At 42.0% G+C, this 62,416-nt stretch overlaps 3 protein-coding genes and 1 long non-coding RNA gene across 5 annotated transcripts; 3 read left to right on the top strand and 1 right to left on the bottom strand.

The window, feature by feature from the left end:
- Nucleotides 1-16,025: 16,025 nt before the first annotated feature.
- Nucleotides 16,026-45,866, top strand: notch3 (notch receptor 3). The gene is given in 34 exon segments (XM_018705073.2): nucleotides 16,026-16,355; nucleotides 17,483-17,555; nucleotides 28,593-28,735; nucleotides 28,841-29,176; nucleotides 29,833-29,955; nucleotides 30,047-30,280; nucleotides 30,363-30,518; nucleotides 30,624-30,809; nucleotides 31,817-31,930; nucleotides 33,079-33,192; nucleotides 34,794-35,027; nucleotides 35,170-35,280; nucleotides 35,386-35,578; nucleotides 35,740-35,885; nucleotides 36,177-36,410; nucleotides 36,531-36,634; nucleotides 36,636-36,684; nucleotides 36,801-37,029; nucleotides 37,177-37,378; nucleotides 37,501-37,657; nucleotides 37,762-37,946; nucleotides 38,069-38,201; nucleotides 38,300-38,557; nucleotides 38,664-38,776; nucleotides 38,902-39,422; nucleotides 39,519-39,845; nucleotides 39,937-40,085; nucleotides 40,174-40,402; nucleotides 40,514-40,604; nucleotides 40,731-40,899; nucleotides 41,042-41,346; nucleotides 41,469-41,616; nucleotides 41,710-41,807; nucleotides 41,893-45,866. Coding segments are annotated over 34 exon segments (7,449 nt in total). The 5' UTR covers nucleotides 16,026-16,294; the 3' UTR covers nucleotides 43,417-45,866.
- A 467-nt stretch (nucleotides 45,867-46,333) lies between these two features.
- On the top strand, nucleotides 46,334-48,228 carry LOC108903005 (microfibril-associated glycoprotein 4). Its single transcript, XM_018705077.2, has 5 exons — nucleotides 46,334-46,557; nucleotides 46,661-46,858; nucleotides 47,323-47,419; nucleotides 47,531-47,698; nucleotides 47,823-48,228. Exons 1-5 carry the CDS (start codon nucleotides 46,555-46,557, stop codon nucleotides 48,083-48,085), a joined length of 729 nt encoding a protein of 242 aa, XP_018560593.1. The 5' UTR covers nucleotides 46,334-46,554; the 3' UTR covers nucleotides 48,086-48,228.
- Nucleotides 48,094-50,122, bottom strand: zmp:0000001048 (retinol dehydrogenase 8). The gene is made up of 6 exons (XM_018705075.2): nucleotides 49,988-50,122; nucleotides 49,728-49,889; nucleotides 49,435-49,614; nucleotides 49,247-49,340; nucleotides 48,902-49,085; nucleotides 48,094-48,795 (listed from the first exon to the last, which is right to left on the bottom strand). The coding sequence occupies exons 1-6, from the start codon at nucleotides 50,082-50,084 to the stop codon at nucleotides 48,586-48,588; spliced, it is 927 nt and encodes a 308-aa protein (XP_018560591.1). The 5' UTR covers nucleotides 50,085-50,122; the 3' UTR covers nucleotides 48,094-48,585.
- On the top strand, nucleotides 50,020-56,130 carry LOC127142987 (uncharacterized). 2 transcript variants are annotated; one of them, XR_007814150.1, is made up of 5 exons: nucleotides 50,020-50,159; nucleotides 53,149-53,219; nucleotides 53,816-53,915; nucleotides 54,803-54,864; nucleotides 55,740-56,130. It is a non-coding gene; the product is annotated as an uncharacterized LOC127142987 (long non-coding RNA). The 2 variants fall into 2 exon arrangements; XR_007814149.1 differs by lacking the exon at nucleotides 50,020-50,159 and adding an exon at nucleotides 51,968-52,166.
- The last annotated feature ends 6,286 nt before the right edge of the window (nucleotides 56,131-62,416 follow it).

Genomic DNA, 62,416 nt, shown 5'->3' on the forward strand with positions numbered 1-62,416 from the left:
GGAGATTCTACTGAGGGACAGAAGTGAAACTAAGGAATGAAACATTTAGAAGAAAACTGATACTAAAGTGAAGACACAGGGATGGGCTTTGATCTGAGGATCATTGCGACTCTCTTTTCCTGCCTTGACTTTTGGATGACTGGCAGTGCACTCTCTCTCTCTCAGTATGATTCATTTAAATCAGAAATCCTGTTGTCTCATAACCTCCTTTTCCCCTCTTCACTTGCTCACATCCTCATTAACTCAAACGTGAAACGTGAAACAACAAAGCAGCACTACAGCTTTGCAATGAGTAAAAGAACAAAGTACAATCCCCCAGTCTTCTCGAGAAGTTTTGTGTGTGTTCCTAGAATCTCTCACTTGGACATAGCAGCAGCAGCTGTCACTGTCGCTCTCTCTGTAGGCTGGGGCAGAGCAGCATTATACTTTTAATGGGTGATTAGTGTCAGATATCTGGCTGTTGCTACCCGGGCCTCAACTGTGGGAAATAGCTGTGCTGGTTGCACCTGATCCAGGGCTCAGTTTAGAGTTTCCTCCTGTCCAAAGAGGAACACAGGGATCTAGCACACACAAAACCCGACTTAGAAGATCGACTCTACAAAATGGTATTTCATTAAGATAAGCAGAGCTCTGCCACTCAGCTGGAGCCTCTCCAACCACCACTGGGCCAGGGGGCATGGAGCACAAGTTTACCCAAGCATTTTTCAGCCCAAAATCCCTATTTTCATTATACAATATGACAGTTTGGCTTGTATTCTCTGTGAAACTGAAGAGGCATGCTGACAGTTATTGTGTGCATGCATTAGGGTCAGGTAAGGTGAATTCTTTGGACGTGAGCATGGGGAATTCATAGCTGATGTTCCTGCCTGTACAAAAACTAAACTCCCCCCCAAAATTGAAATTAGACACTGATTTAACCCTGGTCTGTTACTAATGAGGAAAATAGAAAGAAGCAGTACTTTTTTTGCTTTTTTTTTTTTTACCCGCATTGTTAAAATATGTCTGTTTCCTTTATAACTTATATCCAACTGCAGATAATACAATGGGATCCATTTATTTCTTAAAAAGTTCAGCATTTAGGGGGGATCACGGTCTTAAAGAACAATGGCTCAAATATTCTGGTTCCACTTATCTACAATATCAAATTTACTGGATCTGGCTTTCTCCCTTTGTGCATTTCGCAAGGATTTGCAAACTCAGTCCCCCAGTGTTTCCCCGTCAGCAGTGGGCTGAATCAATCACAGCTCCGAAAAAGCTTTGCCACCTAATCACCTGCATGTTGCACAATAGCCTCTTGCAGCTGTTTAGAGAACACTGGGTGATGGAAACAAACCGAAACCCAGACACTCACATTCAGTTGTACAGTGAAGCAATGCATATGCAGATTGTTTTATGTGCTTCATTTCTCTCCATTTTCGAGCCACTTCTTTGTCTCTCTCTCTCTCTCTCTTACTGACTCTACTGGCACAGCAGCATGTGAATGATGCCCCTCACCACAGCTAAGAGCAGTGGGTAGACGGCAGTCTGTGAGACGGCTGTGGTGTCCTCTCTAAGACAAAGGGAACTTGGCAGGCTGTTGGGCTGCGGCTGGATCAAACAGGCCTTGTTTATTGGACCTCTCCCTCTTTGCTCTGCGCTCATCAGTGGCTGTGTGTGAGACTGCAGTTTGAAGTGTCTGAGAGATCTGCTCACTCCTCGAAGACGGGAACCACTCAGACCACACACAGGGTCGCTTCAACCACCACAAAGGAGGACCAGAACAGAGGCTGACACTCACTAGGCATATGCTCTCTTTATGACTTCTTCAAGTCACTCAGTTTGTATCTGTATTGTTTTAAAACAGCCTTAAGAAGGAATTTCTTTATCTCACTCTTGACCTTTTCTTTAGTTTGAGGTGTAGGTGCCCGAGGCGTTTTACAATCTTGTTTTTTTTTTTTCTCTCTCTCTCTCTCACTCAGCTCCCTTCACCAACCCCCTGCCTTTCTTTCATTCTGTCCTTATACTCACTCTGGAAACAATGTCCTGCTCCTAGTTTGTGTTTTCCCATGGTGCTAGCAGTGGAATGTGTGCCTGTTAAAGGTGATATATATTTGCTTTTGGGCAGAGAGAGAAGGCCTTCATTACCGCATGATACAGATAGAAGAGAAGAGTCGAGGTTGAACACCAGTTCCCAGAGACATTATTCAGCAAGCCTTCTCCCTGCATGCAGAGATGATATCTGAGATTCGTACAGTTAAGACTGCCGGTGGTAAATCTTATAACAACGTGACAGGCAGCAGGCAGAGGGTAGTGTGCAAGAAAGTGTGTCGGCGTTCTTAAGAGAGTGAATGTGATAAGTGAGAGATAAGGATCAGCTTGATAAGTTTGAGTCGAAGATGTGGAGGGAAAAACACGTGTGGACAGGTTGCTGTCTTATCTTTACATCTACCGTTGGGTTCCCAGAGACTCAATGGCACTCGGGGCTGACATCTACGAAAGATTTGTGATTAAAGTTGACTTCGAGGAAGCGGAAAACGAAGAGGTTAGGGCGCTTTCCCTGTCTGAACCCCTCTCCTCTAAATGTTTTGTGTTTGACAGACAGACAGTTCTTATTCTCCCACATCCTCCTATCTCTGCCCTTGATTCCCACACTCACTTCGCTGATGGGAAAGATCCAAAAACACAAGGACACCAAAAAAATTCCAGGATTCTTGCGGTCTGTACAAATCTGTCACACAATTTTAAAAATAGAGAGAAAGAATGAGAAAATGGCACACTGCAAAAAGAAATATCAATTTTCAGTGTTAAAATTTTATGTTAATTTCTCCGTGGACGGAATTCTGACATGGCACATTCACAGTTTCCCTTGTTTTGAAAAAGTAGTCTGAGGTTAATTTACATTCAGTACAATGAAATTGTAAATCAGCAAATGAGCCTTAAAGGACTGAATCTTGTGTCATTAATGCACAGTAGTACCTTTGTTTCGGTCTTCTCCATAAAACAATAGAGTTTAATGAATGTGTTTTTGGAATTTCAAAGCAGGGAAACGGAGTCTGCTGTTCTGAAGCCAAGTGACTGTATTTTGTGAGGTACCCAGTGTTTACTTTATCCCATATTTTCCTTACTTTTTTGATAATTATTCAATTCATTCTTACATTGTAGCACAAATACTTCTAAAGCACTTTCTAAAATACTCAGCAAAACATAGAACTAGCATCTGTCATTAAAGTGCATCCATTTTGTGTTTTTTTTCTGCAAAGAAATGTGTTGTAACACAACAAGAACCTTTTAAGAATGTGAACATCCAAATAGTGGATGTTGGACATGTATTGCACTTTTGGAACCAGAGCAGAATTGTTTGGTTTCACAAGACTCTGATTACACCACACGAGCTGTTTGTAGTAGTTTTATGGCATTTTTGGACCTCCGCTTGCCACATCTGTTGTTTTGGAGAAGGCTAAAATATAGCAGCTGCTAAATCACTGTATGTCGCATTGACACACAACTTCACCAGTGCTTTAACTGTTAGGAGGGTGTCTACATACTGAGAAAACTGCATTTTTTTAGCTGATCAGTTCATTCTATGCCCTTACATGCTGTTCTGTTTTACATAGCACAGGGAGCAGTTCTCGAGGTGATGTTGCTGCTGCTCATATCATGGAGAAATTACAAAACTGAGAAGTAGTTCTCACGCAAGAAAATGATTTTCATGCATGCTCAAGCAAGGCCACTGAGCACTCTTATCTATCCCACATCGATCCCAACCATGGAAAGCAGCTTTTCCCACAGAGTCCCCTCACCCAGCAGCATAAACAAATACACACAGCCTGCCATCTACATATGGACCAGCAGAGCTAAGATGAGACACACTGAGACCTCATTCACTGAAATGTCAGAGCTACTGAAACCTGCACATAGTGGCCTGGCTGTGATTTTCTGGTGAGGAAAACAGTATGTAAGAGTGAGAAAAAGAGAAAGTCTCATTAGGGTATGAAAGTCATAGTCAAGAAAGGATGTAGCAAGCTGGATGTGAGTGGTGGAAAACATTAGAATGCACACGGGTGCCAGGCTGAGTCATACTGGGCCATAAAGCCACACAGAGCATGTGTTTCTGTCATCAGGAGGATTGTATGCCCTGAATGCCTGCCACTTTAGGAGTTCTTGTTGCTTTGAACATGCCAGCATTCAGGCCACAGCCCCATCAGGACAAAAAGATGAAACACGTTTTAGCCTTGTTAAAGAAGTGGTGTAGATCATGTGTGAGCCACACATGTGTAGAGAAGACCAAACATCCAAGTAACTTTAAATCCTGAGTATGTAACAGTGAAACCTCCACCTGTTTAAAGGTTTCACTCAACTCAGTCAAGGTCAGACCTATTCCCTCCAAATATCACATCAGTTAAAATCTGAAAACTGCGCTTGGCTTTATTAAAACCAATTCAAATTTTGAGTCATACATTTCAATCCCATTTCCCCAAAGGAAAACATTATTTGCAATTAGCTGTACTTGTAGAATTCCAAACACCAGGCCTTTCTGCATGATTCTCTGTCACTCACTAAATTCAGCCATCTACTCAGCACTCCTTTGTCCAAGACATGACATGATGGAAAATGTATTTTGCAAGGGCTGTGCTGAAAAGGAAATCCAGGCATTAATTACTCAGGCCCCTTTAGTGTTGTGACAGGAGGGACTTTCTGACTTTAAGTAAACGAAAGGATTCCTAAGGACTTGCCACATTTTGCTCTCCTTTGATGTCTCCGTACTGCATGTCAGATGTGATCATTATTTTAACAGTGCCCCACATTCATTTATTTAGCCTTGATTTCAGCAACCGCAGGGGTGGTGGTGCCTAATTGCGGTGTGTGAAATGTGGTTTGTTTTGTAAGGGAACTGTAACAGATCCAGAAATTCAGTTCAGTGTCTATACAGTTTTCAGCATTATCTGCTGCATTTGAAAATTAGCTCTTTCTGCCTTATCCGGATCACTCATATACACTGTCACTGGGGCCAGTATTACACATGGAAGCATTAAAACTGAGGGAAGAACCAGCACGCTCTGAGGAAAGAGATCTTAACCAAGGACTTAGGTTTCAGAAGGACTTCAAACAGTCTGGCACTGAAGGCCCGTTTGCAGTAAAACCACAAAAAGAGCGGACCCCATGTGAAGGAGAGAAATTCCCCAGTATATTAGGGCGTGGGCTACCCATTTCCGTTGTTTGCGACCCCCTCACTCCTGTGCCTCAAGCCCCACTGTGATTGCATTGACCCTCTTCCTCCTTGTGCCCCTGAGGCTGCTCTTATTGTAGCGTTGTGGGGCTTCAGTGCTTCCTCCTCCCTGTTTGTCCTACAGGAGCTTGTAGAGACAGGGGAATTAGAACAAGCTGTCGAAACAGCACTTCCATGGGAGCGCAGGTCAAGGAGACCCCCAAGATGGCCTTTCTCATATATGTGGAATCCACCTCCAAAGCCCACTGCTAAGCAGGAAGACGTCTGTGTCCCACATTTTCACAAAGATATAAACAAAATATTTAAGTCACAACAAGCCACGCATGGACTGACGGACAGTTCAGTTTTAGAATAGCAAATGCAAAGTACATGTATGTGCAGTGTAGACAGAAGAAAGAAATAAATCAATTGGAATACACCATTTTGAATCACAGAACGATTCCTATAATTACATCCCGTAATGGAGCCAATAGTGTAATTAGGGGTTAGTACAGAGCAGAGTGTGGACCACATCTGGGATCCTCCAGGGACTTCGTGTCTCAACATGTTCACCAGAGTGTGAGAAACTCAGCCCATAAGCACACCTAAACACACAGGGCTTCTCCAAGTATAGCACTACATTACGGCCTTACATGACAAGTTTTATATCAAATGATAGAGTTTAATTTTAAACTGCTTAAATCTTTAATCAAACTTTATCACATTTAGAACATTTCATTAGCACCTCAGATACATGGCTGTTTATTTTTTGAAGTTAAGCCTGGCACCCTGTGTTGGGAGGAAGCCATGGCCACTGTGAGAAGCCTCCTAGACATGGGATCTCATGACATGTAGCGCCATTATCGTTCTTTGCTCTGACTAAAGGAAAATGAATGAATCAAGCAACAGGTGATTCCAGGCCTTTTTTCCTCCTCAAAGCTGCAGGTGCCTGCTTCAGCCCAAACAACCCAGCAGGAGCCTTTGCTTTCCAGTGTGAAAACCACAAAGAAGGTCTAACCTGTCACCACCACCTGATGTTTTCAACACTCTCTGAACCTGTTCTGATAAAGTTTCGACATGCCCGCAGTAATGATTGAATGTTAGATTTGGAAACACTGTTTTTATGTCCAAGGTTCCACATTTAAATGCCAACATAAACAAAAACTGGCTAGATCTTTATTCATATTATTTCCACCAGTTATTGTCACTGTTTCCATGATACTTTGTTATTTCCAGAGCAAGTGTATAAACTTGAGATATACTCTCAAATAATACACATTAGTGTGGACCAGGTCTTAGCTGATGGTGGACAAAGGTGCATTTCTTTTATAAGGACCATCAGTTAAATGACTTCTGTTTTTACTGCTGAGGCCGGCAGTGCCTATCCCCTATCCTGTAATCTAGCCTCCATCCTACCTGCAGGTGTTCTGCTGAGAGTTAGTGCCACAACCTTGGAAAGTGAGATAAGGGGCATCAGTACTCCTCACCCCCCCCCACCCACGTCCTTACCCAGCTTTGATGGTTGAGGGTTTGCAGGGCCTGACAGCTGCTCTTAAATTAGAGAGTAGGAGAGAACACAACAAGACCCAGGAATGTCTGGATTGTCCGGATTGCCTTTCTCTTCCGCAGAATCCTGGGAAGATGGCTGCAGCTAAGTCAAACTTTTGTCAGGATGCCGGATAATCCAGTATGTCGTATCTATGCTTAATGCATTCCTGACCCCATATTCTGAACATTCCTTTGGAATTGCCAGTTGGCTTAGAAGCATCAGGGGGGCACATATGCAGGCAGTGGATATTGGAAGATTAATATAACTGAACAGCAGGGACAGAGGAATTGAACATGTTAGTTATTTGTGACAGGCTGATGGTGTCTACCCTCGGCCCAATAGTTGCACCATCCTGAGGTGAAAACCTCCTCTCTCATGCATTATCACACTCCCTTCATTAGTTGCTGGGGAGACAGTGACCAGGTCACTGAGGTCAGTGCTGCCAGTGGCATGGTTGTAAAATTGCCTAGACAATAAAGTCAGCCTCAATAATGGTGTAGTGGCTATTCAGGAGAGATTAGCACTACGCAGCCAGGGATCCACCTAGGAACGCAACCTTTACCTAAAGCTATAGGACACCAGGCAAAACATAGGACAAGATAGGCAGTAAGGGAGGAGCATCACAGAATTTCCAAACAGCAAAATCTGTGAGCTGTGCTGTTGTGAGGGGCTCACACGAGGTGGATGAACATAGATAGTAAGGCATGAGAGAGGAAATAGAGGAACAAGAGACTGATGGAGTGGGGGGCGAGAGGATGGGCGGGATAGAACAGACAGAGAGATTAAAGGAGTGGGTTGAGTGGTGATGGCTGGACAGCTGTTTGAACAACAGTAGACAGAGGTCGAGGAGGACAACGACAGGAAAAGAAGAAAAATAGGAAGGAGAGCACTGAGAGGAAAAGATGAAACATTCATGGAAGCTTAGAGGCACAAGCTTTCAGATAGTGAGGGGGAGGTTAGATCCAGCCGTCATGCTGATTTTTTCCTCCTCCTGCCATAGACCAGCATGATGTTTTTCTTCAATATGTTTTAATAAAAGTGGAATTACTGCAAGCCCTCCTCTCTCCTCTGCCCCTGGGTGGTGTGGTGTGGAATGTCTGCTGCTTGTCAGCCACCCCTTCCACCCACTCTACACCACAATCAAGCATTTCTACTCGCTTCAAACACACAATTGACCCATGTGAGAAAAATAATAACAGTAACAGGATAACAGTCAGTTGGACTTAAAGGTGCTATGGCCCACGATTCCTTTTCAGTATATGAAAATAAAGCGATTAAATTAGGATTATCTGCATGCAAACAATAATTCAAAGATCTTTCTCAATGAGAGAAGCTAAGAAGACCCTGTCACATAAGAGAATCTGTAAGGATAGTTTCTGCTTGAGTGTGTGTGAATGGTATGTTTGGAATAAACTATGAACAGAGTGGTGAACCATCCTTTAAGAGTTTCCTTTTTAAAGCACGGTAGTCAGCCCTCAGGCGCAGAGCACTTAAGCCATATCGACCCCAAACACTTCACTCTAGACCCACCCTGTCTTATTCCATTACGGCCTTCCTTATCACTAAAGTGTGCCTCTAAGCCAGCCATTGCCCAAGGAAAGAATGTAGCATGAAGCTTTCAATCTGTGTCCAGTAAACCTGCTGTTTTCCAAATTCACCCCTTTTTCTTGAATTGATCCTTGCTTTCACTCCCTATGCTGACTGCAGAGCATCATCAGCTGCTTTTTAATGAGGTCCAACAGCTGCTGTGGCGTGTCTGTGTATGATAACATCTTCGACTAAATCTATTTCTGCTCTGCTCCTCCACAATCAGTCCAGTGTGATGAAGAGGAGAGTGGTGGGGGCAATAACCACACATGTAATCTCATACCGCTTCAGTGGGCTTGGACAAAAGGGCCAAGGGCTTCTATGACAGATTTTGCGATCAGAGACTGCTTGGCCGACAAAGCAAGCAGGCCTGTTGATTTTGGCAAGGAATCAGTCTTACACTGGACAGCGCTGGCAAGGTTCACACCAGACACTCACAAATAGCCGGTGTCCATCTAAAAAGCCAAAATATCACGGAAGACTCAAAAAACCAGACAGGTCAACTTTGCAAAAACACATCGGCAATAAATATATCCATTGCTTGGCTCCTTAAAGTAAGATTTAGGAAGAATTGAGAACTGCTGTCAATGTTATCTCTGAGGTAGATGGAGAGTTGTGTTATTGTGGGAAAAAGCAAAAGTATGTGCATGTGTATGTGTGGATGAAGCAGGAGGTGGGTTTGGGGGGTAGGCAGGTATAGGCTAATTATCCCATTCTTGGTTGCTTTAGCAGTAATTATACCTTAGAGATGCACAAGAATTGTTACTCACTGGCTGTTGTTTTGATTGCGCACTAGACAGGTTTAGTGTTTTCCCCCTGTTCTTTTTCTTAAGGAAGATCCTAGCTCAGGATGGCTCTGCTGGGACATGTAGAGGCACAGGTGGGGCCGTGGGTGCAGCCTCTCTCACCTCCGTGTGTAAGTGTGGGAACCGCTCAGCCGCCAGTAGTGCATGAGTAACAAGTGCCCTGAGGGAGTGTGGCGTAATCTCCTCTAACGCTCTAGTCTCTTCTCTTTCTTTCATTCAGTGGAACACACACACACATTCACTCAGAAGACTCACTTCACTCATGCATTTATCTCAATCAGAACGCATTTGCAAACAGCAATCTTCAAATCAAGGCTCAATTTGAAATCACACCGACACAGGCATATTTGTGTTGTAAATACAGTCACAGCCAGTTAAATAATACGTTGCGTTGATTCCATTGTTGGACCAAAATGACTGAACTTTGCTGAAGGAACTTGCATGACAAATCACACCATAAAAATGAACCATTTGGACAAGTACCTAAAGCTTGGCTTGATTTCCAGTGGGTTTTAGTAATATCACCACCTACAGTCTAATTTCAGCTAGGATAGGTTCCACTCCCTAGCAACCTGCATAGGATAAGCATGTAAAAATAATTTGTGGATGGATTAAAACACTTGATGATCCTTGTCATGATTCCTTCACCGTGTCCTTCTGGATTTTTTTATATTTCCTAAAGGGAGAAAGTATTGTACCATTGAAGAATATTGTAATTTGTACAAATCACCAGGTCATTAAGCCTTGTAAAGCCTCAGTAGACTATCATCTTCAGCTCTGGGAAGAATACTGAAATATGGCATCAAAACAACTCAGCCACCCACTGAGAAAAAAATTACATAATTGCTAGTCAAGTGCAGGCAAAAATGGATGACATTTCCCTAAATGAATAACATTTGCAAAACCACAAGCCACAGAAAAGTACATACATAAATTTTTAGAGAATCACCAGAGTATACTGTTCTCAAGTGAAAAGAATTGATTATGATGTATAATGTGTCCATCCTTGTGAAGGAATGTAAAGGAATGACAATAAATTGCTGTTCTAATACAGATTTTATAGAGCTGTGTTGGTGGGGCAGTTGGGGGCAGTGGGCTGGCAGCTGTTGCTGCTGTGCAGGGGCCCTCAGGTCTCGGCCTACTCCTAATGGCCAGACCAGCTGTCGGAGTTCTGTCTGTAGGGGCGCGGGGCTTCAGGAGGCGGGGAGGGCATGAGAACTTCCACCCCCCTGTCCTGGGGGGCGGGTCCCCGCCTTGTCTGCCCTCCTCTGAAAGGGGGTGATTGATGGCGCAGGGTTGACACCATGCTTCCCCAACAATTGACTCAGGAGGGACAGAGGATGAACAGAGAGCTCGGGACCCCTCCACGTCTTTCTCCTCTGGTTTTCAGAGGCAAATGTGGGATCAGTCGCAGTTATAATTCAGTCATTTTTCTCAATATGTCTTTTATTTGACATTTTTAGTGGAGCATATGCCGCTCGAAACACTTTTCAAGGCTGTCACTGCAATCATTTTGCAGACAACCACAAGTTATTCTCTGCTTTATTTGTCAGATTACATGGTTCTGAACATGTTTTTGTCAAATAGCTTAAATGACCCTCTGACTTTCCTTAAGATAAGCCCTCTTGTTGCAGCAGGCCTTCACTGCCCTCTTCCTTACGCCAGATCAATTAATCCTGGCAACAGAGTGCAGATCCATCGTGCCTCCAGGGCGGACAGTGCCGCGGCCTCGAGCGTGTGTGTCAGGTCATCAGCGGGTATCAGCCCAGAGTCTCGGCACCGGGGGCCTGCTAGCACAGACCTGACCTTTTGCACTTAAACCCCAGGATCTTCCCTGGATCCCTTTCAGCAAGTCGCCAGCACCTCCGTTCTCCTTCAAGATTTACAGCCCCATGGAGGCAGAGAGGAGATGGAAGGGGGTGGGCGGGTGGTTGGCGGTGGTGGTGGGGGGTGGCACTGTCCGGCAGCTGTTCATAGTGGTCTTAAGTAGCTATTTCACACGGAAACAGTGTCATAGCTTTCTGAATTCCTCCAGCTGGCCAGTCTCCAGCTCTGTCTGAAATACATTCCTGCACAGAGATGTCTGTTGCACCCTCTGCCCTCCATTCTCACTGCTCTGTGAATGCAAATGCCTCCAGACCTTCCACTGAGTCCCAGTCTACTGTCCACCCCTCTGCAGATTTATATCTCAAAGGGAACGGACAAAAATTCTCCCATTTTGACTAGTGACAGAGGATCCTGATCTTGGAGAGAAAGATATTATTCCTACAAATAACATAATTCTCTTCATCCCTATTTGGCAAGTAACCCAGGACAGTGAGAGGAGGTACAAAAAGAAAAAGATTCCCATAGGTAAAAACTCTATTTCCTTCCTTCTCTCTGTCCCTGTCATCGGCAGGAACAAGACGTGTGTACACATACAGGATTTAATAGCCGTTTAGAGAGCTTGTGTGAAAGTCAAACACTTTTTCCCACAATCCAAAGAAAGATCCATCATTCACATGTGTTTACTTAAGGCAAAAAGCTCCAGTCTCTAAGTCACTGTGTATGTGTGTGTGTGTGTGTGTGTGTCAGAGTGGGTGGAAGGAAGAAAGAAAAGAAGAAAGGAATCAGAATGAAAAAGGATACAGAATGTATGAATAGCTACACAAATCCAGCAGAAACCTCTTTTTCGTGTAAGTTATGACTAATTATTCCATTATATTAGGTGAGAGGTAAAGTGGTGTATTCAAAACTTTTTGACACAGTGACAAGACAAACAAAATGAATGTGATATCATGTGAATGTAATGACACAAATACATGCTTTTCTTGATAATATCACAAGGTTTAAATCCAAATATTTTCTTGTTACATTCAGTTAGTATCTAAAATGTAAAAACCTGTATTAGCACAGAACACACAGGAATATTTTTGCTGTTTCTTGGTGTGTTTTTTTAACTGATAGAAAGTCTGTGGATGGGGGCTGAACAAACAAAAGCACAGGATCCTGGGAAAAGCAGAGGTGTTCCCTTCCTAATTGGAGATTCCAACTTACCCAAGCGGAGAAAGGTGATAAGAGAAGTTATCTTATCACTCTGGGATGCAGTTGTGTATGGGTTGTGTGCATCGCGGCTGCTTGTGCTTTTGTGACACACAGAGACGGCATCAGGAGCATGCCTGCTAACTCTTCAAACCTCAGAAACCTGCTACACTTGAAGCCAAGGTGCTTACCCACGAACCCTGAATGATCGCACAATATACAAGAGATTGTACAATTTTGAAGCAGCGGGATCATCAACTTGAACGCTGTGCTGCAATTGGCCCCGATGTCTGTCTGTAGGGGGTCTCAGCTGCTGATTGGCCATGACCGGTTTTGTAGAGGGGCTTCTAATCCTCTCCACACTCTCTGTGGGTGCTCATAGGGCTTTTCCCACATAAATCAGTCTGGCCTGGGTGGTAAAGTCATCACGTCCACTGTGTCCACACACACTGCCTGTTAGCACCCCTATCACATGGAGCGTGCTAACTCTGAAAGACCACTGAGCATGAAAGGAGGGAGCTGGCTGACCACCCTATAGGCTCTTAATGGCAGCTCCACTCAACACTGTACTGTTATGACTAAGACAACACATTGTGCAAAATGTGACATTTTTATTTTTTATTTGCTCCTCCACAGCTACTATGAGCTTTATCTTTCATGAGTATGGTATGAAAACTCAACATACTAGAGAAATGTTATGTTATATTGGCCTAAGTGACCCCTGCAGTGTATGGACAGACTCCCCTGCTGTGTGAGTGCAAAGAAATCCTGGGTTATGAAGGATAAGGACTGCATGAGTATACCATTTTGCCTCTCACCCATGGGTGGTCTTCACTTAACAGGCTTTGGTTAGTTTTCACTCTTGATGCCGCAATCGTACAGTATCATTTGCATCTAGTTCTGAATAAAAGCCGCTCTGTAAGGAATGTGTGTCACAATAGTGCATGTTATCCCAAGGTATCAAATGCTCAATGGGAGGAATTACAGAGTACTTTGTTCAGCTGGGTATACAAAAGCAGAAAGGTGCTCCTAGAAAGGCTGACTCTACATTAAATGTGTACACTAAGATGTCCTGAAATGTAAATGTAGGCATGCTATTCCTTTATATTTACATCTATAAGCTGTGAGCAATGCTAACAACTGTTCAAAGGGGAGCAACGCTCTCTTTCCAACAGAGAGCAGAGTTATAAATCCTGACCTGTCACATCCTTGTTTGTGTGATTGGAGATTCCCCCTGAGTGCTGCGCGAGAATTTTGTCGCAAGGGCTTCTACTCTCACACTCTCTCTCTAATACAAACAAAACACTGACTTATTTGATCTGTTTGTGTGTGTGTAAAGAGAGACAGAGAGAGAGAGAGAGACAGAAGAGGTAACAACAACAAAGATGGAACATGTTTAAGAATTCATTAAAATCACACATTACAGATTAAAAGAAACCAGAGTCTGTCCTAATGCTGCTATTCACACAAGATTTACTTCACTGTTCTCTTTCATTTCTGAAACAATCAAGGAGAGGTCATATTTCCAGAGGGAAGGGCCGGAGCAGCCACTTCCACTAATGAGATCAGAGAGAAAGAAGACAAACTGGAATTTTGTCATTGGGTCGTTATTTTGTGGAGTCAAGCAGCATAGACTGTAATCCTCTCAAACAAAGCATTTTAGCTTGTGAGAGAAGAAAATTGGGAGTTGTGTGGGCCTATCAGCAGCACTCTTTCAAAGTCTGATTACACCGTTGGTTTGAGAATTCATTAACAGGAAAACACAGCTTAGTTGAAATACAGGAATTATCAAAAGAATAAAAAAAAAAGGAGAACGACATATTGAAAATGCCATCAAAACAATTTTATTGTTTCTATTTAATAGTTTCTTTGTACTGTAATTGCTTTTGTACTCGTGACTCAAGTTATAATATAATTATTTGTTTTCTATAAAGAAGCATATCTACAGTCCATGTTACAATATTTATTACATTCTTCTTGTTACAATAATGTTGACTGATAACAGCCTCCACTTGTGATATTTTGTTGCGAAAACGTTGTTATACATGCCAGCAGCTGTTTTACAAGACCTTCAGTTTTGCAGAGGGATGAGGCACATGAGGCATTTGCAGACTCTGAGTGCCTAGATAGCAACATACTGTAAATACAACTGTCTGTCCCTGAGCACACTGAGAAATCTCTCCCTGGGACCTCCTCCAACTGGAAGCCAGTCAAAATACTGCCAACACCTGCCAGAGTGAGCTGGGAGTGTGTCTACTACATCCCCAGGGGGTGAGAGACATATTTCACAGCCAGATGAAAACACAGAAATCAGCTTATTACACCTATCTGTAATATACATAAACTCTATTACACCTTCCTCCTTGTCGCTGTTTTCACTCGCAGCTGCAGACTACAGTTAGAAACATGCACGGACATATCATCTTGGATGTCAGCCTGCATGAGATTTTAAAGAGGATTTTCAATCAGTTGCAGTAATATCTGAGTGCTAATGAAGAATACAGGACAAAGTAATCATGTCATTGTGCACAAAAAGCTAAATAAAGCCATTGAAAACTTTGTGTAGCCCAACTTTCATCACACGGTGGGTGCCAAATGAAGCAGGTGTCTGTGAGGCCTAACAAGCTCTTTTCACTGACCCCTATAGATGACGTCACATGCACTAACGAACTTCACTCCAAACCAGCCTGCTACATTCATGGCCCTACCCATGCCTGTAATTTATTCAAGGCCAGGACCAGGAGTAGTGTGATGAAGTGGGGGAGACGGTGGGGTAGGAGCAGTGTGCTTGAATATTAGTGTGCTACCCTCCCCTGCAGAGAGAAACTGTGTCATAATGCCGGACTCCTTTTATGATTCAAATCAAGGCTATTGTCTCTGTAAGCAACTGGCTCCGCTCTGCGCCGCAGAACAACTGAGGCACTATACACCGGCTGCAGAAAATGAGTCCACTGCCATAGGCTGAGGAGGTGCAGGACTGCAACTCGGTTCATGGGCCACTGGGATAATAGGAATGCTGTCTGCCTCTCTGCTACCATGTAAACACAATTCACTCACTTATCTGCAATTCATCAACTGTAAACACAAACAAACAAGTAAGCTCGCACAAGATTAGACAAAGTTCAGTCTGCTACCATAATACAGAACCAACTTCTGACATAATCTGAGTCTTTTTTTTTTTTTTAGATGTGTGTTAACTGCATTTTTCTGAGCATCACTCTACATTTTATTATACTGCTGGTATAACTTACAGATTCCTCGAACCTCCAGAGTCCTCGTGTTTTTATCACAACAGGTCTTCTGCGGTTCTGGGTTTACAGAAAAGAATCATAAATGAACATTTTCCAAGAGATACCAGTGGATTTCAGGTTATCTGAGGTGTCTGGAATAATTCTTGAAATCCTACAATTGTTGTCAGTTGCAGTTGCTTCAACATCAGTTGTATACACTCCCAATACTAAGTTTTCCGGAGTATGTAGTCATTTGTGGCTATATGTCTGTAAAATAACCCACAGAAATCAACTGTTGATTCAATGTAGACTCTGTTTTGTTTTTCCTTTGTGTTTTGTCATTTAGTAAAGGCAGCTTTTTAATTGGAGCCTCAGCAAAGTGCCCAGTTCTGTTGGTAGATTTGGTCCATAACTGCATAACTGCATCAGATACTTGGAACTCTGATCACTATATTTTCCTGCCTCCATTATCTCAAGCTGTAGGCAGTGTATTACATCAAACTATTCGTTTTTTTCTGTGCGTGTGTGAAGCTGAGGGTGGGGGTGTGTAGTGTAGGGTAGGGTGGGTGTGGGGGGGGAATACCCTGAAGGGCCCAATGCTGGGAAGCTCTGCGTAGGAACTATCTAGTGTGGAGGAGAGAGAGAGAGAAAGACAGAGGAGGCGGGGAAAGCAGACGCTGGAACACATCGGGAAGGAAAAGTTTTTCAGAAGTTTCAGGAGGTTAACCGAGAATCACAGCAGCCGTGGCCGAGCTGCGGAGGATCATACGGGATTGGGACCTAACGCTACGCTTTTCCGGCTGACTTTATGAAAAATTCCCCATCGATTTTGGAGCCTTTATTTTTTGGTGAACTTAACAAAGGATGTATTTCTACTAACAGCCCAACTTGAAACGCTGGAAACTTTTCCACCGAAATGGAAGGAAATATTCCATGGATTATTTTGTCATTTTTATTTTTTATGCATATTTGCGAAGGTAAGTCTGTTTGTACAGTGAAAACTGACTGCATCCAAGTGGGCTATATTTCCATAGGTCGACTGGACATGTCTGGACAGCCCATCCACGGTCCGGTTCCAAATTAAATTGGGGTTATCCCTGACTGTCTGGGCTACCAGTGAGCTCTGCCATGTTTTATGCCTAATTGACTTTCATGTTTACTTCTTAGTTGCGTCTTTTATCTGGTAGTTTAAGTTACATATATTAACGGAAAATATTCCCAGAGTTCTTATGAATAATTACACCGCATCAGATAATACTATCAGACATTTACACGCATCACGTGTCAAAATATCACACACTCAGCTGTTTTTGTGAATAAATCTCACACTGCTGTATGGGGTAAGCAGATATTTTTTTCAGATTACATGAGATCTTTCTGCAGTAGTTGGTTTTCTTGTGTGGGAAAAGTCCTGATGACACTTTGAGCACCGCTTCTTCACCGAGTTAACAAAACCCGAAGTAGCTCCTGGGACATCCGGAGCAATGTAAAAGTTTGGCTGAGAAGCGGAGACTTGTGCGAGGATGTTTAACCTAATGAGTTTCCAAAATTGTATTTAGCGCAGGCTACGTGGGGAGGGGGGTGATGAGGTGAAAATTAGTTTAGGCTGAAGCAGGGAGTGATGAGCCGACGTCCCCCCGTCCTCTCTGAACAAAGGCCTTTTAAACAACGGAATGATTTCCCCCTCGAAGCGGCTGAGCAATGACTGTCAGACTAATTAATGTCTCTAAGAGAAACTTGTTTCCAAACAGGAACAATCTCAGTATGTAGGTGTCAGCATATATCTCCATCGAGGTTTATCAGCTTTTGACATAGTAAACAACAAACATGCGGGTGTGTCTGCAAGATGCCACAAGTGGCTGAGGTCTGTTATCTAGAAAGATAGGTTGTGCTTTGTATCAGTCAGTTTGAGGGAGTCCTATCTGAGTTGACTATCTCAAAGATGTTTTACAAAAAGTTAATAAATATCTTCCATACTCCCCCAATGGGACATTATTCATAGCTTTGCTGTGATTTATTGAATGAATGATTATATATTCCTTCTAGGGCTACAGTGGATTTGTCATTTTTGTGGTTCTCTAACTCATTTCTCCAATTTCCACAGGGTTCCGTTGCGTGGATAAATACAGACCTTGTGAAAATGGAGGGACATGCTTAGATTCATCTTCTCGATGCATGTAAGTGGAACATAACGTAAAGATGTACCAGGAGGAGACAAAGTTTCCCCTAATCCGAGTTTATTCCCGCCTCCTTACTTCATAAACTCAGTTTTTGAAAAGCATTCGAACCAAAAGTATAGGCCTTGTGTGTAAATTGATTTTCACAGGCTGTTATTTGTTCGTTGGTTCTTCAAAGGTTCCGGGGAAAAGATTGATTTTTAGTCTGATGCTCAGTCTTAAACAATGATGTGAATATCCCTTATTTATCTCCAGTTGACTGTTAATTCACAACAGTCATGTAAAAGTGGTGAAAGACAGGACAAATTGATTAGGCCTACACAGATGAGCATCAGCAAGCTCCAACATGTTTGGCTGCCACAGTCATCTCCTGCACCTGTTAAGGAGCTTTGTCAGACATAAATCACAGCATTATGCTGCACTTGGCATGAGTAAAGTTTTCCTTCGGTGTTTTCTCAGTTTTTTTTTTTTTTTTTTACTGTTACTTTCATTGTGCGATATTTTTCTTGTGTGGTTTACTTTTTACTAGAAATATGAGATTATTTCAAGGGTATAAAAAACTTTTTTTTTTTTTCATAAACTGTCTTCATTTCCCGCCTGCTTTGGGCATTTTTGAGCTCTCACATCTTTTGGCAGTGATAAGGCTTTTGTTTTTCAAATTGGTGAGGGGGGGTTGTGTGGGAACCTATTACAATAGTCAAGTTAAATAGCCTACAGTGTCTTGCCTGGGGGTCATTTGTCCTTTTAAAAACCCCTTTAGCTAAGGAAACATGCCTGAGTGTTTCAGATGGAGGAGATACAGTCATCCATAGAACAAAAAACTCCTTGGTTGCCAGCTGCTTCCCTCCAAAACCGTAAATTTATTATTTTATTGGAGTGGGCTAGCAGTTTACCCTACTGCAGGGGTCAAAAGTTGAGCCAGTACAATGACTGCACTTTTTGCAAACAAATAATAGAGTTTTTTTTTTTCATATGTATACATCTAGATTTTTTAAAAACATAAAAATAATGAAATTGTAGCACAAAGTAATTGTACTGCCAATAGAAGCCATTATACACCAGCCAATGTGTAACTAGACTGCATGTGGAACACGTAACTACCACCCACATTTTTTCAATCATTAGCTGGAGCCAAGATGGGCGAGTGTCATTGAGTGAGTAAATGTATAATTTCATATGGCCACTGCCTTTTTCAGCAAATCTGGGTATATTATTTATTTTCAACACCACACATAAATGTCACTCTCCCTCGACTAGATAGTATGTGTTAGTAATCAGGGAATGTGTACTTTTTGTCTTTGTTCTTTTTTTGGAAGAGGCCATTCATTCATTCACCCTTTGTGTTTCTCTAGTCCTTTGTGCTGTGTACATGTATGTGTACCCAATGTTAGGTGCGTAGGAGTTGGCCATTTGTAATCACTATGCTGGCTCAGTGCCAAGAAAAAGAACACTTAAAGAGCAAAGGGAAAGGATTTCTAATGGAAAGGGACAAATGTCATAGCACACAGTGCAGAGAGAGTCCCATAGCAGGCTAGAGCAGTGGAGCGGAGCGTGGCCACATGAGAGTGGTCAGACCAGTCCTAGACAGAGGTGAGTGGTGGAGCCACCCCACCCCTTCCCTCGGGAGCCCACAGAAACGGGAGATCCAAAACAGCAGAAAAGACCCTTTCTTTAACTAGATACCTGGATGTAACCTGGCACCATCAGAGCAGGGCGTAGAGAGAGAGAGAGAATAAAGGCTGCCGCAAAATGAGGCCAATACAGAATAGAAAGACAGAAACAAATGCAGATACAGATACATGTTTTGGCATTTGACAGGAATTTGGAGAACCAGTGGAAAACAGCATTGCTAGAAATCACTGTGGTTCAACAGAACCACAAACATTGTTCAGTGTAGAGAATGGTCATCTGCTCTGGCCTGTTGTCCAGCCACTGTGTTATTTAATTTTCTTATGGCAAGAAGCTTCTCAAGTGACAGTAATACTTTGTGTATGATAGGTGTCATTGTTACTGCCCCAGATACCAATGTATCCCCTGTCTTGTTGGCAAACTGTGAAACCACACTATAGTTTTAACATGCAGGAAATCAAAGTCCTCTCATAATTTTTTCTCTTTTTTGTTAGTTTCTCTGAGTTTGTGAGCATTCTGAACTCCTCCTCAGGTGACTTAGTAAAGGTCACAGTCCAGAGTTGCTGATAGGGGATTACAGTAGTAATCCTCACAAAACTGTTAGAGTGAATAAACCTTCTGGTACCCATTTCATCTATTTCAGTGACCCAGTAAAAGTTGGTTAATGCTTTTAGTCCCCAAAGGATAGAGTATTCCAACCAGGTTCTATGACCCTGCTCCAAGCTTTAGTACTAACTTCCAATAGACATGCTGCAACTGCTAGTCACCTATTTATTCCTTTCTTTATGACTACAAATCAACATGATGTAGAATGAGTAGTAGCATACACTATTCCAAAAGTGATCCTAAAAAGAGTTACACCAAATCATCTGCATGTGCCAACATGAAACAACCCAGTGGACAAACACTGCAGTGACCAATGCATTGTCATCGAAATGTGACATCATTTTTAGCAATAACGTAAGTCCAACTGTAGTTGTAAACCAGGGTCAGATTGGAGTCAACTTGTGTTGAGCTCAGAATCCTTGTCGTACATGGCTAAAGGTAAAATGAGTTTAATGGAGATGATTCCCATTGACATGGAGGCATTTCATAACCGCATGGTATTTGCTCTTGAACGGGCCTTTGTGTCAGAGTCTGAGTACATGTTCAGTGTGCACTGGTGGGAGTGTGGCTTTTACCAAACCAGGCTTTGTTTGAGGCCTGCAGATGAATACAACATGTAGGAGAGATTTTGTAGTTCTACATGTCTGCACCAGAGATAAAGTTCACATTGCATGGATTCAAAATACAAACTTATCTTGTAATGTTACGTGTTATGTACATTTTCTGACACACTGTTCTTCTTAATACACAACACATATTTTTAAGTATTCTTTCTATTATCTTACTGTGGGCCAGAGTTTTGAACTTGACAGTGAAGGGTTGGTAGTGTCACAGAGAGTGTGGCCTTCTAGGTGAGCAGTCAGGAAGTCCATTTGAAGTGCCTTTGGTCCCTCAGCTCTGCCCCGTGAGCAGAATGTGCTGCCTAGAGAGGGCCACAGCGGCACGGCCAGAGGAGAGATAATTAGGCAGATTGAGAGGGTGTCATTCAGAGAGGATCCAGCTGGAGGGGTCCGACTGGGGGTAGGGAATGGGTAGAGGGAGGCTGGGTAGGAAGCAGGGGTGGGGGTGGGGGGGCTGTGTAGAGGACAGCTGGTGGATGTTGTGATGGTAATCCAGTGAAGTCAGATCTTGACAAAGGGGAAGCATAGGGCCAGGTGCTGCCATTGAGCAGTCAGCCGCCCCCATACTGTGAGAGACAAGCTTGTGGAGGAATGAAGCCGGTAGCTCCCCTCTAGCACATGTTGCTTCTCTCACAGTGGAGTAGCAATCACGTCCACTCTTTCTGTCTCTGCATGTTGTCCCAGCTCTGGCAGCGCATCCTCTGCCTCTGTCTCTGAACACAGTGGCAGATCACAGATTATGACCAACTCTTTCCTCTCAGATCCTCTAAGCTGAATGGAAATAGAGTCCGCTGTGTGAGGCCCATGAATGGATGTACTGGTCCTCCTTATTTTATAAATGCTTTGCCCTTGGCCTCAGTAGCAGAGTGACCATATAAATTGTGAGTGTTTTGTTCTGACCCTGTAGCAACTCCCAGCCTCTTACAACATGATAAAAGAGGACATCTTTGACTTTGATAGGGGGCAGACTGTCCAGACAGTGTAGAGTGCTGTTTCTCTTATAAAAAGTTTGCATCTGCCCACTTGATTTACACATAGGCTTTCTTCTTTTTGAATAAGAAAGACTAACATTTTCCCAGGAGAGATTACAACCTTTCCAAATGGGAAATGCTGTACCTACATGTGAATTTACTCTTTTATCAAAAACAGATGAAAAATGCATTTTTGAGGAGCACAGCTCACTAAAATACACACATGCCAAGGCACATAGAGGCAGATTATATTGTTAGCTTAGTTCAGAGCACCTCAGGGCTAGTGTTTTCTTTGGCATCTTTATGGTGGATTAGAAAGGAATGCTTAGTAAGATTCCTCCTGTCCCTCTGGTGCTTTCAGGTTATTGTCCATACCTCCCATCCATTCACCCTGGTAGCCCCCTCAGGAATGTCTTTAACAATACTGTCAGCCTAGTCTCATTGAAAATGAGATGTTTAGAATGACTTGTTTGATTTGCAATTAGTTACTCTGCAGTTTTGTGAGGCAACACATAGCCCATATCACTCATGCTGTCCTGGCAGACAGATGGAGCCATTGTCATGTCCGGGAAAACTGATGCATTGCAGACCCAGTAGTTTCAAATGACTTCATAGGAGTGACAGCGGTTATGTCCATGAGGTGATGAGTACTCTCTGACCAAGAGGTTACACCATCATAGGGAGGAAGATTTGGGTTTGTTGTCTCCTCTTCTCTCTGGGTCATGACTGGAGACTGGGAGCTGTGGTTCCCAGGCCCCATCACAGGAAGTGGTGCCTTCTGACCTCCCTGCTACGCACATCCTGTCTTATCAGAGAAGCTTAAGCAGCTTACTCAGTGTAGCCGGGTCTCCAAGCTACTCAGCTTTCTCATCTTTTGCTTCACGTTATTTCATCCCGCCTCCTCACCACATGGCTACATTGTGCTAAAATTACTTTATTCTTTATTACTTGGAACTTACATCCAACTATGTGGAATTGAATAATCACGTCACATCAGAAAACTAACCCTGTTCAATCATTAATGTCAGTTTTGCCATTATTGTGAGATGGCACAAGAACATCCAGTTGGGATTTGTGCATTATTATTATTTTTGGAGGCAATGTATGTCTGAACCACATGCTTATGTAGGGATAAGCCTGCCTCTTAAGTCTCATCCCCTAGCTGTTTGTTCTTATTCGGGAGACGATGACTTCTGAAGAGACATTCAGGCAGGCTCAATTGAAATAACTGAGGTCCGCCAGCAAAATTTCCTTAGTCTCTCCCTCCCTTTTAGAAGAGGAAGGGATGGGTCCATCATTAAATGATTCAGGAAAAGGCATTCACTTTTCCACTAAGCACACTTTCCACAGACATCTTGATTTTAACCAGGCAGCATTTTGCCAGTGTTTACCTTTTCCTAATTTAAGGTTTATCAGTGGTTTGGTAGCTTAAATACTTGGCCACATGGAAATAAAACAAAATTACATCATTATTTTTTTTAGTTCTATAAAATGTTTCATTTGGTATGACTGGCACACAACCTTCTTTAACATCTATAGTACTTCTTTGGCATTTGAGATAATAGACATTCCTTGGCTGTTTTGCTGGTGTTCTCCTTAGCTTATCACTAAGAACTTTTGCCAGTGCCCTGTAAACAAATCTCATTCTTTCAAGACTATAAGCAAGTGAGAGTCCGTGTTGGTCTCAGTCAATGTGTATGACCGTTTGTGTCAACATTATTAAACTGGAGTATGGTTTATCAGATGTTGTAGTTCCATTTAGTTCACATTCATTGTCCTGCAAATGTTTGCTGTGAAATGAAAAGCAGTGCAGCCTGGTAGAAGGTCCAGGATATCTTTTGTCACATTTTCTTAAGGCTAACTTGAGAGAAAACATTGGACAAGGCATTGTACTTGATCTGTCATGCTAGGCTGAGGTTAGGGTCTTTTAAATTTCAATTTCAAAGTTTTATAGAAATCTGGTTCAGTTTAGGTGGTTGGGTGGGGTTTTTGTGGTTGAGTTCAGTGGAGAATGCTTTGAAAGACCTCGACCCTGGGATTCATGCAATGTGGTTATGGGCAAAAGCATTGCTATTTGAAAAATGTCAGGGAGTACTCTTCCAAAAATTCTGTTGACACTTGAGGCAAATTTGTTGAGATAGTGTATGAACTACAAGTGTAAAAATGGCAAGCCTTTGTCTGACTGAACACTAAGCAACAAGAGTACATTTTATTCTCTTGGTGCAGCAGATCTGTGCAGTCCCCACTGCCAAGGAAATTCCCAACATTTCCATTCTTGATGTATATCGTTACACGTATAGATCTGAGCGTTGTGGGGCTATCAGAAGTGAGAAGGATGCACCAACAACCTTCCTAGCCTTTTAGTCAGATTCATTACTGCTTTTCCTCAAGTGAAAGTTAAATGTCCTTGTATTCACATGTTTAATATTCATGCTCAGAGGGTGCTCTGGAAACCTCCTTCTGGAGATTTCAATACCTCCATTGTGTGTCTAAGCACAATTGTTGAAACAAACTTTGCACTTTAAACTGTGAAACACGCATCGTTTTAGACATGATCGTACTTAATTACCAGACTGAATTGGCCCCGCACAGTGCTCAGCGCTACCTGCATATGTAGGGGATCAGTCCTCTAAAGTGCTCCAACTGTCCTTATGAAACCCTGTCTCTCATCACACCCTTTCTCTCACTCTGGCTCTCTCTCACCATGGGTTACTGTTGCCAGGCTACAGCCCAGGCCTGTTGGTCCGTGTAAGCCCAGGCCTGAAAGACTAGCTGTTTGGGTCACTGCCTCCCCCCCCCCCAACACTTTTATACAAAAGAGTTCTGACTACTTTAGCTCTTTTATTTGGGCCACAAAACACTCCCCAACCCCCCATCTGGCTCTTTGCTGAGAAAGGGAGAGCCAAGCTGAGGAGAGCAGAGCAGAAGAGCCTGTTGGAAGGGGTGGGGGTGTTGGGGAGGTGGATGGGCTCCTGTTGGCAGTGTGGTGTCAGTATGGACCCTCATAAAGGAGTAGAGCTGATTCTTGCTTGCTTGTGGAAGGAGGGGGTGAGAGAAAGAGGGCTGTGTTGAGAGAAAGAAACACCATTGAAAGAGTTTTCCAAAAGTTTTGAATATTTACTTCTAGCAACTTCAGGTTCAAAAGAATTCAATTATATCCTTTCATGCAGTATAGATAGTTAGATAGATAGTTGTGCTCCAAGTAAAAAAAATGGTAGTTCTGTTGGTGCTTTCCTCTCTGTTTGTCTTAGGAAATGCCCTCTGAGATAGGAAGACTCCTTTATACTTGTTGCTTTGTGGAGCATGACTGTGTATATGAACCATGTCAGAGATTACAGCCTCTTTGTTCACAGGTGAGCCACCCTCTGACCTCTGGCAGAGTAGCTGCTATTGTATAGGAGAGGATGAGCTCAGGTTACCCTGCTTCGGTGACCCAGAAAGCAGGAAAACTGGCATTGTGTTACACAAGGATATGTGACTGAACTCACTTACATAAATCAAATGGTTTTAGTCAAAAGATCCTGATACTTGACACAAAACAACTGAGAAATCGCAATGCACTACTGGAATGTCATGTTTCAAATGACAAAAATGTTTTATAATATAGCTTCATTATATATCACTCTTCTTCATTAAATGTTTGACAAAATTGCCATCTCTTTCCTCCTTATTTTATAATTTCCTCAATGGATCTTCCCCTTTATGGGTTCAACAACACTACCCTTCCTCAGACGCTGAGCCTGGTTGTAAGTTTCTTTTCTTTGTGTTTGGGCGTGCAGTGATTGTTGCATGTGTTTGCTTTGTTGCGGTGGCGCCGTTGTGCAAAGGTCTTAAAAGTGTGTTAAGAGAAACTGTTAATGCATGTGTTTGTGAGGGATGACCACATCTCTTGAGTGGTGTGAAATGGCCCGTGTGTGAGTGTATGTGTGTTGGTTCCTGGACTAGTCCCATGAGCAAAACAGCGCAGTTGTTTTGGCTTAAAGTCTGGCAGGAGAGGTAACTGCCAGACACCCAGAGGTGCACTGACAGATGCGGACAGATGCACAGTGCCGTGGCAGCAGCTGGCAAAAACCTTCATACGTGTTGACACAGAGAGATTATCCAGAGGCCATCCCCTCTGTTGCACTCAAAGACCTCCTCCTCATCTGCTGCACTCTCTTCCCCAAAGGTCACAAGTCGACACTCACTAAATATCTCTCAGGGGCCCGTTGCACAACAGCACCCTGCACCTGCCTTGTACATCCGCCACAAATAAGGCTGGGCCCAGGCGAAGGCACAGTTCCTGCCCTGCTGTTCCCAGAGGCAGTGGAATCCACAAGGTTGTAAAGAGCCCGATAAGGAGACTCTCAGGTGCACCAGGACAAAGCTGTGTGTCTCTCATAGTCGCTGCACTGATAGCACTCTGATTTGTGTGTTATGGGAGTAGCATGTTGGCAATGAGTCAGGTCTAGACAAAAGAATGTGTGTTTTGGCTGCTCAGTTCACTGTGTATTTGTAAGGGAGGACAAATAATTTATCAGACATTACTACTATCGGCAGACTTAAACACGCATGTGCACACATATTAACTGACACACACACACACACAAATAATTACCAACGCACTTTATTCTCATGGTTGAACACACCTTTATTCTAAATACCAAGTATTTTAGTCTCTGTAGTGCAACATTAACGTGCACTGGGACACACAATACTTCCTGGAAAGAGTTGTAAATTATTTCCTGTCCACAGAGTCACGATGGTCTTTGGAGAACAACAGCATGTTAAGACTGTAGCTCTGTGGCTTTCATCAGAAGTCAAATGGCCATGGTACAGAGCGGCTCCAGAAGAATTTGAGTATCAGTCTGTGTTGTATTTTTCAGCTCCAAAAGCAACTTTCTTCCTCAGTCCTTTCAAAGCCTTCTTTGTGCCACGTTTGTGTTTCATTTTTTAGTGATACCCTAGATTCCAGACATAGTTAATTTGCCTCTAAATAAACCCAGCCAAGCCATGACAAATAGCCATGGGGACCAAGGGTGGGTGGTGAGGGGGAGGGGTGATTGGTTGGGTGTCAGGCTTGCTTGTTCGTCTGTGAGGTTGCCAGGGGAACAGGGATCGTGCATTAGGAGTGAGTGCGGTGTTTTCAGAGCAAGGGACGAGGGATTACAGGAAATATGACATGACATTCTTGCTGGACCAGACCACTCTCTCCTCCTCTTCGTCACCCGCTCCACCAATTCCACCTTCTAAAGACATTCTCTCCCGCAGAGCAGCCCCACCCCACTCCCTGCAGCCATGACATTATCATCACAATCAGACGGGGGACCTCTGACATCTGACCTCTCAGCGCGTGAGAGGAGGGGGTTGTTAGGGGGAAAGGCAAGCTGGCGTTCGGGGAGCTTTATGAGATGAAAGAGTAGCTGTAGTAACTGCAAACTCTCTCAGCATCTAGTGGTCTAGTGCTGCTTTACTTTAACTTCCAAACCAAGTCTCAGCGCTTTAGTGCTGACCTTGTTCAATAGCTATCACCATGGGAAAATTGTCCTTCCTTATGGCATTTATAGTTGTTTTGCTTAGACCTTTGATTAATTTTTTATATGCCAACAAACCATTATTTAGGAGACGTTTTTCTTTTTCTGCGCTGCTTCTGAGTATATGCACATTCTTGTGGATACGTCTGTGTGCCTGGATAGCCCTGTGGCTCCTCCATTTCACTATTGTCTTTGTCAAGCTGGAAAAACAGCCAAACAAAACTGTGCAGTCTCCAGTTTTTCTGAGCGAGCGCAGACTAGTCAGAAAGAAAGCAGACTGTTTCAGTGAAAATCTAGATTTGGATAAGTTTATCCTCTTTAGCCTAACCTGGAGCAACTTCACTCTCAGAGCCAGGGCTGAGAAGCTCACCACAAAAAAGTAAAAGATGAACTTACACCAGTGTAGTGGTAACGTTCCTGTAAAAGAGAACAGATGAAAAACCATTGTTGATCCTGCCCAGGGGTTTTTCTCCAAAGAAAGAGAAGACAGAGCCCAAGGGCGGGCCACAACCCAGCCGTCACTGCCCTGTCATCAGCATCAAACAGCCTGTTTGAAGAGGGGGCTAGTCCCCAGCCAGGGGCTCCACTGTGGGTATAGAGTTACCAACTCATACTGACCTCCTTAGTGAGTCCAAACTTTGTCTAAACTCCCATAGGACCTCTGAAGAGAGCTATAGGAAGCCCTGTTGATATGTTTATCTCTAATTCTTAGTGCAGCAAGTTTAGGTCAAACTTGCACAATGTCTACACAGTCGACGTAGCAAAAACAGCACAATAGAGGAGCGGCTGCAGCTCCAGTCGTCTGCTTGTGTCTACATAGGATTCGTTCAGGCACGATACAGAGTGTCACTCGCAGTTTGGCAGCGCTCAGAGCCCAATACAAAATCACTGTAGTTACTAGCGCAAAACACAAGAGTCAAAATAAATTAGATTAAGATAGAAGCAAATCTGTTCAGTCAGACATGTGAGATGCAAAATGCAGCCGGGACAAGTTGTGTGTAGACATGACATTAGTGTTTTATCAAGATAATGCACTGTTCTACCAAAATATATTCACTGGGATGTGTTGTTTCCTTCAAATACCACAGCTGCTTCTCCTATTCGGGCTATGCGTGCTGTGTGTAGGCCTCATTTTTCTCATGTCAGTATTTGTTGGCAGTTGTTAAGTTTCCAGACTGTTGTTTCTGGGTGTGTTCTTTTTCATATATAAGAACAGAAACAAGAGCTGAGGTGTGGAAAAACTGTAATAGTGCAGGAATGTTACCCGACATGGAGAGACTGAGGCTTTCCAGCTGGAAATAAGTGTTTGCTTTATAAGACACAGAAAGATGGCCTCCTTCCATCTTCATATTTGAAAGTTTGTTTGTGAGTGTGCTGTGTGTTTTTCATTCCATGAACAATGCATTGCATGATTAGTACTTATTGGATAAGCTATGCTAATATAAATTCATCCCAGGGCCCAGAAGCATTACTCATGCCAAGGCATGAGTCAGGCAGCAGGATTTGCCAAGGTGTCATGGGTCTTGATTGCCAAACGCAGAACACGATGGGAATGGGGTTACACTGGAGTTGGAGTGTCACAGCTCTGTCTTAAATACCTTAGTTTGTCAGCTTGTGACCTATTTTGACCAGCAGGCTGAAGACATCCTAATATTTGTGTGTGTGTGTGTGTGTGTGTGTGTGAATTTGTTTGTCCAGATGTCGTCCCGGATTCATTGGTCCTCTCTGTCAGTATCTGGATCCCTGTCATCGATTGCCGTGTCTGAATGGAGCAGCTTGCAAGAGCCAGGTGGTCAATGGTGTCCCACAATATTCCTGTGTGTGCCAGAGAGGGTTCAGAGGTACAGTACATCCATCAGAATTTGTCTTCATTAGAAAGATCGTATCTGATGAGGGAGATCCTAAATACTACATTAACTGAATACAATTCACTGTTTTATCTCCAGGCCAAGACTGCGCTAACATCGATGCCTGTGCCACAAGTCCCTGTGCCAATGGGGCCCGTTGTGCCAACTGGAATAACCACTACAACTGTTCCTGCCCACCTGGCTTCCAGGGAAAGAACTGCCGCAATGACATTGATGAGTGCCGCAAGCCTGGCGTGTGCCTCAATGGTGGCCTCTGCATTAACACCCACGGGTCCTTCCGCTGCCAGTGCCAACCTGGATACAGCGGGCGCACGTGTGAGGTGTCTACCCTGCCCTGTGCCCCATCTCAGTGCCTTAATGGGGGCACCTGTCGACAGATCGGCGACCATTCTTATGATTGTGCTTGCCTACCAGGTAGGATAGAATAATGGAACACACACACTAACACACACACAAAATCAAAGTCAGTCTGCACACCCCACTGTTTTCCCAGGCCCTCAGCACGGTGCTTAAGGCATACAGAATTTTCTCAGCCTGATGACGTAGCTGTTAGGGCTGTTGCTTGGATTTATGCTTCTGTCCCAGGTCAGCTTCCTGTTTGCTATTAATAGCTACTGGGAGATGGGACGGTGGGAGAGTTGAAGAGGCAGCCCGCCTGCACTCTACTTTACTTTGCTCTGTTCACAACAGAAGGAATTTACTTTATGGGCCTCCTGGTTTACCACTGGGGAGCTGGCAGGAAATATCTCTTGCCAGAGAGGAAGTCATTGAAACTGTGAGAGATTATAAAACAAGCAAACACTACAGGGAGTGCAGACCTCTAAAGCAGGCAGGAGTCACGGCTGTTGCTGGCATCGTATGGGAACCGTCATGTGAAGACGTAAACAATCAGACACCCTCTGAACCATTTTACTGCCCGCACTGCCCCACACTTCTTCTAGTGTGGGAACTATGGTTCATGGTTATCAGTAGAAATGTTTAGTGTCTGGAACAGGGGCCACTGAATGTTTAATAAACTCTTGTGTGTTACTGTGTTTATCATAACTCTTTTCTTTCTCCATCTGTCTCAGGTTTTGAGGGACACAACTGTGAGAATAATGTAGACGACTGTCCAGGTCACAAGTGCATGAATGGAGGAATATGCGTGGACGGAGTCAATACCTACAACTGCCAGTGTCCACCAGAATGGACAGGTACAGATCTATTTATCATATTTGAAATAAACTTTAAATATATATCCTGCTAAGTATTTCTGACCCCACATTTGTCTTGTAACCACGCCAGGGCAATACTGTGCCGAGGATGTCAACGAGTGTCTCATGCAACCAAATGCCTGCCATAATGGGGGTACTTGCTTCAACACTATCGGCGGTCATACCTGTGTCTGCGTCAATGGTTGGACTGGAGATGACTGCAGTGAAAACATCGATGACTGCGCCATAGCTGTTTGCTTCAACGGTGCCACTTGCCATGATCGTGTAGCATCCTTCTTCTGCGAGTGCCCAGTTGGAAAGACAGGTAAGTTGCTTTGTCAGAAATGCTCCTCTTAGTCCTGGCTGCTAAATTGTTGATAACTGGCATGTGCTTTTTTTCTCCACAGGCTTGCTGTGCCATCTTGATGATGCGTGTGTGAGTAACCCCTGCAATGAGGGGGCAGTGTGTGACACCAACCCCCTCAACGGCCGCGCCATTTGCACCTGTCCTGCTGGCTTTGTAGGAGGTGCCTGCAACCAAGACATGGATGAGTGTTCAATTGGTAAGGCTGCCATTTAAACAATTGTCAGTGATGGGGTCATATACTCTCACTTTATCTGCCTTTTGAGTGTGTTTCACATACTGATCCCCAGCCTTCTACCTGCAGGTGCCAACCCGTGTGAGCATTTTGGAAAATGTGTGAACACAGAGGGCTCCTTCCAGTGTCAGTGCGGTCGGGGATATGCTGGTCCACGTTGTGAGATTGACATCAATGAGTGCCTGTCCATGCCCTGCCAGAATGATGCCACTTGCCTGGACCGCATCGGAGAGTTCACCTGTATCTGCATGCCAGGTATTCAGCGTTGTCAAGTTATATTTCAGCACCACTTGTAAAATAACACAGAAAACCTCAATTCAACCTGATGTCATTCACATGGGACAGTTTAAAACCAATAGCAGTGAAACAACTGATTATTTAAACTTGACCCTCTAAAGAAGCATTATCTGCAGAGCTGCCATACTGACTGCCAGAGCAGACTGTTATGTAATCCATTCCCATTAACATTTGGGGTATGGAGGCACCTCTCTACACTCAGTGCACTGTACAGCCAGACAGGGTATTAGCTTGGACTAAGTGATGGTTTGGACACTCAGTGACAAAAACACAGTGAAACTCTCACGCACAGTCCTACATGCATCCTGGGGTTTTGGGAACTATACAAATTAGAGCTGGGAGTTTGGTCTATAGGACTGGATGTGAGAGAGGGCGAGCAGTTAGGGGGAGGAGTGTGCTGTGAATACTAATGAGTGGTAGAGTGGTGGGAATGGAGCGGAACAATAGGGCCCCTCTGTGCTCCACTTTGCACCCCTCATACACACAGAGAGGGAAAGAGGCCTTTTCCCAGAGCCTCTCCCCCTCCCCCTTCATTTCCAGAGACAGGCCCTTCCTCTTCACCCTCCTCATCGTCAGCCAGCCTGGCAAAGCTCATGTGGAGCGGCTGATTATTTCTGATTCCACGCTAGCCTCTCCCAAGGGGCAGCACTCTGATCCACACTTTGCTTCACCTCAATGAAGGAGCCCTCCATAGTTTTGCTGACAAAGAATGTATAACATGCATCTGGTGAATGGGACACTGACCCAGGGAGGGGTTATGCTCTACGGACAGTAGGGTGTGGTGACTTCAGGTCAATAGAGTGGGAACACTGGGGATGCTCAAGGGATCTTTTCCCCATTGCAAAGTGTACACACAATTGCATGCACGCCATACTGCCTTGAACTGACATATCACAACTGAACATAGCGAATCTGTTTCAACTGCAAGAACCTGTGTGAATTCAGTTTGAATTTCTCTCCTCCAGGCTACATGGGAACTTACTGTGAGATTGACGTAGATGACTGTGAGAGCAACCCATGTGTGAATGATGGCATCTGTCGGGATATGGTCAATGGCTTCACATGCACCTGCCAGCCAGGTACGACTTCTCTGACCTGTTTTTTTTATTCCATGTGTTTATTTCTGTCCCTGTTAACAACTCCAGCTCAATGTCTGTAGCAGTTGTAAGAACAGAAAGCCAAAGTTTAAATGTCCCCAGAACCAGAAGAGGGAGGGTCAGCCTTGCTCCTTCTGCCTGCTGGTGTTTAGAGCCACCACTCTTACAAAAAGGCAGGCCCAAAAGGCTGCCTATCCTCTTGCCTGAACAAAGACACTATTGTGACCCCCGCTCCCCTCCTCTGTGGAATGTGGAAGGGACAGCAGTCTCCCTCATCCTACCCTGGTGGTGGGGGGGGGGAACAGCAGTCCTGCTAATGAGATTCTTTTCCAGGTCCGCAATTTACATCTGGGACAGACGTCCCCCCTCCACCCCCCATCTAGCTATTGAGCCAGTGGAGCTGATGCAGGAAAGAGGCGGAGGGTGGGGAGGGGGGTTCCCCAAAAGAGAAAACAATCCCACTGTCTCCTCTAACCCACCCCTCCCCTTTAGCACCCCAAGCACCAACACACAGACCATCCTGACACTGTTAATCAACTAAGCGGTGTGCTACCAATGCACCAATTCACCCCTGTCTGGGCGCTGTGCCCACTGATTTCAAGCCTGCTAAGTTTCTCAAGCTTTTCGAGCAAGCAGATTTGACAGTATTATTATTATGATTTATTATTATTATTGTTATTATTATTACACACATTCCTTATAATTTTATATACAAGAGTTGTGACATTCCAGTATAGACAAGCATTATGCAGACATTCCAAAACGTACCATAATCTAAAGTGAGCTGAAGCTGTATAAGTTGCATTTTGCTGCCCAGACATTCCATACCACCTCATAGGGTTATTCATTAATTTTCATATCCACCTTGTATACACTTGTATAAAACATTATCAAGGTTACAGGTTTTCTGTTGTGTTTTGTAGTGGTCGTCTCAGCACTGGTCCGAGTGCACAGATGACATGTCCTTAACCAGTCGAGACACCCTCAAACCCAGCCTTAGCCAGACATCACTAACCTAGCCAAAGACCCTTGCCCTTATAAGAAGAGACCGAACTGCCCTCTGACCTGAGCATGGACCATTCCACTGGACCTTCTTTCTGACCCTTCACCTATGTGTTTGCATGTCCCAGGGTTTACTGGCACCATGTGTCAGATCGACATAGATGAGTGCGCCAGCACACCCTGCCAGAATGGAGCAAAATGCTACGACCGGCCCAATGGGTTCGAGTGCCGCTGTGCTGAAGGTAAGGGCTTCTGTACCTAATAGTTGTCAGCAGTTCTTAGACAGTACACAGCTCAAGAGGTCTTCCTAGGCAGACGAGCAGATGCGCCTTAACCACTTGTTGGGCTGTGTTTGGTCTTTGTTAAGTGTTCTGTGTTTTGGGGGGTCAGCTATTTCTCTGGATGTCTGCTGGTGAAGCAGACTGACTTGAGGCCCCTAATCCCCCTCTTTCCCTCATCGGCTCTCGGGATCATGGGGTCACTGAGGACCAGCAGTTGCCAAGAAAGAAGCCTTGGTCATCACCTCGACATCTGTTCATCTGTTAAACCCCCACACACCACCTTATGCTGCATCTTAACTTTCAGTCTTTTACATCCATTCAAGTCCATGTTTGAAAATAAGCCCAGATACAGTGAGCTATAGTAAAGTTTGTCTCAAAGGGTGCATGTATGAGCTGACTGTGTGTATACATTGATGTTTAACATGTTTGTTTGGACCTATGCCTACGGAGGAGCCTGCTTCATTGTTTCAGTGGCCAGCTGCTTGGTATTCCCTGTGTTTGTGGGCCCCTTCTGTTGAGTGAAGTGGCCCTGTTTGACGTGGAGCAGTCTATTGTTACCTCCGCCACTGAGAACAAAAGCAGGACTGGGAGGCCTGTGTAGGGCCCTTCTTTACTGCTTTGCCCAACTCAGCACTGCACTGCACACATAGCACACAAACCAACACTTACTTGCCTAACAAACAAACGCCATCGACATAGAAACCACATTGTCACCACAGCAGTGTTGTGATACGGCCTGTCGGACTCCAATGTCCACTACAGCCAATTAAAGGAATTCTGCAGTGTTAGCTCCCGTGTGCAGTTCAAACTGACAGCGAGCTTGTAAGACATTGTTGGCCATCTCCCAGTTCCCCCTCATAATGAGCACTGTCATTATGCTACAGCTCATAGTAGCTAGGGACATCCATCCCTCTGTTGTTAGCAAAATACAGTGAACCACTTTCAAACTTCCCATAACATCTCGTCTTGTTTCTTTGCTCAGATTTGTTATGACTACTGTTGCAATGACTACAGTTGCAAAGAAGTTGCAAACTTCTTTAGTTTTTTCTTTAACTTGCTCACTAGTTTGTGGCAGGTGTAGAAGAGGACTTCAGTGTTGCTGTTTGTTGCTGTTTGGTCTGTGACAGGTTTTTCTGTCCCTTTCCTTTGTCATTTCGTGATAGAAATGGTGGAGAACTTACAGATAGTCTTTGTCTTGTCAGCAACTATTTCATTATTTTCCACATATTTTACAGGAAAGCGATAATACTGCCACACCCATGGCTTCAGTGCAGGTGGAGCATTTTCTGTCTCTGTATTGCTACTATTGCTTCCTGCTGCTGCCCTCTTTAAGGAGTGTTGGCCCCAGGAGACTATATTTTATACTAAAGGGCAATTGCGCCCCCTGTAGTACAAAATATGAAGTGGACCAAAAGGTAGCTGGTTTGGTGACCACACAATACATATCATGAGACCAAGTAATACATTTTGTGATGTTTTTGCAGGACCATATGTGGAATTAAAATACATTTTCCCAGCCCTGCTTAACATCAATCTACATTTATGCTTTTTTCCTCTTTTAGGTTATGAGGGAACACTCTGCGAGAGTAATATCAACAACTGTCAGCCAGACCCATGCCACCATGGTACATGCATAGATGGCATTGCCAGCTACACCTGTAACTGTGATGCTGGCTACACAGGCTATCGCTGTGAGAACCAGCTCAATGAGTGCCACAGCAACCCTTGTCAGAATGGGGGCAAGTGTGTGGACCTGGTCAATAAGTACATCTGCCAGTGCCAACATGGAACCTCAGGTAAGAGGAAAAACTCTATAAACACAAGGTCTGACCTTTGTAATTCAAACCTTTGAATAGATCATTTAAAATAATAATAATCTTATATTTTCTGTGCTTAAACTTATTTTTGCTTATTTTAAACTCCTCTTTGTCAACACAGGGCCAAACTGTGAGATAAACTTTGATGATTGTGCCAGTAACCCTTGTGACTATGGCATCTGCAAAGATGGCATCAACCGCTATGACTGTGTTTGCAAACCTGGCTTCACTGGTAAGGCCCTCTGAAAATGAAAGCACAAATATGAGATGAAAAACCAGTCCTCACTGGAAATGTTGACAAACACACTTTGATTATGTTTAACATCTCTCCTGCCAGGTCCAAAGTGTAATGTGGAAATAGATGAGTGTGCATCTAGCCCCTGTAGGAATGGGGGGACATGTGTGGATGAAGAGAATGGATTTCACTGCCAGTGTCCTGAGGGCTTTAAGCCCCCTTACTGTTACTCTCAGGTGGACGAGTGTGGCAGCAGCCCATGTGTTCACGGTTCATGCAGGGATGACATCAATGGGTATGAACTGTTCCAGCCTTTGTCATAGTTTAAAGTGACTCACAACAAACTTTGCAAGCTTGTTGCTAGTCCTACAGGTTTCAACTTGTACATCAGTTGGCTGTTATTTCACTTTTACAACTTGGCTCCTCTTGGCTCATTGACTACTCCTGTATTTCCAGTTACCGCTGTGACTGTGAGCCTGGATGGGTGGGAAAGAACTGTGACCTGGACAGGAATGACTGTTTGCCAAGTCCTTGCCAGAATGCTGGCACATGCATCGACCAGCTCAATGGTTTCACTTGCAAGTGTCGTCAAGGCTTCAGAGGTGAGAGAGTGGCGTAGTAGCACAGCGCACAGCAACTGCTAGAGACATCAACATCGAAAGTACAGCACAAAGACAGCCATACATGTGCAGCATGTGCAGAAAGTAAAGTTGTATCAGTGTATGTCAATGACTTTATTAACATCTCTAGTCCAAGTATTCTTATCATCCTCCATCACTTTTCTTGTGAATGACATCTACCTCCCCCTAGTGGTTAATTAGAAATGTGCCAATACATTCGCCAGTGTCAGACTATGTCAGTTCTGTAATATGTTTTAATCTCTACTCCAACAGGTAACCTATGCCAGGTGAACATCAACGAATGTGCTTCCAGTCCCTGCCTTAACAAGGGCACTTGTGTGGATGGTGTGGCAAGTTTCACCTGCCTGTGTGAGCTTCCTTACAGTGGACCCACTTGTGCTGAGGTCCTCACCCCTTGCTCCCCTAACCCCTGTGCCAATAATGCTGTCTGCACCCACACACCAGACTACATGGGATATCAATGTAACTGCCAGCCAGGATGGCAAGGTTAGCAAATTTTGTACTTAGTGTCTCAGTCAGATAATTTCTCTGGACGCTTATAGAAAATCTTGCTGTATATACACTCTGGAGTCAAAACTTATTGTACCTGTCTTTTGCATTCTACAGGTCAGCTGTGCAATGTAGATGTGAATGAATGCATCTCAAACCCTTGCAAGAACCGTGGAACTTGCACTAACACACTTGGAGGCTTTGTGTGCTCCTGCAGAGCTGGGATACACTGGGCTTACCTGTGAAACAGACATCAATGACTGTTCTCCTAGTGAGTGGCCATGTAAACCTAGTGCACCGTATTACTGTTACTGTCAAATTTGCTACCAGGTGCATGCACATTTACTGTACTTGACCAAAGTTTTCCTCTACTTTTTGTTCCAACAGATCCATGCCTAAGTGGAGGTTCCTGCACAGATGGTATGAACTCCTTCCACTGCAGCTGCCTGCCAGGCTTCACTGGGCCACGCTGTGCCTTAGAGATCAATGAATGCCAGAGCTCCCCCTGCAAAAATGGAGGCACATGCACAGACTATGTTAACTCCTACACCTGCACCTGTAGGCCTGGCTTTACTGGCATTCACTGCGAAACCAACATTCCTGATTGTACTGAAAGGTGAGTGTGTATGTTTGCACTTGAGTCATGGAAATATGATGTAGTTTATCAACCTGCTTATATACACATGTATATAACTACTGAATATGACAGTGAAACCTTTTTAAATCCACGTATTTGAATCCCTATTTTTCCTCATGTCCGCAGCTCTTGCTTCAACGGAGGGACGTGCACAGATAAAATCAATGGCTATTCCTGTAACTGCCGCTCAGGCTTCACTGGCTCCCACTGCCAATATGAGGTCAATGAGTGTGACTCCCAACCGTGCCTCAATGGAGGCATCTGTCAGGATGCCCTAGAGTCCTTCCGTTGCTCCTGCCCCAAAGGCTACACTGGCAACCGCTGCCAGGTACACACACACTCATAGACAACCTTGAAAGGACTTGTTAAGGTCTTGAGTCTTCATACCTATATATAGTTTTTAGAACAGTTAATGATAATCATGATTCCATCTTCCCCTTCCCTACCTAGGCACCAGTCGACTGGTGTAGACGCTCATCTCCCTGCCAAAATGGAGGACGCTGTCGCCAAAAGGATGCTTCCTTCGTCTGCGAATGTACTAATGGCTGGTCTGGACGTTACTGTGACATCCCTCGGGTCTCTTGTGAAACAGCTGCTCGCCAGAGAGGTATTTTTTATGTTCTGTGCAGGATGACAATTGATGTTCTGTTTGTTCTGTTTGTGTTGTGGCTGAGTAATTAATGCTCATTTTTCCCCTAATCTTTCTATCAGGGATCCAGACAGATGACCTGTGCCACCATGGTGGTCACTGTGTCAACACTGGGAATGCACACTATTGTAAATGTCCTGCTGACTACACAGGAAGCTATTGCGAAAGCCAAGTGGACCACTGCGAAGACAAACCCTGCCGCAATGGCGCCACCTGCAGGGGTTATGTGGGAGGGTACCAATGTGATGTGAGTCCACTGTTTTGACATGTTGTTTTGTCATTATGTAATTGTCATCTTCTTAAATCTCCTTCGGGATTAATAAATTATCTACCTATCTATCTATCTATCTATCTATCATGTCATTACAGTGTATGCCAGGATATACTGGGCAGAACTGCGAGATAGAGATCAATGAGTGCCAGTCTCATCCTTGCCAAAACGGAGGCACTTGCATAGATCTGGTGGGACATTACATCTGCTCCTGCCCCCCTGGCACACTGGGTATGCACTATGTTTATGAGACTTCACTATATGTGACGTAAAAATAAGATACTAAAAGATAAATGTATAATAATACAATTAATCCTCTCCTTTTGAAGGTGTTCTCTGTGAGATCAATGAAGATGACTGTGCTCCACCTTTGAGGCTGCGCGGTGCTCCTCCAAAGTGCCTCAACAATGGCACCTGTGTGGATAGAGTGGGTGGATACCGCTGCAACTGTCCCCCTGGATTCACAGGAGAAAGATGTGAGGGAGACATAAACGAGTGTCTCTCCAATCCCTGCAGTCCCTCCAACAGTCTTGACTGCATCCAGTTGCCCAATGACTACCAGTGTATTTGCAAGCCCGGCTTCACAGGTTAGACAACCGCCAGCAGCTCGCTCAGGCCTCTCAATTCACATTCTCTCTGTGTAAAACACTCTCTTCCAGTTGTAGAGCTTCACCATCGCTGTGTTGTTTTTAGGTCGGAGGTGTCAGAACAGGTTCAGTGTTTGTGAGTCTCAGCCTTGTCAGAACGGAGGAGCATGTTCTATATCCAGCAGCTCTGCACTGGGATACACCTGCACATGTCAGCTTGTAAGTGTACATTCACATTAAGGGTTTGAACACCTATTTTGGTTTTGTAGTTTGCGCAGTGCTGCTTTTCTTGTCTATGTGTTGAAAGTTCACAGTTTAAGTGAATAAATGATGTCTATCTTTAGGGTTACACTGGGCCCAATTGTGAAAGAAGCATGTCCTGTCGGGAGCTCTTCTGCTACAATGGAGGTAGCTGTGCACTTACCACAAGGGGGGCACGTTGCACCTGCCTGCCAGGTTATGGCGGGCCCCAGTGTCAGCATCGTAGTAATGAAGGCTGCTCCTCACAGCCATGTCGGAATGGAGGGCTGTGCACCGAAGAGACCAGCTTCCCGTTCTTTCACTGCCAGTGTCCCACCGGCTGGGCAGGTAAACGGTGCGAGCAGAGCAGGCCCGATCCTACACCCTCATGCCCTCTGGCAGACTGTCATGGCAAAGCCAATGATGGTGTTTGCGACAAAGAGTGCAACACATTCGCTTGTCGCTGGGACGGCGGCGACTGCTCTCTAGCAATGAACCCCTGGGCTCGCTGTGCAGATCCTCGCTGCTGGCGTGCGTTCAATAACAGCCAGTGCGATGAATCCTGCAACAACCCGGATTGTCTGTATGACAACTTTGACTGCAAAAGCAAGGAGAAAGTTTGCAAGTGAGTTTACCTTTGCAGTTTACACGATTCCACCTATTTTTTTCCAAACTGATCTGAAAAAACTTAAGCTGATCCTTCTGTTTGTGTCATCCCCAGTCCCATATATGAAACCTACTGTATCGACCACTATGCTGATGGACGTTGTGACCAGGGCTGCAACTCAGAGGAGTGTGGCTGGGATGGCTTAGACTGTGCAGGGAAGGTTCCAGAAGACCTTGCCGATGGTGTCTTGGTTTTAGTAGTCCTATTGCCTCCAGAGGAGCTTCTCCGCACCAGGACAGCCTTTCTGCAGAAGTTAAGCGCCATCTTACACACTACGCTGCGCTTCCGGCTGGATGACAAAGGAGAGGCCATGATCCGCCCCTACACCCGCAAAGAGGCGCGCCTCAAAAGGGAGCTGCCGCCTCAGCAGGAGGTCATCGGGTCAGTCAGGCATACAGTGAACCTAATACCTGACATCTCTCCTGTAAATTGTACATGACATTAAATGCCTAACTCTCTGGTATTCCTGTAGGTCCATAGTGTACCTGGAAATAGACAACCGTCTGTGCACTCAGGACTCTGAGGACTGCTTCCCTACAGCTGACACTGCTGCAGAGTACCTGGGAGCCCTGTCAGCCAGAGAAATGCTCCGCTTCCCTTATCCACTCAAAGAAGCCCGTGGTGAGTAGAGATGCTTATGAACACAAAAAATGACTAGTAAGACTAATGAGGCAAAAATAAGTAATTACTACTTCTCTTCTCACTACAGGTGAAAAATTGGTACCACCTCCTGACCCCATACCTGAATGGGGCAAGCTGATGCTGGTGGGGATAGCTTCTCTTTTCGTTTTAGTCATCCTTGTGATAGGCATGTTGATTGCTCGTAGAAAGAGAGAACACAGTACCCTTTGGTTCCCTGAGGGCTTCTTCCTCAAAAAGGAACCCAGCAGCAACAAGAACCGCAGGGAACCTGTTGGCCAGGATGCTCTGGGAATGAAGTGAGTTATTTGTGTTCAAATGCTAACACTATTGATGTTGCTGGGACTAAATTTCTTTAGCACTATGCTTTGGGATTGTTCTCTTGGGTTAACATATTCATCTATAAACAGACACATGCCAAAAACTGTGGAGGAATCTCTCCTTGGAGATCATAGTGACCAGTGGATGGACTCAGACTGCCCAGAGGCAAAAAGGCTCAAGGTCGGTCTTTCTAAATTGTCCTTAACAGTTTACATATGCACAATGTGTATGCAAATTGTACAACAGCATGTCAGCATGCACTTACAGTAAATAGTGAAATTGGATTTTCTCATTCTGTGAGTTCAGGTTGAGGAGCCAAGCATGCTCTCAGACAGTGAAGATGCAGTGGACAGTAGACAGTGGACGCAGCATCACCTTGCTGCCGCAGACATTCGTGTGCCTCCCACCATGGCCCTCACCCCACCTCAAGGAGAGTTTGAAAGCGACTGTATGGACGTTAATGTCCGAGGCCCAGGTTGGTAGTGCGATAATCTAAGTTTTCAGATTGGAACTGTGACTTGCACATGTATAGTTTTTATACTTTCTTTGTATGACCTGTTATGTTGAGCACTTGAGTAGACATAAACTCACCCATGCCTGTTTTCAACTCCTGCCAGATGGTTTTACACCTCTGATGCTGGCATCATTCTGTGGAGGCGGCTTAGAGCCTGAGGTAGCAGAGGAGGACGAGAATGAGGAGTGTTCAGCCAACATCATCTCCGACCTGATATACCAGGGTGCATCCCTTGCTGCCCAAACAGACCGGACTGGTGAGACAGCGCTCCACCTGGCAGCCCGGTACGCCCGTGCTGATGCTGCTAAGAGGCTGCTGGATGCCGGTGCAGATGCCAATGCTCAGGATAACACGGGACGTACCCCACTACATGCTGCAGTGGCTGCAGATGCACAGGGTGTCTTCCAGGTAAACAAACACATACTAATCATTGGCCTCATCAGAGGTAGAAATGCCTATAACTTATTTTAGCTCATGTGTTTTATACTTATAATTCATAACATTGAACCCAATTTTTACCAACCTCCTAGATTCTGATCCGAAACCGAGCTACAGATCTTGACTCCCGTATGTATGATGGCTCCACTGCACTCATCCTGGCTGCACGGCTGGCAGTAGAGGGCATGGTAGAGGAACTCATTACTTGTCATGCTGATGTCAATGCAGTAGATGAACTGGGTAAGTTTGTATCCTGATGCAGATTTTCCTGTGTGATGATAATATTTACTGAAACCATAGATATGTGATTTCATTATTTGTCATCTCTTTTAGGTAAATCTGCCTTACACTGGGCTGCTGCCGTTAATAACGTGGATGCCACTGTTGCCCTGCTAAAGAATGGCGCAAACAAGGATATGCAAGATCTCAAGGTATTACATCTACTTACAGTGTAAGCACACTTTCAGCATAGAGATATATTTGTATTTAACATAGCCTCTGTTCCGCTTTTTTCAGGAGGAGACCCCTCTGTTCCTTGCAGCCCGTGAAGGTAGCTGTGAGGCTGTGAAGGTGCTGCTGGCTCACTTTGCAAACAGAGAGATCACAGACCATATGGACAGGTTGCCAAGGGACATTGCTCAGGAGCGTATGCACCACGACATTGTTCAGCTTCTTGATGAGTACAATACAGTAAGAAGTCCCCAGGGCCACGGAGGGGCTGGACACCACCTCACTGGGGGACACACTCTGTCACCTCTCATGTGCCCTCCCAGTGCCTTCCTGCCTAGCCTGAAGAACACCCCACAGGGCAAGAAGAATCGTCGGCCTGGGGCCAAGGGTTCCAGCCTGGGAGGCCAACATGCTTCCAGTCTGAAGGATTCAGTCAAGGCCCGCAATAAGAAGCTGACCTTGGACATGCAGAGTGCCTTACTGGAGAGCTCAGTTACCCTGTCCCCAGTGGACTCACTGGACTCACCCCATGGGGGAGCTAGCAATGCTGGCTATATCACCAACCCCACTTCGCCTGTGGCCATGCAGTCACCAGGGCTCTTCCACTCCTCCATGTCTGTTCCAAACACCCCAATGGTACATAGTAGCATGTTGGAGGGTGGTGGCCCTTTCGCTGTGTCTCTAGCACAGCTCAGTGACCTGGGAGCTGGAGGGATGTCCTTGCAGGGACGTGTTTCCATGGCTTCTGATGTCAACCACGGCTATGTGCTGAGTTCAGGCCAGATGGGGCTCAACATGGGCATGGTCAGTCCCGTCAGTGTGCCCTTTGACTGGCACAACCGGATGCCCCCTTCCTCCCAGTGTGGTCAGCAGGTGGTGAATCTTGTGCAGAGTAGCCAGGCAGGCATGCACCCCCAGAGCCCAGCCATGCAGCAGCAGAGCATGCTGATGCACCAACAGCAGATCTTCCGTAATCAGATGCTGCAGCCCACACCTGTTACCTCCACACCCACTATCAGCCCAGTCAAGCTGCCTTCCATTGCTGAGCAGCAGCAGCAGCAGCAGCAACAGCAGCAGCAGCAGCAGCTCATCAACCACACCATCACCAACCAGCAGAACATGGCCCGCATGGGCACCTCCACCCCACCGACACCCCAGACCTCACAACCTCCACCATCTTTTTTCCAGCAGCAGCAGCAGCAGCAGCAGCAGATGCCTCAGCAGCCCTCTCAGCCCCAGCCTCCTGCTCAGCCCCCACAGTCAGCCACGCCAGCAGTCCAGCCCACTCAGGCTCTGCCCTCCCAGCCTAGTAGCAGCACTGCAGGAACGGAGGATTACCCAACCCCTCCCTCCCAGCACAGCAGCTACTCATCCACACTAGATGCCACACCCAAGCATTACCCCCGTTTGCCCCCTGAGCACCCCTATCTGACCCCCTCCCCAGAGTCTCCCGAGCCCTGGTCCAGCCCCTCTCCTCACTGTGTCTCTGATTGGTCAGATTCCACACCCAGCCCAGCAGTTGCTGGCCCTGCCCAGACCCAAATTACTCAAATCCCAGAGGCCAATGGCAAGATGCAGGTGTTTGCATGAAGATCCCATGGCCTCTGCTTGAAAAGGGACCTGGGGTAAAAGAATTTGTTTGGACTGGCTCTTGGGCCCGTCTGTGTTTATATATGTCAGCCTGTTTCCAAGATTTTCATTGGATTTGGATTGACTATGTTTATCACGAGGACCGTCTGCTAGTGATTTTTGCAGAGAAAAAAAGTAAAGGGAAATGTGTGTTGTCTGAAAAAAAACAGCAGACAATTTAATGAAGTAATTCTGTCACAGATGGACTTGTTTTTTATTATAAAAAAAAAGTATATGAAGAAAACCAAGTCTTTCATTTCAAAGACTTAGGGACGCTCTCCTGAAAACTAACAAACATTTAAAAAGTAGATAAGAGAAAAAAGTTAAATGTTGAAGGGAATTCATTTATTTTTATTTATTGTTTTTATCTCTCTGACCTGCTTTTTTCTTTAGGTTTTTGTCACCCTCTTCTGTCCCAGCTTCTCACATAATGTGCTACTCCCTCTTATTTTATACAGACCACCTACATTTCTATTTTGCCAGAGTGGCTGGTGATGGTAAAAGAATATAATTCATGATTCAAACCAGTTAACAGACAGAGAGAGGAATTTTCACCCCTCAACTGATATTTATTCAGGCCAACAACAGCTGGTAAAGATGATGAACTGGTTCTAGCAAATATGTATTGAGAATTGCTCAGCAGTAGTGGTATGTTCTGATGTGATTGAATTGTGGAGATTGATTACTTTCCATATAAGTATTATAAATAAGAATGTAGATGAGTGTCTCTAAAGCACTTCAAGTGACCAGCTTGGTAGGGCTAGTGTGGGTAAAATACAACATTTAACTACAATGGATATTTATAATGTATGGGTGGCATTTAATCTGTGGCAGTTTTGCTTATGACATTTCAAAATAAATGAGCAGAGTAAAATGTTAGGCTGAATGCTCCCATTTCAACTGTAGCTTCTCACTGACTCTACAGGACTTTTACCTCCAGTTCTACAGCTACATTCACTTTAAGAAACAGTTTCAAACAAAGAATTGTTTGCCTAAAATCAGCCTCTCACTGCCCTTTTTAGTTTATGTATTATTTTTTGTTTGTTCCAATTGTTTTATACTCTGTATATTTGTGGAAACCACGGATACCTTTTTTAAACATCACTTCAGATGTACTAAGCTATGCTTATCAGCTGCTATTTTATATCACTCTTCCCTGCAAACATTCCTACACTTTGCCTTTCTTGTTGAGTCTGGATGCTGTTCATTTCAGCAGCATCCAACACAGAATAGAACTAGATGATAGACCGGTGGAACTTTCATTTGTTGAGGTCGCATCATGTCCTTCACTGGACTAAATGGAAACATTCCTGGACTATACGTTGCAGTTGAGGTATCGTCGACTCTGTAACTTCGTCTCTGGTAGTGTCCATGGTGGAGAACTGGTCAGTGTGAGGGTGTGGCTGCTGGGCTGGGACTGCTTATGCCCTGTCACTCCTCAGGGAGGTGTTTTATGGCATGCAGTGGGACAGTTCCCCTGCATCTACAGTAGCTTCCAGTCCAGGGGCCGTGGAGTTGCATCTTAAGATGACTGTTAGAAGAGACTGAAGTTAAAAACACTACTATGTAGTGCCGCACCCTTTAACTTTTTTTTTAAGAACAAAATTCTGAGATGACACTCCTAGTCATCCAACTAACATCTTGTGTAATGTCTGACCAACTCTTTATCCTGACATGACCTGAGCGTATAGGATAGAGGTCATCCTCTTCCTTACGTACTATGGACATTTAAGCATGAACTCAATTGATAATAGTAGAATTTTAAGAAAATAACCTTTGCATTTTCAACTTGTGATGCCATGAACAGAAATGACTAGACCACCACTCTTAGCTACTACTTTTGTGGCGACCTAATACTGCCCCTTGTTGTGTCATAGACTGAGTTTATCTTTCATTCATTGTTTTAGCCTGTTCACTGTAGACTCAGCCACTGTTCTGTCAGACCTGGGAAACATGTTGTTGTTCACAGTCCAGTTAAAATTTTACTTACGAGGAAAACTGTTTATTGTTTGTTTTTTATTTTTATATATATATCTGGTCTTTTCGATTTCCCTACCAGGTCGCACTAAGTGTTTTGTACATTTCAACCTCCCAACTTCTGTTTGTAAATATGTTTGCTCTGGGTAGATCTTTGCTTGAGAAGTCTTATGTTTCTAAAATGATTGTTATGTACTAAAAAGGACAAAAATAAAATGTACTTCATTTAGCATTATTTGAAGCTGAGGCTGTGACTGATATTTTGATTGGTCTTGTGTTATTAGAACAGTCATAGATATTTTCTATCATTAATTTCAATACTTGTTTAAAAGTAGTTCAACATCATTGTACATAAAACTTTTCCACAGTTTTTCTTTCTACAGTCAAAAGTTGTAAAATAAGTTACTTATAATAAAAACTGTAGGGAACTACAATTTTGTGTCCTTGTGTCAGTGATTGTTTCATATTTTAAAGGAGGATGTTCATTAATTCAGGTCCTCATCATCAATCAACTATGAGATGCAGCTAAGATGAATTATTCAGCAGTTTTATAGTCTGATATGTTGCTCCATTCAATACAACAGCTTGGTGATTCAGAGTTTGTGGTAATATTGTATTGGACTGCATTATTTTCAGAATTGCCAATTGTTTTGCATATAAGCAACAGCCTAAAAAGTCACAACAACAACAAGACCTGTCTGTATCAACATAAAGTACATAATAAGCTTCATAATATAAATATTTGTTTTAAGGTGATCAGGATCGTGTGTCCATATGTATCAATTGTACTTGGAGATGGAAAAAGAGGGTTAAAATAAACTACTCCTCATTCCAATACACAGCACTCTTTCCAAATAAGTATACACTGAGACCTCTCATCTTATTTTTAGCTGTGACCAGCCAATGGTATTAGGGGTTACACAACACCAAGAAAATCAACAAGGCCTTAAAGTGTATAGGCGTTAGCACACAGACTAGATTCCTGATTATTTCCTTGATGTTTTGCTTTCTCTGTAAATTTGCCATACAGGAGATTAATTACGGGAGCTGTCAATGATGATGCCAAACTGCCAGAGGATACCCTTCCACGGATCACCATGAAATTACTACATTAGAGCAATAATGGTGAGTTTGGTGAGACTGATGCAGTTTACTGTATTTTTTAATTAAAATACCTTCAGGGGAAATATTTCTGGTGCTCAGAGCAGGTTTTGTGTTTTGATTGCAGGGTTCTCTTGTATTACTCCTTCTGATCCCAGCAGCAGTCTGCTCTCCAGTGTTTCTTCCAGTTGACTGCAATGACTTGTACAGCAGAGGTTTTGGTCATAGTGGGGTGTACAGCATTTACCCAGCGGGACCACTCTCCCCTATTCAAGTCTACTGTGACATGGGCTGTGAGGATGAACCTGATGGTGGTAAATGGACGGTATGTATGTTTATTATTTATCATTTAAGTATTGTTCATCAAATATTTTATTATACAACTTCAGTTTATTTAGACATAATTTCCACTGCAGGATATTTTATTGTACTTGATGTCTTGTGTTAGATCAGCAAGAATATTTTGTCAAGTTAGCCAGCACATGTAGCCAACTGAGAAACCAAGTAGTATTAGAAGTGCAGAAATTATAGCTACAAACAGAGTAAATATTGGACCTGTGGATTCAGTTTACAGTGGTTTAGCTACAAGGCATTTGGTTTGTTAGGCATAAACTGAGTGAAAAGGGGGGAGGGGGGTATTTTATATTCTTGTGGCAAAATCCACAGTGGATTTCTATTTTTTGATTGACTAGGGGAGGTGGGTGGGCTGTTTGGAGGATCATTTCAACAAAGCATACCTGGTAACAGATTATATTGGAGCAATGCTTCTAACAACAGATTCTACTGCAGGTCCTCCAGAGAAGGAAGGACGGCACCATTAACTTCTACCGTGGATGGGATCAGTACAAAGCTGGATTTGGACAAGCATCTGGAGAATACTGGCTGGGTAAGAGTTGGAATTAGTGATTTACATTAGTTTGACTGTGTTGTTTTTGTGTGCATAACTTTTCTCTGAGGTGCCTTTGTTCCAACCTTGTGTAAATGTTGGTTCTGCCAGGTCTGGAGAACATTCACCTCCTCGCACAAAGGAAGAGCTATGAACTGAGGATAGAAATGGAAGACTTTGAAGGGGCAAAGGCTTATGTCCATTATTCCTCATTTGGTGTGGGTCCAGAGCAGGAGGGCTATAAGCTTAGTTTTGCTGGCTTCAAAGATGGAGGTGCTGGTGAGTCTAATTAATTGTGAAACTATAGCTTAGGTCTTTGTACTGAGTCCAAGGCTCAGTACCCTTCAGCCAACATCCCGAAGACCTTCAACCAAATTTCTTTTTCTTTTCTTTTTTTTTTCAGGAAATTCACTAAGTGAACATAATGGTCAGAAATTTTCTACATTTGACAAAGATCAGGACACTCATGCTTCCAACTGTGCTAAGACCTACCTGGGAGGATGGTGGTATGGAGAATGTCACAGTGTTAATCCCAATGGTCTTTACTTATGGGGCAGCTCAACCTATGGGATTGGAATCAACTGGGTGTCTTGGAAAGGATATGAATATTCTCTGAAAGCCATTGCAATGAAGATAAGACCCAAAAATAGTGACGTGAATAAGTAAATCATTACTTTTATGGTTTCACTGTGTTTAAACGTCATCATGCGCAGAATGGTGGGTACTATTATACCTTACTTAATTCATTTTGTGGTAACATAACAACACATATTCTTTGTTAGAATCATTACAGCACAGTGAAACATTTATTTGTATTGGTTTTATTTGTGTGCTCTTGTTTTCTTAACAGTCAAACAGTCTATTATACAGTATATACCAGCACAAATCTATAGGAAATTGAAAAAAATTGCACAGCAAGAAAGTCCACTCATGTCATGTGCATATATACAGAACATAAGGAATTATTATTATTATTGTAGTTACTGTCTCACACAGACAAAATCCAGTGGCCCTGATCCATGTTCATTGCTGCTCAGAGGCAAACTTCTGTCACCATACAGCTGGACAGGCATAGAAAATAGTGACAACAAGTTATACATACTACAGTGAATCACTGTCTCCTTAAGAATAACATTAATAGTTTGTGCAACTTGACAGTCAAATCTTTATTTCTTGTCTACCCTCCTCTGCAGCATGCGCAGCACCCCAAGAGTAGCATTGAACACGCTGTCATGTTTAAAGATCATCTTATAAAAGGTGTCCAGAGGCAGGCGTCCAGTTGGATCTGCATGCTTCAGTGCAGTCATGGGCATGTACAGGCGGTTGGTCTGGTGGCGCAGAGGAGGGTCCTTGGCTGTGATCACTTGAACTGTTTGCTGAAATAAAAATTAAGATATTTTAACAGTGGAGGGAACATATTCAACACATAGCCAGTTATTTTTCATGACCTTTTAAACTCAAATAGAAACTGTCGTCACTTGCCTCGGCCACTTCCTCTGGTGTCTGGCCTAATGAGGCAAAGACGTTTTTTGAGTACGGCAGGTAAATTTCACGGAAGATTCTGGCAGTCTCCTCATCTGTCCCTGATAGATCCATCTTCTCAGCATCTTCATACACTTTCCTTTCAAACTCTGTCACCACAGGGCCAGGTTCCACTAGAGTAGTCCTTATGACAGCGATATGAAAAAGACACATTCAGAACCACTGCTCTATTTCAGTCGACAAGTTGTAAAATCTCACCGTTGTGGGCTTACTGAGAAGTTTTAGATGTAGGGTGGCTGCATTAAGTTGTTACAGCAGATGCATTTTTTCAGGACATGTAATTACTTGATGTGAAACTTCAATGCTTGCACTGCCAAACTTTCACAAAATCCTTCAACAGCAAATTTGGAGGCAGAGTAGACATCATTGAACAGAAGCCCTGTGCAGAAATATAAAAGAACCTGTCATCAACCTCTTAACTCAATTTTAATTGTTAGCTTCCTCTGTAATTTAACTGACACAAACAAACACACCCTGTATTCCCATGACGCTGCTCATCACCACAATATGGCCGCTCTGCCGTCGTTTCATGTCAGGCAGCACCTCTTTCACCAGGCGTGCCAGCCCAAAGAAGTTTGTATCAAAGAGCTCCTTCATGGCAGCAATACTTTGGCACTCCAGCGGTCCAATCATGCCAAGGCCTGCGTTATTCACTGTAACAGCAGAACAGCAGAACAACAGAATATCCCATGTTATTATAGTGTAAGCTTGCAGAGAGAGCTTAAACTCACTTATAAAGTGTGTTTGAAAATGAGAGGGGACAGACCAAGAATATCCACCCTTCTATCCGGTAGGCTGTTGACACACTCTCTGATGGAAGCTTCACAACAGGCATCTAACTGTTTGATTTCCAGGGTTTTGTTTAAGGAACCACCTGCTGCTTTTTCCAAGGCCCCCCGTTTCCCAAGATCCCTCATTGTGGCAACCACTGCCTCAGAGAAACAATGAATACAGTGTCAGTGATTGGGGCTATGTCTATCATCCACTGTATGTCATGTATTTGGTGGAGGAGAGTTAATCACTGACCTTTAAACCGTCTAAGCTCATCTTTAGCCAGCCGTGCAGCCACAGCCAAGCCAATGCCAGAGGAGCACCCGGTCACCAGCACCCTCCTGGTCCCCATGGCTTTTTGACCTCTGATCCCAAGGCTCAGGAGGATCCTGAATACTCAGTCAAAAACTGCTGAGGAAACAGAAATGTAAGTATTTTCTCATGGTTAACTGCCAGGCACAGTACATTAGCACAGTAACAACAAGCGTCCAAGCCTTTCCAGTCAGTAAAAAAACAGCTTTGCAACACTTAAGTCCATCAGGTATTTGATCAGAGATTAATATTGGCTCTAGTCTGATTTATGTCTCCTGGAATGTTCAGCTGCTTTAAACAGCAACTCTGATGCTTGTTCCAAACAGGCCTTTCATTCACACTTCAACCTGGTGACATACATAATCGCAGCAAGCATTTATGTGAAATACCAAATTTTTGTAATGCACAACCTGATAATACAGAATAACAATAACAATTATGGGCCCACCATGTAATTAATGATTATGAAAGCATTCATTAGTAATTCAAATCCTAACTTAGGTATTCAGTTGCTTCCATGATTCAGATCTTTATCGTGGAGTTTTATCACTTACAGCCTACCACTGGGGAAGTTCATCTATAACAATGCATCACATCTTACAATTAAACAAACTGTAGCTGCAAGACAACTGTAGTGGAGTAAAGATTGGTGGAGTAAAATAATCCTGTCTGGAATACAGTTAAGTGGTATTATAGCAAATTATGATACTACAGTACCTAAAACTTGTGGTTAAGCACAGTACATGAGTAATGTCCTGAGTTACTTCCAACAGACTATTTCATCCAAACTGCACATACACTGTAATCATAAACTCACTGTAAACCGTGAGTGCTGCAGACACTGTAAATCCCCACAGGACGAATTAACCCCAAGTTCAGACTTAAAGGTCTGTGAGTCTGCTTCTAGGTGGTGCTGTAGTCTACCGACCTGTAAAGCGAGCAGCGCGTCCTCCACGGCGGCAGATATGGGAAACAGAGATTGTAATAAACTCGCTGACCGTTAAACTAACGTTGCTGCAGCACATAGAGGAGGGACACGGTCAAGTCACAGCGGGACACGCGGCGACTTAAGCCCCGCGATTACCTAAGTGGGTCACACAGGCCAGCTCAGTATGTGGGAGTTGTAGTTCTTTGAGTCACATCACGCGTACATGCCCGCATGCCATACTATGGGATATTCACCACAGTGTTGAGTTATACTTTAAACTACATGTCAGTTGATGCCTTAGTCACATAGCTGGACAATGATTAGAAAAGGAAACATCATTTATTATTGTTATTATTATTGTTATTATTATTATTATTATTACAAATGTATTCTTGACTGCTTTTACACTATCATAAACATAGGGAACATGTTACAGTATTACATAAATACAATAATTAACAATAACAACCACCGGGGGGCAGTAAACACTCCTGATTCTTCACCAGCATCAATACTTACACAATATTGCACTATTGATTAACCTTTTAAAGATCTACCCTGTAGGAGGGCAGAGACTGATCTGAAAACCAGGTTTCTTCTTTGTTTTTCCTGAAGAAAAATATGGCATGTCAGATCAAACGGTGCAGGCTGCTGAAATGCTTCAGCAGGGGCACTAAAGCTGCTGTAACTAACTACAGTATACATATATGTTACAGGAACATGTTCATTAACTTGGCTTTTACAAATTACATGTGGTTTATGTCCAGTTTGTCAGAAAACAATCACAAATAAAGGAGTGGTATCTTCAGATTTTGTGCACTGATGATGCATCTGGCGCATGCTTCTACGCCAGATCTTATAATACATCTAGGCCTCTGTCCTTTACGATGGATGTATTTTAAGACCAATCAGAAGCGGTTGCTAGGCGGACCAGAATTGGCTGGCCAATCAGCACTTTTCTGCCAATGTTAGCGACGTATGTCGTCATTGGCCGCAAGGTGTGGCCATGAGCGCAGAGAGGCGGAGAAAGGAAGTCAGAAAACAGATTTAAACCAAGTTTGAACCACTACTTCTGTTTGCTAGTTCTTTGAGAAAATGTCCTTACAGAAGAAGCCTGGATGCTAAAACAAACTCTGGAGCTGCTTTTTCTTCGAACAGGAGTGAGACTGGACGCTGAACACACCTGGCGCGAAAGTAAGGCACATAGTTAGCGGCTAGCGTTAGCATTAACATTATCGGAGAGCGTTAGCATTAACGAGGAGCATTAGCATTACCGTGTAACGATGTTTAATTCTATTTCAATCCTTTATATCGGCCTCTTTGTTATATTCTCTTTGTTATTTTGTGTTCCATCCCGAGGCTTGTACTATGAAGCAAGTTCATCATACCCAGGGTATCTTTTCGTTATCTGGCTTCTCTAACCCTAACAATCACAGTCTGGCTAAGCGGTCTTACGACGCTGGTTATCAACTCGTCAACCCATTTCTCGAGCGCGTCCATGTGAAAGAAGTGCAGTTGATTGTTAGTTATTGATGTGGTTATTATGTTATGGCTGATTGGTGTAAGTTACCATGGCGATTTACCACTATAAGAAGTGAACCGCTGTTTTGAGACTGAAAACCCACAGTTAAACCTGAAGTTACCGCGCTAACCACAAATCCTGCTTCATAGTACAGGCCTCAGGCCATTTAACGTTTCTTTGTAGTCATTTTGTGTTTCAGTGTTTCAGTTAAGGATCTCATTGTGATCGTTTTGTGACTCCTCTGTCATTTTGTCTTTGTAGCTTTGTGGTAGTAATCTGTCCATAGCAGTCCATTGATCCCCTCTTGTGTATATTATTGATTAGAAATTTGTGGTGACTTGAGACTTATGTGAGTTCAGTTTTGCTCGAAAACTATAACTCTGTGCTCCTCCACAAGTTTTTATGCCTCAAGATTAGGCCGCAATGTATGAGATGAGAGTGCTGTTAGAAATTATTATAGAAACTATTTTAAAAATTGCTTTTCTCTCTGAGATCAATGAAGTCACATTATGGTAACAAAATTAATGTATTCACCTCAAAACTCAGTGTGATTGTCAAGGTTCTAGTGTTAAGTTTCCAGTGTTGTATTCTTCTACACTGTTCAAGTTTTGGAGGTGAACTATTCTGTATTAATGAGGTTATTTGTTTTTCAAGTGTCCAGGTTTACTCTGTCAGCTGCTGCAGCCTGGACAGAAACACCAGCTCTCACCTTACAAACCAAACAGGTATGTGTCCTAAAGATTTTCCCAGTTTGAAAAAATGTATTGATGAGCTGAATTATTAATGCTAGTAACAGTGTCATTATTTAAATCCTTGGTATTTAATGAGTTTAGTATTGAATATTATAATACCTGATTAATTGCATCTACAAACTGTGAGAAAATAGTACTAGTTATAATTTTTAAAAATTCACTGTCAGTTAATTTTCTGCCCGTGGAGTGAAGTATAATTAAGAGTACCACAAGTTACCACCCTGCTTTCAAAAATGAATTTAGATGAAAGTTGTTATTATGCATTTCAGAGTAATATACATGATTACTCCAGTTATTAGTTGAAAGACAATTAATACAGAAATTTAAGATAATCATTTCAGTTCATTTTTCCCAAATATTTATTGTCATTGATTCTTAAAGGTGTGATGCTTTTTTTGTCATAGTCAGTAAACAGAGCATTTTCTGGGACACTCCTCTAACTTTTGGAAAATGTTCTGGTTCAGCTGTAATGTTGAATATTTATGTTTTGAGGTTAAACTGTTGATGAGGAAAAGGTAATAGTGTATTGATAATTTTCCTTTGTATGCTTCTCTTTTTATTTCCTCCAGGTGTCACCACTTTGTCCAAGATCACAGAGATGTCGTCCATGATCACAGAGAGTCTTCATACAGTGAAGAAGTTCTTTGAAACTAGGACTGAGGCCTCCAGGTAATACACAAACAGCTTTACATCAGCTGTCCAACACAGAGCACTGACATTAAATTATATATCTTCAGTAAGTGATCTGAAGTCTGAAGTATATCATAAGAAGACATCACTCAAGTTTATTTACATAGTTTATGAATGTACAGTTCAAAGAAAATGAAGAATCCTCAATCAGCTTGCTTCCTGATTAGCCAACGCCCCGTTCCATGTGACAATATAGTGTGTGTGCTCAGGATTTTCGATCATAAATATTGATTGTTTAACATTTATTGATCCGATCATCTTCAGAGCAGATCAGACGTGGTAAAATCACAGAAGAATCCAGCAAGATAATTGTTAGAACCAACCTGTCTTTTTCCTTCCCCCTCTCTCTGCTGCCTCCTCTCTCACATTCTTTCTCCCTCTCTCTGTGTCTCTCCCTCTCTTTTTTGTCTCCCTTTCCCCCTTTCTCTTTCTCCCTGTCTTTCCCTCTCTTTCTTTCTCATTAGCACAGTAACTTAATTAAAATTAACTTATTCAGTTCAGCATCACACTAGAAACTCATTTTGCTTCATTTTGGCTTCTACCAACCAAATTTAGTTCAAATTGTAATTGACTGAGAAACAAACATCAGCATCCATGCTGTTGTGTGAATATCAGGAGCTGGTGGAGTCAGTTCTCCAGTCAGAGCAGCGTCTTCAGTCTTTGTGTATGAAGCAATTTAACTCTTGGGACTAGTTCTGATTAGTCCAGAACCAGTTCATCCACACTCTGGTTTCATCATATATTTAGTGTCTTTTACTTTTCTGTCTGACAGTTTGAAGTTCAGTAGCCAGAAACTCTCTGTGCTTTCGTTTTGTGTTAAAAGTCACATCTTTATATTAATATTTGTTGTGTTTTTTTTCCCACAGGATTCAAACTTCCACCATTAAATCACAGAGAGAAGAGACAGATGTCAAGACATTTCTAGAAGGTCAGTTTATTTTTTTCAGTCTGACTCTGTTTGACACTTTAAAACCTCTTGTCTGGAACAAATTAAAGCTGCTGTAATTTAACAGTTTTAATTAGTATTTTCCAATGACGTAGCTGCTAAAATAAGTTTTGAAAAATATATGTATATACATATAACAGAAAAAACATAGTTTAAAGTAAAATAGAAATCCTTTTAAGAAATAGGTTTCAAAAATAAGTATAAAACTTTTAATAAATTTAAAAATAAATTCAGAACCTTAAAAAAATAAAGAAGCATCTAACCCATAAAAAGTTAAATATAAAACCTTAAACAATAAATCTAAAAAACAGAAAGTGTTTGAAAATATTTTAAAAACCTTTTAAAAAATATTTAAAACTAAAAAATAAGTACAAAACTGTGTCTGTCTGTGTAAAACTGTTCAAAAGTTGAGTATAAAGTAAATATAATTTATATTTATTAATATTACTATTATTAATATATTTTCAAAATATTTAAAAATAGGTCTAAAAAATAAGAGCAATGACAATCATGACATTTTTCTAAAAATAAAATGCATTAAAACTATGTGTATAACATCAGTTTTCGAGAAATCGAGAAATGCAACTCAAAATAATTTTATTCCAGACAACATTTAACAAATGACAGCAAAGATAATGACACTTCATAGAGCTGGTTAGGATTAATGTAGTTATGAGCACAGGTGTTTAATAAAGACATATTAGTCTTGCGCCCATGACTACATTACAGATGGTAAAGAAACACAAAGTGTTTTTACTTGGAAACAGGAAACCAACACAGTTTACAGCTGTTAGATGGTGGAGATCTTTTATCTAATTAACAGCTTCGTAACACTTGTTTTCTTTCATCCATTTCAGGTCGTCAGCTGCTGTCGTCTTCTCCTCCTGCAGAGACAAGAACACGTGTTAATCACACAAACATTTTTGACCGTTTTTGATACCCATGACATGCTGCTCAAACAAAGAAACTATCTTAAAGCAGCTATCTTACATTTGTTATCCACAAACTCACACTTCTACACCGTGTTTGTGGGTTTGGTTAGATTTTGTGTTTGTCATTTCAGTTTGGTATTTTGCTATTTCAAACAGTGCATTATCAGTACTCAAATTCAATCTATTACTGTGGACAAAGTGTTTAGAATTTTTACATATTGTTACATTATTTGATATAATGCCTTTTTCTATTTGTGCTGCTGCAACACTGAATTTCCATGCCGTGGGACTAATAAAGGATTATCTTACTACTGAAGACTGGTCTGTTTAATATTGTGTGAAAGTGAATATTTTTAGCCAGAGCCCACTTGTAGCTGGAGGTAAGGTTTTTGACACCTTAATATACCATGACATTTTTCCATTCCTCACTATACTATGACCTTTTTTGATGGTTTTTCACCCCTTACTATATGATATTTTTTGATGATTTTTGATGCCTCACTATACTATGACATTTTTTCACCATTTTTGATGCCTGATGGTTTTTGATGCCTTACTATACTATGACATTTTTTGATGGTTTTTCACCCCTCACTATACTATGACATTTTTTGATGGTTTTTCACCCCTTACTATATGATATTTTTTGATGATTTTTGATGCCTTACTATACTGACATTTTTTGATGGTTTTTCACCCCTTACTATATGATATTTTTTGATGATTTTTGATGCCTTACTATACTGACATTTTTTGACCATTTTTCACCCCTCACTATACTATGACATTTTTAACCATTTTTGACGCCTTACTCTACTATGATATTTTTTGACCATTTTTCACCCCTCACTATACTATAACCTTTTTTCACCATTTTTGATGCCTTACTATACTATGACATTTTTTGATGGTTTTTGATCCTTTACTATTCTATGACCACTTTTGATGCCTTACTATACTATAACATTTTTTCACCATTTTTGATGCCTGATGGTTTTTGATGCCTTACTATACTGTAACATTTTTTGATGGTTTTTGATCCTTTACTATACTATGAATTTTTTTTTGATGATTTTTGATGCCTCACTATACTATGACATTTTTTGACCATTTTTCACCCCTCACTATACTATGACATTTTTTGACCATTTTTGATGCCTGATGGTTTTTGACGCCTTACTCTACTATGATATTTTTTGACCATTTTTCACCCCTCACTATACTACGACATTTTTTGACCATTTTTGATGCCTGATGGTTTTTGATGCCTTACTATACTGTAACATTTTTTGATGGTTTTGATCCCTTACTATACTATGAATTTTTTTTTGATGATTTTTGATCCTTTACTATACTATGACCACTTTTGATGCCTTAGTATACTATAACATTTTTTCACCATTTTTGATGCCTGATGGTTTTTGATGCCTTACTATACTATGACATTTTTTCACCATTTTTTATGCCTTACTATACTATGACATTTTTAACTATTTTTGACGCCTTACTATACTATGACATTTTTTGATGGTTTTTCACCCCTTACTATATGATATTTTTTGATGATTTTTGATGCCTTACTATACTGTGACATTTTTTGATGGTTTTTGATCCTTTACTATACTATGAATTTTTTTTTGATGATTTTTGATGCCTCACTATACTATGACATTTTTTGATGGTTTTTCACCCCTTACTATACTATGACATTTTTTGACCATTTTTGATGCCTTACTATACTATGGCATTTTTTGACCATTTTTCACCCCTCACTATACTACTACATTTTTTGACCATTTTTGATGCCTGATGATTTTTGATGCCTTACTATACTATGACATTTTTAACCATTTTTGATGCCTTACTATACTATGACATTTTTTGACCATTTTTCACCCCTCACTATACTACGACATTTTTGGACCATTTTAGATGCCTTACTATACTATGACATTTTTTCACCATTTTTGATGCCTTACTATACTATGACATTTTTAACTATTTTTGACGCCTTACTATACTATGACATTTTTTGATGGTTTTTCACCCCTTACTATATGATATTCTTTGATGATTTTTGATGCCTTACTATACTGTGACATTTTTTGACCATTTTCACCCCTTACTATACTATAACATTTTTTCACCATTTTTGATGCCTGATGATTTTTGATGCCTTACTATACTATGACATTTTTAACCATTTTTGATGCCTTACTATACTATGACATTTTTTGACCATTTTTCACCCCTCACTATACTACGACATTTTTGGACCATTTTTGATGCCTTACTATACTATGACATTTTTTCACCATTTTTGATGCCTTACTATACTATGACATTTTTAACTATTTTTGACGCCTTACACTTATACTGTGACATTTTTTCACCATTTTTGATGCCTTACTATACTATGACATTTTTAACTATTTTTGACGCCTTACTATACTATGACATTTTTAACTATTTTTGACGCCTTACACTTATACTTTATACTGTGACATTCTTGACATTTTTTGACCATTTTCACCCCTTACTATACTATAACATTTTTTCACCATTTTTGATGCCTGATGGTTTTTGATGCCTTACTATACTATGACATTTTTTGATGGTTTTTGACGCCTTACTATACTATGACATTTTTTTTGATGATTTTTGATGCCTTACTATACTACATTTTTTGACCATTTTTCACCCCTCACTATACTATGACATTTTTTCACCATTTTTGATGCCTTACTATACTATGACATTTTTTGATGGTTTTTCACCCCTTACTATATGATATTTTTTGATGATTTTTGATGCCTTACTATACTACATTTTTTGACCATTTTTCACCCCTTACTATACTATGACATTTTTTGACCATTTTTCACCCCTCACTATACTATGACATTTTTTGACCATTTTTGATGCCTGATGGTTTTTGACACCTTACTCTACTATGATATTTTTTGACCATTTTTCACCCCTTACTATACTATAACATTTTTTCACCATTTTTGATGCCTGATGATTTTTGATGCCTTACTATACTGTGACATTTTTTGACCATTTTTCACCCCTCACTATACGACATTTTTTGACCATTTTTGATGCCTTACTATACTATGACATTTTTTGATGGTTTTTGATCCTTTACTATTCTATGACCACTTTTGACGCCTTACTATACTATAACATTTTTTCACCATTTTTGATGCCTGATGGTTTTTGATGTCTTACTATACTGTGACATTTTTTGATGGTTTTTCACCCCTTACTATATGATATTTTTTGATGATTTTTGATGCCTTACTATACTGTGACATTTTTTGACCATTTTCACCCCTTACTATACTATAACATTTTTTCACCATTTTTGATGCCTGATGGTTTTTGACGCCTTACTATACTATGAATTTTTTTTTGATGATTTTTGATGCCTTACTATACTGTGACATTTTTTGACCATTTTTCACCCCTCACTATACTATGACATTTTTTCACCATTTTTGATGCCTTACTATACTATGACATTTTTTGATGGTTTTTCACCCCTTACTATATGATATTTTTTGATGATTTTTGATGCCTTACTATACTACATTTTTTGACCATTTTTCACCCCTTACTATACTATGACATTTTTTGACCATTTTTCACCCCTCACTATACTATGACATTTTTTGACCATTTTTGATGCCTGATGGTTTTTGACGCCTTACTCTACTATGATATTTTTTGACCATTTTTCACCCCTCACTATACTACGACATTTTTTGACCATTTTTGATGCCTTACTATGCTATAACATTTTTTGATGGTTTTTGATCCTTTACTATTCTATGACCACTTTTGATGCCTTACTATACTATAACATTTTTTCACCATTTTTGATGCCTGATGGTTTTTGATGCCTTACTATACTGTGACATTTTTTGATGGTTTTTGATCCTTTACTATACTATGAATTTTTTTTTGATGATTTTTGATGCCTCACTATACTATGACATTTTTTGACCATTTTTGATGCCTTACTATACTATGGCATTTTTTGACCATTTTTCACCCCTCACTATACTACGACATTTTTTGACCATTTTTGATGCCTGATGATTTTTGATGCCTTACTATACTATGACATTTTTAACCATTTTTGATGCCTTACTATACTATGACATTTTTTGACCATTTTTCACCCCTCACTATACTACGACATTTTTGGACCATTTTAGATGCCTTACTATACTATGACATTTTTTCACCATTTTTGATGCCTTACTATACTATGACATTTTTAACTATTTTTGACACCTTACTATACTATGACATTTTTTGATGGTTTTTCACCCCTTACTATATGATATTCTTTGATGATTTTTGATGCCTTACTATACTGTGACATTTTTTGACCATTTTCACCCCTTACTATACTATAACATTTTTTCACCATTTTTGATGCCTGATGATTTTTGATGCCTTACTATACTATGACATTTTCAACCATTTTTGATGCCTTACTATACTATGACATTTGTTGACCATTTTTCACCCCTCACTATACTACGACATTTTTGGACCATTTTTGATGCCTTACTATACTATGACATTTTTAACTATTTTTGACGCCTTACACTTATACTGTGACATTTTTTGACCATTTTCACCCCTTACTATACTATAACATTTTTTCACCATTTTTGATGCCTGATGGTTTTGACGCCTTACTCTACTATGATATTTTTTGACCATTTTTCACCCCTCACTATACTACGACATTTTTTGACCATTTTTGATGCCTTACTATACTATGACATTTTTTGATGGTTTTTGATCCTTTACTATTCTATGACCACTTTTGATGCCTTACTATACTATAACATTTTTTGATGGTTTTTGATCCTTTACTATACTATGAATTTTTTTTTGATGATTTTTGATGCCTCACTATACTATGACATTTTTTGATGGTTTTTCACCCTTACTATACTATGACATTTTTTTTGATGGTTTTTGATCCTTTACTATACTATGAATTTTTTTTTGATGATTTTTGATGCCTCACTATACTATGACATTTTTTGATGGTTTTTCACCCCTTACTATACTATGACATTTTTTGACCATTTTTGATGCCTTACTATACTATGGCATTTTTTGACCATTTTTCACCCCTCACTATACTACGACATTTTTGACCATTTTTGATGCCTGATGATTTTTGATGCCTTACTATACTATGACATTTTTAACCATTTTTGATGCCTTACTATACTATGACATTTTTTGACCATTTTTCACCCCTCACTATACTACGACATTTTTGGACCATTTTAGATGCCTTACTATACTATGACATTTTTTCACCATTTTTGATGCCTTACTATACTATGACATTTTTAACTATTTTGACGCCTTACTATACTATGACATTTTTGATGGTTTTTCACCCTTACTATATGATATTCTTTGATGATTTTTGATGCCTTACTATACTGTGACATTTTTTGACCATTTTCACCCCTTACTATACTATAACATTTTTTCACCATTTTTGATGCTGATGATTTTGATGCCTTACTATACTATGACATTTTTAACCATTTTTGATGCCTTACTATACTATGACATTTTTTGACCATTTTTCACCCCTCACTATACTACGACATTTTTGGACCATTTTTGATGCCTTACTATACTATGACATTTTTTCACCATTTTTGATGCCTTACTATACTATGACATTTTTAACCTATTTTTGACGCCTTACACTTATACTGTGACATTTTTTCACCATTTTTGATGCCTTACTATACTATGACATTTTTAACTATTTTTGACGCCTTACTATACTATGACATTTTTAACTATTTTTGACGCCTTACACTTATACTGTGACATTTTTTGACCATTTTCACCCCTTACTATACTATAACATTTTTTCACCATTTTTGAATGCCTGATGGTTTTTGATGCCTTACTATACTATGACATTTTTTGATGGTTTTTGACGCCTTACTATACTATGACATTTTTTTGATGATTTTTGATGCCTTACTATACTACATTTTTGACCATTTTTCACCCCTCACTATACTATGACATTTTTTCAACCATTTTTGATGCCTTACTATACTATGACATTTTTTGATGGTTTTTCACCCCTTACTATATGATATTTTTTGATGATTTTTGATGCCTTACTATACTACATTTTTTGACCATTTTTCACCCCTTACTATACTATGACATTTTTGACCATTTTTCACCCCTCACTATACTATGACATTTTTTGACCATTTTTGATGCCTGATGGTTTTGACACCTTACTCTACTATGATATTTTTGACCATTTTTCACCCCTTACTATACTATAACATTTTTCACCATTTTTGATGCCTGATGATTTTTGATGCCTTACTATACTGTGACATTTTTTGACCATTTTTCACCCCTCACTATACGACATTTTTGACCATTTTTGATGCCTTACTATACTATGACATTTTTGATGGTTTTTGATCCTTTACTATTCTATGACCACTTTTGACGCCTTACTATACTATAACATTTTTTCACCATTTTTGATGCCTGATGGTTTTTGATGTCTT

This window comes from Lates calcarifer, linkage group LG11, assembly GCF_001640805.2.
Source record: "Lates calcarifer isolate ASB-BC8 linkage group LG11, TLL_Latcal_v3, whole genome shotgun sequence".
Taxonomy (NCBI): Eukaryota; Metazoa; Chordata; class Actinopteri; family Centropomidae; genus Lates; species Lates calcarifer.

Coding starts and splice junctions, on each gene's coding strand:
- LOC108903005 (XM_018705077.2), top strand. Junction 47,420..47,530: donor ATCTGGAGAATACTGGCTGG/GTAAGAGTTGGA, acceptor TGGTTCTGCCAG/GTCTGGAGAACATTCACCTC. Junction 47,699..47,822: donor CTTCAAAGATGGAGGTGCTG/GTGAGTCTAATT, acceptor TTTTTTTTTCAG/GAAATTCACTAAGTGAACAT.
- zmp:0000001048 (XM_018705075.2), bottom strand. CDS start 50,084: ATGGGGACCAGGAGGGTGCTGGTGACCGGGTGCTCCTCTGGCATTGGC. Junction 49,086..49,246: donor GCATTGAAGTTTCACATCAA/GTAATTACATGT, acceptor CGCTGTCATAAG/GACTACTCTAGTGGAACCTG. Junction 48,796..48,901: donor CACCAGAGGAAGTGGCCGAG/GCAAGTGACGAC, acceptor TTTTTATTTCAG/CAAACAGTTCAAGTGATCAC.